This window comes from Amblyomma maculatum, chromosome 3 (assembly GCF_055883805.1).
Source record: "Amblyomma maculatum isolate TAMU_Amacu chromosome 3, ASM5588380v1, whole genome shotgun sequence".
In the NCBI taxonomy this organism is placed as follows: domain Eukaryota; kingdom Metazoa; phylum Arthropoda; class Arachnida; order Ixodida; family Ixodidae; genus Amblyomma; species Amblyomma maculatum.
The window spans coordinates 189,783,695-189,845,303 of NC_139346.1; the positions used below are offsets into that span (position 1 = coordinate 189,783,695).

The 61,609-nt window shown below is 47.6% G+C and overlaps 2 protein-coding genes and 1 non-coding gene across 6 annotated transcripts; 2 read left to right on the top strand and 1 right to left on the bottom strand.

Annotated features, from left to right (window-relative positions):
- Positions 1-2,691: 2,691 nt before the first annotated feature.
- Positions 2,692-35,700, top strand: LOC146197245 (monocarboxylate transporter 12-like). Of its 2 annotated transcripts, none has more exons than XM_084599046.1 (6): positions 2,692-2,916; positions 17,286-17,495; positions 22,937-23,077; positions 25,270-25,625; positions 30,485-31,139; positions 35,558-35,700. In XM_084599046.1, exons 2-6 carry the CDS (start codon positions 17,312-17,314, stop codon positions 35,698-35,700), a joined length of 1,479 nt encoding a protein of 492 aa, XP_084455172.1. In that variant the 5' UTR covers positions 2,692-2,916; positions 17,286-17,311. The 2 variants fall into 2 exon arrangements, with proteins under 2 accessions (XP_084455172.1, XP_084455173.1); XM_084599047.1 differs by having other exon boundaries at positions 17,304-17,495.
- Positions 35,701-36,539: 839 nt separating this feature from the next.
- LOC146197246 (uncharacterized) lies at positions 36,540-55,361 on the top strand. Of its 3 annotated transcripts, none has more exons than XM_084599042.1 (5): positions 36,540-36,678; positions 42,489-42,737; positions 44,255-44,398; positions 51,072-52,634; positions 54,042-55,361. In XM_084599042.1, the coding sequence occupies exons 2-5, from the start codon at positions 42,551-42,553 to the stop codon at positions 54,176-54,178; spliced, it is 2,031 nt and encodes a 676-aa protein (XP_084455168.1). In that variant the 5' UTR covers positions 36,540-36,678; positions 42,489-42,550; the 3' UTR covers positions 54,179-55,361. The 3 variants fall into 3 exon arrangements, with proteins under 3 accessions (XP_084455168.1, XP_084455169.1, XP_084455171.1); XM_084599043.1 differs by having other exon boundaries at positions 36,616-36,678; positions 42,525-42,737; XM_084599045.1 differs by lacking the exon at positions 36,540-36,678 and having other exon boundaries at positions 42,603-42,733.
- On the bottom strand, positions 46,451-46,523 carry TRNAR-UCG (transfer RNA arginine (anticodon UCG)). The gene has a single exon. It is a non-coding gene; the product is annotated as a tRNA-Arg (tRNA).
- Positions 55,362-61,609: the final 6,248 nt, after the last annotated feature.

The window sequence follows — 61,609 nt, forward strand, 5'->3', positions numbered from 1 at the left end:
AAAAAAATTACCGCACGGCATCAAGGCCCGCTTTTACAAAGCGTAACGGATGTTCCTGTGTGGCCTCGTGTATGTGTGTCTGGCTCGGGACTCAAAGGTCCCGGAAGGTTTGGTTTTCGACCAATTACCCCAATTTCTTTTCAGCGCAATTAATTCAATCTGTATGTTTACTTGCCCAATGATATTTAAGTCATGTTGCGACATTCTAACCTTCAGTCATCTCATGTATTAATCATCATGTCGTTCCACAGCTCCATGTATGGCGTCACGGCACCTTAGTGGCGGCCAGGCAGGATACGAAAAGCGAGAGAGAGAGAGAGAGAGAGAGAGAGAGAGAGAGAGAGAGAGAGAGAGAGAGAGAGAGAAAGAAAGCATTCTCACTAAAGAACCGCACTAAAAGGAGGGCATGGCAAGTTCTTTTTATTTCGTCCAAGAAAAATGGCGGTCGCAGTGATTGCCACTGTTCTATCGATTTCGCACTGCTCCTCTTTTTTGGGCCGTCCACTTCGTGAAGTGAAGGCCTTGAATTTTGCCACCAATGATGTGGTTGCAATCCGGATGAGCTCAGTTAAATGCGTTTAAAGAACAGGGGATGGAGGAAGAGCTCACGTTCCAGACAGTTGCAAGCTACACTGTATAGCCACACTAGGACCCGTAAGAGCCACATGGAGCTCGCCTCACCGCCGCAGTTTCGCCACCCTTGCTTTGGGTAAATCCGACTGCAGTAGCTACTTCCTTCTTTTTTGTTGCTTTTGTTTTTGTTTTGGGCGCGCGTTCGGTTAATTCAAGCTAAATTGGCGGTCCGTTATCAAAGGTGAGCTGCCATCATCATTATCATCATCATGGGCTTCGCTAAACGGCTTTCCCTCAAACCTATCGCGTTATTGTTGAACGTGAGAGCAGGCATACAGCCTTGACGAAGTGGCCGATTCACTGAGTCCAGCGAGAGCGAAAACAGTTCGGACTTCCCAAACAGTCGCACCCTATTGACAACGATCGATTGTCTCAGACAGCTCGATCGCACTTTCGAAGTACGTGGCTTCAGAAAGGCCCAATGGGCAGAAGGTGTGCGGCGCTTCGCATTCTCTTATCTCAGTAGCGGTATAGCAATCGTCGCTGTTCTCTCTCAGCACTCGAACATTAGCGCCACGATGTGTTTTCCTGTCCTATGTCCCATCTTGTATGTAGAACGCTGAACTTACACTTAAACGCCTCCTCTGCCCAATCTCGGTGGGATTTGCTCGTTGAAATGTAATGCCGCTCAAAGAAACGATGAGCGATTTCATTTTTCCCGTAGCTCCTCTTTTTTTTTTAAAGCAATATTCCCTCACCGGATTCCTTCAGTGCAAAGTAGCGAAGCGTCTTTTTCCCTCATTCAACCTCCCCGCCTCTCTTTCTTTTTTAGCCGGTCTTTGTTTTGTAAGTCCATTTTTGCTTCCCTCTTTCTCCCTCTGCTGCTGATATCTGCTATGTCGGGAAACTACAAGAGCTCTAGTTGGTCATCATCATCATCATTATCAGCCTGACTATACCCACTGCAGGGCGAAGGCCTCTCCCATATTTCTCCAATTAACCCGGTTCTGTGCTAGCTGCATCCACTTGACCCCTGCGAACTTCTTAACCTCATTCGCCCACCTAACTTTCTGCCGCCCCCTGCTACGCTTTCCTTCCCTTGGAATCCAGTTTGTTACCCTAAGCGACCATCGGTTATCCTCTCTTCGCACTTTGTCTTAGTATGCTTTTAAAGTTTGCACAATGAATATTGATATGGTTCTAGACAATTTATTACAGCCTCTCAGCCTCTCACTGAACAACCACAGTATTAGCGTACTAGCATATCTCTCGCTCATTCCCTTTATATATGGTTGTCAGCCTTTCAATATCTAGATGGGACAGATGCGGGTTGAATAGGGGCAAGATAAACTTGATCTTGACATGACGTTCACCCCAGGTGGCCTAAGAAAGCATTAGAAGGGTCGCCTCAGACCAATCTCCCTATTCCAGAAGAGCAAAGCTTTGTGTCATTATTAAGACTGCTGAAAAGTAAGCAGCCCACGGCCTCACCCTTATCGGTTTAGTGTGGGTATAGACTACGTGTCATCTACTAATTAGGCTTATTGCCTTTATGTCGGAGCGATGTGGGCAGCCGATGTTCAGTTAGTTACATAGCAGGTAACTATAGCCTCCAAGTAATCAGTCCCACTGTGAGTATAGTACGAGCAAGCATGGTTGGCGACTTGATGCGCCCATATTGAGCTCAAGTGGGAAGACCACATGCAATATGCTGCTTCCTAATCAAGCGCTCTACTGTTGAGTAGTATTTGCCTACATATTGACGGAGTGCACTTAAAAGTGAAAATTTTTTATCTTTTGGCTTGCTGCCAACAGGCGCGTAAAGCCTGGGTTGTCGCTCTCCCGCGCAAAAGTCCAGCGAGGAATACGGTGAAGCTCAGGCAGCGCGGTTTTTTGAAGCCGGTTAGCTGCACGTATATAAAAGCAACCTTTCACAGGCAGCCAAAACATATTTGATGTAAGTGTTCTTGCAGGGCGCAAAAGTTCAGGATGACAAATGGCTTAGAAGGCCGGTTGACCGCGCTCTCCCCGGACGTCTTGGTCAAGGCAACACCGGCGCAAGCGAAACTGGCGAAATGCGCTTTCGCCGCGACCTGGCGCGTGGGTTTACTACTCGCTCTTTCCGGGCCGACCCCCGCTGCTTCCGCGGCTGCGTCGGCAACGGCGCGTGGCGGCGGCAACCCGCGCGGCTCGCCGAGCGTCGTCACCACGGCCGCGCCGCTATCTGCCGTCGCCCGCATACCAGTCGGCGTCGTCGATAAGTCCCCGTTCACCCGCCCCCATCGGCGACGAGGAACGCATGCGGGGAGCTGCGTCTCCTCTGCCCGTCTCCAGCTGCATAGGGTGAGTCACGAGGGGGACGTATTCGTGCTTTGACCCGTGGGCGCGTTCGCCGCGGCCTCGTTACGTTCGCCTCGCTATGCGGTGCGCGAAGGGCTGTGTCATCCTGTGGACTCTGCCCGATGTTGTGTATAGCGTTGCGCCGATGGCAAACGCAACAAGCGCCCCTGCTGCTCAGTGTCAAGTTAGCTACAGCTTGAGCTAGCATCGCACCATCATGTGTATGTTCAGCGCGTGCTACCAGTATTCCTGTGCCTGATTTCCTAGAGCGTTCGTTCGACGCTTCGGTATTGAGGGCCCGGTTTCGCGCTGAAAACCTGGTGGACGCGACCAAGATCAGCTTCACACAGTGACAGTGAGTTCTTCGACATGCGCGGGACGTTGTCTCCAAGCCTGACTCGTTCTCTGTGAAATACGAGCCCTGATACGTCAGTTTGCGTATATCAAATAACTGACGGGAACTGAAAACATCTCGAATACTGAACTGTTTTCTATATGTATTCGCTTGTATCTTAATTATTCCCCTCATTGATTTATTGATGAGCCGGTTTCTGAGCTTCACGAAACAGACGGGAAACACTTAAAGAGAGGCAAAAGGCAACTACAGAGGTTGAGAGCCATCACAAAAGCAACTACTTGCTGGCGGAACACCATGTAGCATGAGTTATTTCGGCTCCTGGCCGTTTGCCGCCAGTATCGAGCTCTTACGCACACTTCCTCATGGGGATTGCAACAGTTGTTTACCACAATTGATAATGTGCATTTTTCCATGCTTCTGACCAAGGATGCGGCTTAATGCGAAGCAGAAAAGCACTACTCCGTCAGATGGGCGTTTGCCTTAGTGTTGACTTCGCATTTTCGTACCGTTTTTGTGGCGTCGCTTATGAGCATGCCGTGGCTGGTTGCTGATGTGTTGCTAGTCAGAGGTGCAAGACTAAAACAGCAGTAGCTGTTAACTATTCAGCATAGCCCACATGTTGGATCTACGTTGGTGTCAGCACACTCTTTTCTTAGCATGTCAGAAGTTTGTGCATGGTTTTTAATGTAGCTTCTTTACGTGCAGTCTTGAACATGACAAACTTTGCTGTCTGCTGGAAGTACTACAGCGCCTTCTAGATCGCTTTCAGGTTCGTAGGTGAGGGGTTAAAGGAAGGTATAAAAAAACGCTGGTGCAATTTAAATGTGTCTAGGGTTACATAATTGCAAAAGAGGGCAGCAAATTATTTTTAGGCTTTTTCATTGCAATAGAGATGCAAATAAAAACTGCAATTAATGTGGTAATTCTATACTCGCGTTTTATTATCGGATTCAGGGATATACTAGAGCAGTACCGAGGCTCACCGCCGTAATCAGTCCACATACCAAAGCTGTGGTCTCCCCAAGTTTATTGAGGTCTTGAAGCTCTGCGAATGCTAACAACCGTTAGCATGTGGGTATGTGGGCAGTCTGTGCCACCCCATTCGTATATTGTGCTACTGTGTCCTCAAACAGCCCCGCCGCAGCGGCTCACTGGTTAAGTGCGCTCGACAATTGGGGCGGGCTCATCCCGGCTGCGGTGGCAGCTTTTGGTAAGACGCCCGTGTGCTGTCGATGTCAGTGCACGTTAAAGAACCCCAGTTGGTCGAAATTTCCGGAGCCCAGCACATGGCGTCTGTCATAGCCTGAGTGGCCTCTGGGCGTTGAACCCCGTAAACTTAAATAGTGTGTCCTCAAATACGTAATGACAGTTCCTTCGATCGGGTTATGAGCGGTTTTGACGAGGCTCCATCAGAATGCATATTTCGCTCTACCATATAGTTCTACCCTGTTCATTATGCTTAGCGCAGTTGCCAAGCGGCCGCTGCGATATACTAGCTCTGCCGCCTTTTCACCGCTTCTTCCGCTTGTATTTGGCGCGCTTTACACCGGAGCACCACCGACGGCACCTGTGGCGCCTCCTATCTCTGTTTATAAGTGACCGCTCAAGGGTCGACATAGTCCAAGCGGCGGGAAGTTGGAGGCGCTGCGGGTCAGTGACATTTCGCTCGGAGAAGCATGCCAGCAGACGTTGCCGGCGCGTGAGTGCGAGCTACGTGACAAGTAGCATGTTGGGATTTTCAGGCATTGGCTGGCGAGTTCCAAGAAGGCCTAATGTGTCCATGTAAATAAATAAAAAAAAAGAAATAATTAAAGTGGCTTCACCAATGTGCGCGAAGTCCTGGTGGGGAGGGCTCGGTTACAACGCGGTGAACGCGATGCTCAATATCACAGGGCAAGACTAAGAGTACTAAAAAAAAAAAAGAGTTCCACGCTCACATGTAAACCTGCTACGGGCCACTGGTACCTCGCATATATTTGTTTGCAACTTACAATACTGCCTCGCACCTTCGTTAGGCAGCTCCAATATCAATAATTTAGAACAATTAACCCCTGGACCAAGTTGTTTGAGGTCAGGTATTTGTCGAGATAACTATATCAGAACCTCCACTTTATGAGTAAGCTCAAGTAAGCAGACTTAGCAGTAGTCTCCCCCTTTTCTTTTTCCATCCTGAATTAGTGACGGCCTCAACCCCGCGTCATCGTCACAAGTTCGGAGATGACGTCGATGGAACATGCTGTTTAATCAGGTCATTCATCATACTATTGGCCAAGACACGGTAATAAGGTGCAATATTAGCTTTGTTTTGTTCTAGCTGCGTATCACGCGTCCCTCTGCTGCAGTCAATATCTAAAAATACATGCTTCGTGCCATGACATCACCTGTTTAGTCTTTATTTTTATCTCGTTAGCGCATGAAGACACCAAGGCAAGACAAGAAGAAAAAGTACACGAGCGCCTTTCTCACGCTTTTTGTACGTTCGATCTTTTGCGGTCAATGACGCCATTTTATCTGTTTATTTAAAACACCCTCAACGCCTACAGGTGTCAGGGAGCGGTGCTGAACAAATGCTTGGAAACACACGAGAAGATATCGGAGAGCAATATTTTAGTGCAAAGATGATTTTTATATCTCAAAATAACGGTTTGAGGGGCTAGTTGGGGCTGCATAGTATTCAGAAATGTGGCGCAACAAACACAAACACAAGAGAAGAGACACAACACACGCGCATACTACCAACTGTAATAAGGATCTGAAAACAGAAGATGTACTTGAGTGTAGAAGAAGAGAAGTGGTGAAGAGGAAGTGTTTTCAGATCCTTATTACAGTTGGTAGTGTGCGCGTGTGTTGTGTCTCTTCTATTGTGTTTGTGTTTGTTGCGCCACATTTCTGAATACTATGATTTTTATAGTCGCGGAGACAAAGTTAACCCAAACGCTCTTGTATTGGCAGCGACCTGCGTACGAAGGAGACTGCATTCTCATGCATGTACTATCCTCGACAAAAGTAGGTTTAAAAAGCTATCAGTTTTGCATAAAGGGGTTCCGACTTTATAAGAGTAATTATTCGAGAGGGCGGAAACCGAGGCGGTGAAAGCAGTTCGTCACTTATGGAGTGTGTTTCTTCCCGTTCACCAGGAACTAACAGAGAGCGCACGAAGTCGTTGCTCAAGCGAACGCGCTTCCTGCTTCCGCGCGTGCTGTTTTTGTCGGTGCCGTTTAATCGTCACAATGTCAGTCTCAAAACCGGAAGTAAAAGCAAGTTCAAACATCTACATTTCGCTTATATCTCTATAGAAAGCTTGCACAAAAGCTCATAACTTTGCTGATCGATGTAGTAAGATAGGAAGCGCTATTTTATTTTTATTTCTCTAGCACACGGTAGCAAAATAGAACAATTGCATTGCTCGTGTCGGTCGGCTGAGAGAAGCCCCCATTTTTGTTGTCAATCGTGTTTACAAGTGTAAAAGTCAGGATCAAAAGTAGAAAGCATCCAAATCAAGATGTTTATTGCGACAAATTGCGCTCTCATTAAAGAAATAAAAAAATATATACGAGAACACTTATGCATCGCCTTAAAAGTAGACGCGACAGCGCCTTTAGCGGCGCCTGTTCATTCATTAAATTATTTTTCTGGTCTAAATACATAAAAATTTTAAATTATCATTACAGCATCCCTAAACACACGTTAGCAATTGTCATATGTACACCAGTCCTCTAACATGCCTGATGCCAACGACCCTTCGTGGCCTATTCACAATGTCAATATATCATGCGCGTTTTCCAAAGAATATGTAATCCAATTAGAAAGAACATCTCTAAAGGCTGAGCAGCAAATGTCTCCGCAGTGAGGTGTCGTATTGAGTGCGGTGCCAAATTAAGTCTTCTTTTTGTGTTTTTTCAACAAAGGACAATTTCTATAGGATGATTGTTCATTTAAGGGAATTAATTGTATGCACAGGCCAAGTTCGAACCGGAGTGGCACTCACTCTCAGTGGTGTGCCCTGAATTGCCTCTTGTTTACAGCTTTGTTCACTTGGCGTGTTCTATTGCACATTGTTTGGTTCGATGCTGTTTTCCTAATAATTTGTACATAGTTCTTGTACATAAAACATTGTTACAATGTAAGAAATACCGCGCAGAAAAAAAAAAAAAGCACCATTTCGCGACCTATGCGTTGCTTGCCCGCCTATTATGCAGAGGACCTGGGCTCGAACCCCTACGGCCAAAAATTTATCTTATTGAATTGCGTATTTTCACCTACGCTTTTTTCTCCGTTTCCTGTTACGGCGATGCCTTCTTTACCGAACGAGCTGTATATACAGGATGTCGCGACAGCCGGTTGCCGAATCAGAATGACGGTAGTTCTTAATTGCACCCTATAAATATGACTTTCCATGCAATGACTTACACAGTCTGCAACATCGCAAACGACATCACGCGTGATCACGATTGCTGCATAGCAATTTAGTCACGCTCAAAGCATATACGAGGCATAATAACTTGCCTCACTTGGCAAGCTGAAAGCGATATAAGGCCACGTGCTGGGGGGTGACAAACAAAGAGATTTGGAAAAACAAAGATAACAAGTCATCTCCCTTCTAACGCGTCCAAGCAAAGGACGGCACTTGGCACAAGAAAAAAAAAATAAAAGCAAAATAAGCAAGAGCAAGAAACAGCGAATTATACTAGCGTCGGCTAACGCAGATAATAGAGGGCGTCACTCGCGAGATAGGCACCACTTCCGTTTATGCACGGCGCCACCGTGGACTTTTACTTCATCGGGAATCGCCTTTTAGAATCTTGTGCGGATGAAACCCACGCCACCTTTATTAGCCCTTTTCAACTGCAGGCGTCCGGGCTCATAAATGTCTATGTTTTTGTATGCTTTGCCTCCTTGTAATATAGGGAATTTGGTCTGCTGCTTCTATTTTAGGGACAAGGAGATTATAATATTATGGCACTCCTGCAAACTCGTCAGGCGTGGCGACTTAGTTGCTTTGATGTTAAGATGCTGATTTCAAGGTCGTCGGAACGAATCCCGGCTGCGGCGACTGCATTTCGAAGGAGTATATGAAATCTGAAATACCAGTGTGCACTGCAATGTCAGCGCATGTTAAATATCCTTGTGCTGACTGAAATTAATCCGTAGCCTTCCTGTATACGGTGCGTCTCACATGCCGGGTCGCTTTAGGTCGTTGAGCTTCACGTACCGAAACCAGTCCCATGTCATCGTCTCCGCACTGAAGGCAGATCGATGACAGATCACAGATCGATGACAAGCTGAGCAGCTTCATAGACTGATCTGATAGAGAAGGGGAGCACCATAGATGAGGTTTGCCTGCTCGATCGCAGAGCCGTGCACAAGCAGCTTGGCGAGAGGAGCAAGCTTCATTTCATGGGCGCTCCCGACAGGGCTTTCGCAAGCCCCCTGCTTGAGTCTATATACATTTGTTGACGCACTCTGTCGAAGGCACAAGCCGCGTACGCCAGCTCACTGGTATGTGTCGAGAGTATTTACAAACGACATATGTTATCAGTCAAACGCACCCCCCTAATCCTTCAGAATGTGGTCGAGAGCCAAGCGGCCGACAGCATGTAGTGTTTAGGCGCGCATGGAACAATTGCAGCGCTCGCTGTCCAACTTAAGATCTCTATAGCCCATATGTCGCCTTGGGATGTTAAATCGAAAAATACCATACCATACCATACCATACCATACCATACCATACCATACCATACCATACCATACCATACCATACCACACCATACGAAACCATACCATACCATACCATACCATACCATACCATACCATACCATACCATACCACACCACACCACACCACACCACACCACACCACACCATACCATACCATACCATACCATACCATACCATACCATACCATACCATACCATACCATACCATACCATACCATACCATAACTATGCCGCTTTACTTGACAGACTGTGCACCTGACCTTGCATTCGCGTGAACTGGCTGTTGGGTTCACATCAGCCGGAAATTGTTGCCCACAGAAAGTGCGCATGGAGTGCGTTGTTGAGGAAGACAGCCGCCTTGTGGCCTATCACGAGGTATTGAGCGGACTGACTGTTGGCAAAAGGGTGGGTGGAGGGCGGGTTACATGCGAGTGATCATGTGGTTTACTATAGCATACGAAGGTAAATTTGAGCCTTTCACGGTTGGGAGGATGCGGGATGATATCTCGATATGTCAGGCTGGCAAATAGATTTGCTTCGTGCAGTTCAGTTACGAAGCTGGTCGCCGAGTGTGTTGACATGGGTGCTGCGCAGCACGCCTCTCGCGTTTTTTGGCGTTCTTCTTGTAAAGAATGTTATGTTCCGGTGATATGAATTGTTCTCACCTGCAGCAATTTCTAAATGGCAGATTTCATCGTTCCTGACTTCGCTCGTCACAAGATTCTACACGCGTTTTACATGCGTCTTGACTTCTTTACCCTCACTAGGAAGCCGGGCGGCAGCTATAGAGACGAGTGGCGATGCCCCACTTTGAAATTGCCTTTACTGTTGCCAGGTGTTTGTTTCCGAGCAAAGAAGCAATGAATTTTGGTTTGGCGTACCTTAACACGAGGCCGGCAGATGCCCAGTGCGAGTCAGTGTAATCGAAAGTGTAAGACAATTCTTCGGTGTCGAATTCTATCGTATCGCTTGGGTCGATGGCCTTGGCGCAGCCGATTGGGACAGGGATCCATGACGGGTCGGAGGCAAGCGATGGATCCCTGCAATCACTCAGAAGGCCCTTTTTAGGGTGTACGCAGTGAGGACTTATTTCGCAGTTATTTACAAAATATAGTCGGATGTTTGCAGAAGATCGAGCTCGATAAATCAAGTCCAATCGAAGTTCATGCTCAGATGAATCTCACCAGCATGGTCGAGCTTCAGTGCGTCCTGGCAACGCTGGGAATAGGCATACGTGCTGTCGAATTGGAGCAGGCAAGTTCTTCATCACAACACGACATTATCGTGACTCCTTAAGGAGTCACCAGTCCCAAATCAACGTTGCATGCTTTTTGGCGCTTATCCTAAAAAAAAAAAAAGAAAAACAAAACGCGCTGGCCTTAAACGAAAGGCCTACCTGAATCACAATGGAAAGCACAATGGAAAGAAATACATTGTAATTTTTTTACGTGTATTTCTACGGGTCCAACTGTGGCCCAGTGCCCTCCATTCAGGGTAACGCGCCGGATGACACAAAACTGGGGGTTATAAAAATACACCGGTCTCAACATACGTTTCGTGCTTAAGCATTCGGTTCTCGTATTTAGGTTTTTTTGGTGAAGAGATAATATCCTAAACGTGCTGTGAAATCAGAAAAAATATATTGAAAAGGTTTGTTTACATATACTCGCATGGATTACGTAGTACATACTTGCTACCTCACCCGGAGACGGCAGTGTCATAACATCCTTTTTAGGTAGAACGACAGGAAGGAGAGGGCTACGCACGATGAAACGAAACTGAATAAGGGTTCAGGGAGCTTCAGTCCGCAAGCAGAGCCAAAGTTTCAAGAAGGCCCTGTTCCTCTGGGCCCAAATGAACAAGTTACCTTGTCGAAACGTTGGCGTGCGAACTGAGACTCGTCGTACCCTTGTTCGATTCTGTTTCATACCATCCTTCTTAGGTCACATGTAGGTGCTGTCGTTAGCGGTGGATCAGTTACGTGATCTCTGTTCATCGAAGATGGCGTCCCTTTGTGCGTGGTAACAAATTCGGTTGTCGCAGAGAAGTCCACGATGGAAACAAAGCGCAGAAGAAACAGCGCTGAAGCCAACGCGGATCCGGCACCTGGTGGCATCTGGTCTCTCCCCCCATAATCCGCAGTCATATGCTGTTTGGATGCAGGGACTGCATCATCGTTCACTCCTCGACTTGACTGCATCAGCCAACCTTTTTTAATTTATTTGACCACACCCTTCATCCGTCATAGCATTCTTTTTATGCCCTGAGGCAATAAACATCGCAAAAAATAAACAAAAAAAAACCACGAGGATATATCGCCGACGCTCGTGTTTCTTTTGCGCTTTGTTTTTATTGTTGAACATACATCAACTTGCCCAAATTTCCGCGTCGTAGCCCAATGTTGGCCAGGAATAAATTTCCAACTTCACCTCAACAAGAGTTGTTGTCGGGCTAGTTGGCTTGAATCATGTAATCATGCGCATAGCATGTTGGCTTGAACCATGTAATCATGCGCATAGCCTTAATGGCATTACATGATTCCAACTTCACCCGTACTTCCAGTGAGCGGACGTTTTGTTAAATGTTCTCTCAGTTCGCGCCTAAATGGGGATTTCTTGAAGCAAACCTTCACTGATCTCTGAAAAGGTGTTTGAAGGCTTCCTTGCACGAAGGGAGCGCAATGGATTTCGGTGATATAATTTCTGCTTAAAAAAGAAAAAAAAAGCTCAGTCCTGTTTCTCATGCATGCGGTCGCTTCTAGCATTCCTGTCGGCATGGCGTTAACGTTCAAGGATTTGCTAGTGATTTTTATTGCGAAAGCAATACTACTCTAGGTTTCTAGCCTTCAGCGTAGCGCGGCCGGTAGCCACGTCTTACCCACGTGACGCTGTGACGTCACACCTCACGTGACGCTAGGGTGAAAGCTGGGCTACCAACTCAAGCGGTCGGCAGAAGCTGCGAATTTGGGTCTCGTTTCGCATGGAACGGTTATGCCAGAATCATCCTGCTAGGACCTTGGTATTCACGTTACCCCTATAGGCCACTAAGGCACGTTCATATGGGTTGGTTAAAGTGGGGCTTTATATGTGGGCTGAGGAAAAAGAAAAAGAGAAGAAGAAGAACGCTCGGTCACCCGCAGCTAATGCTTTCGCTCAATATTTGGTTCAGCAGCGTTGAACCCTTGTAATTTTTCAGTTAGATCTCGAGAACGTGCAGATTAGGTGAAGATGAATGAAATAAAATGAAAACCTAGAAACCGTTCGCCCCTCATTCTTCTTAAAAAAAAAAAAAAAGGAAGTGGGAAAGTGGAAAGCTTAGTGTTCCATTAGTGGAAGGTTTATCTGATGTGTGCTTGATCCATCTGCACTGCACTTTGTTGGGCTGTGTACTTTCTTGTAGTTTTCGGAGAACTGTCGCGTTGCGGGAAGGTCGTCCCAGTTTCTAATTGCCCTTGATCTGTGTATACGCGTATGATGTCGTCGGCTGATCGCGGTGTGAGTTTTTAACCTTGCGGTGGCTGTTGAGTTCTATGGTCAAATAAGTAACTCTTCGCAGTAGATGGTGCCTGGAATAAAGATGCGTTTCTTGTTTTGACAGAAGCAACTGCGTGGCCACACATTGAATCCAGCGTTTCACGTCAGTATAAGTGTGGTTGTAGGGCGTGTGTTCACCAATAACACATTCAAATATTAAAAAAACTCAGTACTGACTTAAGATTTTGCTATTTTGCTTTGTTAGTTGCGTACAGTCCTGTTCAACATGAACCAAAATGTCGTGCGTTGACCAAATCAACAGTGGCTTCGTGCAGCCATTGCTGAGAATGCATACCAACAACGAGACGAGGCGCTTGCCTGCTCCCTTGACGATGCCACTCTCGTTATCTCATATCCTCTTGGTACCTGCGCGGCGTAGACGAAGGTCGCTGGGTCAACTGAGACCAAGTTTTCCAACCCTGAATATCTTGCGTTATACCAGCAATACGTAGCTTTAAATGTGCAAGATTGTTGCTAAATGCTGCAGGGAATCTCGGTGCCCCGACCTCTGTATGCGAGGTGGATGTGCAAGCTCAAGCGAGGCAGTGATCGAGGCCGACTGGATGGATTTGGAGGCCAGATGCACCACGCTAGACTTGGAGAGCGAACAACGAGAGGGGTAGCTCGCTTCTACCACACCGGGGCCCCGGTGGCTGCTTCGGGCGCCCTCGAAACGCGTCGCGTCAGTAGAAGGAATGCGCGCCCACTACGTCGTACGGGCGCGGGGGAGCCTACGCGTCACGGCTCAACGGCTGGCGCCGGGAAGAGCGTTGCGTGCGTCTGCCGCTCTCGCAAACGCGACGGGTTTGGTGGCAGCACCGTCACCATCTACAATAAATTGATGCAATGCGCATTCCTTTGACTTGGTAGCGCAACATGAGGTCAGGAAAGGTGTGCTCACTCTCACTCTGGCGCATGGCCTTTACGGCTCACTCACTCACTCACTCACTCACTCACTCACTCACTCACTCACTCACTCACTCACTCACTCACTCACTCACTCACTCACTCACTCACTCACTCACTCACTCACTCACTCACTCACTCACTCACTCACTCACTCACTCACTCACTCACTCACTCACTCACTCACTCACTCACTCACTCACTCACTCACTCACTCACTCACTCACTCACTCACTCACTATTTCTCACAGTGAGATCATGCTAAGCTGCTTAAAAGTTAAAAACGTCGACACAATCTGCAACAAAGCAGTGAATGCATCGAATTAAGTATAATTCGAATAAAAATCACGCGTAAAAGCTGGTGTATTGCAGATTTCGTTCACTTGTTCCCATGCCACTAAATAGATTTTTTTTTTTTTCGTCGAAGTTAAGGAAAGCTGGAAACTTCGCGCCTTAGCGCTCAAACGCCATTTTGTATTCACTGGATGGAACCCATCAAATGTCGTTTGGAAAACAATATATGCAAACATTTAGCGCATAAATCGCCTGCGACAATTGCGACGCTATGCTGTGGCGGTCTCAGTGGCTGCTGATCAAATGATACTGTTTCATCAAAGAACCACCCTGCTAAGAGAGATTATTTTTCCTGCATGTTGGAGATTTCACTCTGTAGCGACCGTTGCGCCATATATATTCGGCAAGGCTGACAGCACAGCTCTTTTGCGGACGGTAAAATTGATGCGTGTACACATGGCTTGCCCCGCCGGGGTGGTGCAGTGGTAAGACGCCCGACTACTGTGCCGGAGTTCCCGGGTTCGAACCCGACCACGGCGGCTGCGTTTCGATGGAGGCGAGACGAAGAGGCGTCGTGTGCTGTGCGATGTCAGCGCACGTTAAAGATCCCCAGGTGGTCGAAATTACTCCGTAGCCCTCCACTACGGCTCCTCTTTCTCTCTTTCCACTTTCATTCCCACCTTCCTCCCTTCCCTTACGGTGCGGTTCGGGTGTCCACAGAGCAAGTGTGACAGTTACTGCGCCTTTCCCTTCCTGTGAACCAATTTAATTTATTTACACATGGCTTCTTGTGGGTGCACACCGTAAGAATTACTACATTCTGACAGCCTGTCCTCTAAATATGTTATAGGCGCCTCGGTTTGAAAGGAAACAAGTGGGGCTTCAGGTTTCTGGACGAGGTCGCCTCGCGGTTAGAAAGCGGGACATGGATATGAGTGCGGCGAATTTCGGGCTGTAGCAACCGCTACGTGTACTAGCGGTCTGCGTCCTTGCCGCGTGTCGCATAATTCAGAGCACTTAAGAGCGCGCTTATGCGTCCTCACGCTAAAGTAAATCCGGAACCTTTAACACTATATGGCCCGACTCCTGTACTATCCACGTGAACACCGCAGGAAGCTGCACCAGCAAAAGAAAGCGGTCTTCCAAGAGGTGAGAAAGTACACTGAGACATATTTCACAAACCTAACCAACCAACTTCGCGCTCGAGGAAGCCGCTATGTTACTTTGCACGAAAACTCGAAAAACTAATGGCCTCTGTAAGGTGCCTCAGATACTGGATAAGGTGGCCTTTAATAAGAAAGCTCGGCGTGTCGTGTCAAGCGATGTGAAGATGTGCCATCAGCCTCCACAAACAAGTTACCTTGTCGCAGCGCGATAGTTTATCACGTTGTGGTATTGTGTGGGGCTTCGTTGGAAAGGTTGAAATCTGTGCCATTAGATGCCAAAGTGAAGCACAGAGACTAACCGAAAAAAAAATTGCGATCGGCACTCAGATCTTTTATCCTATGTTTTATATCCCCTTATAAAATATCGGTGCCTTGTTTCTCTACAAAGATATAGGACCACTCAGGAAACGTGGAGACACCTCTTAAAGACCTCGCAGGTAGACTATAGGGGATTTTTTTTTTTTTTTTGTAACGTTCATGGGACAAGAAGTTGAGGTACTGTGTTGAAAAATTGTACTGTACCAGTTGAATTACTTTATAGGTGGTGACTAAAGGTACATTGGACGGACGCGGAACAATTTTCTGTGTGGGTACGTCCAACGTATCTGGCCAAGGTTTTTCGTAGTCCGGCCGTTTGAATAGCGATCGGCAGTCGTTTGATTTGAAAATTTATTGGTTTGATATATACGACGATAGTTATACCTGTGGTTTAAAAATGTGATCGACTGCAAGGAATGGGCGACCGGCGTCTTGTGTACGTACTACGAGAGCTTCTGTAAAGAAGCGCTTGGCATGCTACGCGCTCGACGAACGCCATTTCTTCTGTTTTTGCTCAATTTACCGCATGTAATCTGCAGCGCGTGCAAACTGCAAATTACTGCAGTCTGTTTACATGCAGGCAAGAGACAAATGTGATTTTATGCCGTGTGCCTAACTCCGATTCCAGAACTTGGAGGCTTGTTTTCTTACAATAAGTCGACGTCCTCATATCAAAGTTGAGTGCGCGTGGCATCGGTGTTGAAAACATCGTAGCTGTATATACATGACTGCCGGGGGCCTTTCGGCTCCCCGTCCCGCGGAGTTTTATAAACACCATGTCGTAGAACGTTCGCGCGAAAGACCCGACCTGGGAAGTTTCCTAGTTTAAAAAAAAAAAAAAAGTAAAACAAACAAACAAAAAAAAATCGTCTCTGTTTGTCCAGAAGCGTCTGGGACACACTTCCGTCTTTCCCCTGCATGTATTGTTGTGGAGCACATGTATCTTCGCCTACGTAGTCAGGTCGGCCTTGATATTACCGCGGTGTAGCCGCAGGCCTCGAACAAATTTAACCAGCTATTGCTTTTGCTATAGGCCTCTGTAACAGAACCTTAATTTCTGAACACGAACATCCTTCCTGCCGGCGAAGGACAGCTAGTATAACAACTGATGCGTGTTAGTGAACCTAGGCGGGCCTGCCGGCCGAGAGGCGTGTTTTACCGGGTAACGATGCTGCCTTGTTATAACGGTGCTTTGTTATTCGAATATTCAAGTATTCCGCGACCTTCACAGATCGGTGCGGAATATTGAAGACATGACGCTTCTCCAGCTGTTTACACTGCACGCCTCCATCTTGCAAAGGCAGGGATGCCAAACCGAAACTGCGTTCTGTCTCCAGGTTCATCTAGTGTTTTAGTAGCTGGTAGACCTGCTAGTACGTTGCCCTCTTTCGCTGCATGGACTGAGTGAATGCGGGCCTTAGTGTGAGTATATCAGCTTTATGTCATGGAGTCGTCTCACAGCATTTGAGCGGGACGCGATTGCTGTAACTCCTGCCGCGTCACATCACTCGTCGCGTACTATTGATGCTGCAAGCGAGCATGGGTGCATTTCAGCACTATCTGCATTTGCATACTCTGTCGCCTGTACACAGCACCGCACACATACACTGTGTGTCACTGTGTCAGGTCCTGCCTCATTTTCTCTGCGATGCTTATTAAACAGTTCTGCATGACGATCCCCATAAATCCACTTGTTTTGTAAATAAATCACACTGAATTCCGATGATGGTCTGAGTCGTGGCAACCGGTTGCTAGTCTCAGGTGGGACGAAACAGTGGCGGCTGCAGGCGATGCGGGCTTTTCAGTGCATGCTTTGGTCAGGCATTAATTGAGCCTGTCCTTTGCAACATTTGCATGCACCCCCGGATGCTTAATGGAAATAAATATAAATGACATCGTCTCATGTGCGCTTTTAGGAAGCATTATAGCGCCCGTCTACAAGTTATTTTGCGCCTATTTACATTCTGCCTTACGGTGATTGACTGTGCTTTATCTCCTTTTCACCTTCTTTTAAGTATGGAGTGCATCAGACAAATGCGTTGTTTAATCTGGCCGGCACCTCCACTTTTCGTTCCTTACAGCTTTCCCGCTCTTTGTAGGTGGAAGCATGGGGCCCGACTCGGCGCTCGGCTGGCTGGTGGTGGCAGCCAGCGCCTGGGTGGACCTGTGGTGCGCGGTACTGCCCGCCAGCAGCGGTGTTCTCTTCGTAGCTATCGTTGCCGCGCTGGAAGTCAGCTACGGACAGGCCGCCTGGCCTCTCAGCCTCATCAACACGCTCTATCAGCTCACCGGTGGGTCTCACTTATAAGGAAATTGTTTCGCTGCTTTGCCGTATCGCACACAAGGACTCGCGCTTTCGATAGTACCCGTAGTGCCGTCTGCAGCTTTTATATGACTGATGGTAGTTGTAAGGAATCTGTCTCGTTGCTTTGCTGTATCGCCTACCAGGACTCGCGCTTTCGATAGTGCCTGTAGCGCCCTCTGGAGCTATGGTCGATAGCAGTTGGTTCCCGTACAGAGGCTGCCCCGTAACTTGCACCAATTAAGCGGTTTCGGTGTACGGAGCATCTCCTTTAGATTAAGACAAGATATCTTCATATCGTCCTCACTACCATCAAATTATTGGTCCGTTTGAATCCGCAGCAACACAAAGTGGTCCAAGTGATATTCAGTTCGCCCTTTCCTCCACCAGCCTCGGCTGCCCTGTCCCTATGAAAATAAAGAGGGAGATGAGGAAATTCAGAGAAGACGGACAAGGAAGGGCCCTAATTTGCTAGCCTGCACTAGAGGAAAAAGAGAGGAAATGTAAAGGAAAGAGGGAAACCTGAATTAAAAAGGTATAGTAAATGGCGGATTCATATAATCTATGGGAGGCATGATGTCCCTTTAAAAAATAAATGGCGCTTTGCAGGCCTTCAGAGCCTATGATCGCGAGGGCCTTCAGTTAAGTCAGCGGGTGAGGGTCAACACTACACAGGATAGCAAGTGTCGCTCCAGAATAAACGCTGTTCTTGCATAGCGTAAGTGTTCAATCGTCCTGGAAATCTCGTGAAATTTCCAGAATATCACCTCGCTAACCTGATTCTCTCTTATCTTTCGCTGTGTTTTGGAATTAATTGTGTTCATCAAAAGAGTCGCACGATATCTCGGAATACGCCGTTTACTCCTGAAGTATTTCGCTCAATTCATGCTCTTCGCACTGTGTTTCTTGGCCTAGCGTACATGGACACTAATATAAGGGGCGTTTTGTTCGGACGCGTGAGTACAGCAACTACTTCCTGCTGAGTGTTGCACCACTTGCTCAAGTCAAGTGACGTTTGGGGAATGTTGGCCCTAATGTAAACGGCAGCTTTTCCTGGTGTTTCGGCCTCTGCTCTTGCTCGTTTATCAGGGATAGAAGGACAATGGTACCCTATATATCCTGTTATTGAATATAACCTATTGTGCTCCTGTATCAAGAACGCCCATGATTGTAGCTTACCGTACAATAATTTTGTATTTATTTCCCCAACTTTATTACAGAGCCCTCTGCAGTTCCATTGTGTAATCTGTTGCCACTTGTTTCGGCTACTTCTATCCATGATGTAAGCTGCTCTGAATGAGGTGTGTCAGTTGCGTAAGCGTGTCCAGTACCGCCTTCCAAATAGGTATGTTATCGGCAGGTTTACAATTCGGAGCATCCACTAACCTTGCTGTCGTACTGCCTGCAAGCGTTTCTTTCTGTTTTTCTGAGCTCTCCTTTCGTCGTTGCGCTATATGTGCTTTCTTTTGTCGCAGCTGTGCAATTTGTGCTGAAAGCATCGCAATTTCTTTTTCTATTGCATCCTGCTGGCTTGTGCAGTCTTTAAGGTCCGGAAAATCATCAGTAGTGAATGCCACTGTGCTCCGTTCCACATCCGTTCCTCCGTTAACCCATCCGTAATCTTGGATGGGTTAAGCATATTCGCCATTCATACCCTGGAATTGCGATACTAATCGGTGGAGATTTTAACGCTCCGCACACCGTATGGGGATATGATTATGATTCTAAAAGGGGTGATCAAGTTCATACTGCCTTCACAGAAATGGAATTTACACTGCTAAATCATCCAGGAGTCGCAACACTACCTGCAACACAAACACGCTCACCAGACTTGACGTGGTGGAAGGGCCCTGGTGCACCACTATGGCAGGCGGAATTAGATGCGTGGGGTAGTGATCATGTCCCCATTGGTATTGGTCTTAATTTGGGACATATGAAGAAAATTCGAAAGAAAGCGTCTGTTACACATTGGGATGGTGTACGGCAGGATACTCGAACGCATTCAGTTAGCCCGAATACTCTCGTTACTACCCTTCAAAAGGTACTCAAGGATCACACCATTACAACTACAGTGAACGAAGATCAGCCAACTCCCGACCTGCACCTACTAAAACTTTGGGCACGCCGAAAGCGGGCCGAGATACAGGCTGGTCGCCATCCTGAAGACGTGCAAAGAAGAATTGAGGTAAACAGAGTGACGGCACAGGCACGCCGATATGAAAAACAGCTGGCTCATAGGAGATGGGATGAGTGGTGCAGTCGTTTGGGCTCAGGAACGAATAACAAGGCCCTCTGGAGGACTTTCCATGGCATGGAAAAGAGGCGGCAGGTTAAAGATCATGCAGAAAGTATTAGACTCGCATTACAGCTTACACCAGAAGAGTTTGCAGATCAGGCTGCTGCCCTTTTCTTCCCGAACCACGCACATTATCCGGCGCCTTCACCGACAGTGGATGCGGTTGATAAAACAGGAATAACATTACCATTTACAAAATTGGAGTTATTGGCTGCTATAGAAGAAGCGAATGGTAAAACTGCGCCTGGACATGACGATATTCCTTATGAAGTATTCAAGAATTTAGAAGGAGCCGCAGTTGACGGCTTGTTGGATGTGGTAAATGAGGTATGGCAAGGAGGAGACATTCCACTCGGCTGGAAACACTCGGTGGTGGTAACAATACCAAAGGCTGGGAAACCTCCCACAAGTCTAGAATCTTTGCGGCCTATCTCGCTAACACCCACAATTTGCAAAATCTATGAAAAGATGATAGCCACCCGCCTGTCATGGTGGTTGGAAAGTAATAAAAAATACCATGCTCGACAAATTGGGTTCCGAACAAACCTTGGGACAGAAAATGGACTGGCTGTGCTCGCTGAAGAGGTCATACACGTGTCGCCTTATAGCCACCTAGTGCGCACTGTAGTGGCTACCGACATGGCGAAGGCATACGACAACGTGTTACATGCCAAGATTCTTAGCAACATGGAATGTATGGGCATTCCCTTGCAGGTCATAAAAGCAGTACATAATCTGCTTAAGGACAGGACGTTTTCTATCCGGATAAACGGAAAACAAATTGGCAATTACACCTCGAACAGAGGCGTGCCACAAGGGTCAGTGTTAGCACCTTTATTATTTAATATCGCACTGATCCCATTGGCGTGGAAATTAGCTAAAATACCAGAAGTGGGGTTCATGATATACGCAGATGATGTCACGATTTGGTCTGTTCATAAACAAATTGACAGACAGATTCGGCATCTGCAAGAGGCTTTAAATACCATAGATGAGTACGTGCAAAGTGCAGGCCTGGAATTATCACCTCAAAAGTCCAGTTACATTCATGTTGCCAACAAGAATGGAAGAAAACAATTGGCAACGCAAAGAGTCTCCCTAAAGATTGGAAATCAGGCACTGGAAGAGGTGGACGAGTTGAGAGTTCTTGGCCTAGAAATTCACAAATCCGGCAAAGGAACACAATGGCTTCATAAAGTGAAAAAAGTAGCTGCGACTTCCTTAAACTTGATAAAACGCATTTCGTCTAGGGGAGGAGGAGCTCGAGCGGACATGGCAAGACGTCTTGTACAATCAGTGTTACAGCCGAGGATACTATACCAGGCCCAATTCCAAAGACTCACGAGGCGGCAATGGGCAAAATTGGAAACAATAAATAGAAACGCAATGCGCACTATCACGGCCTTACCAAAACTTACCCCTATCCCTATTCTCCAAGAGTTTGCACAGATAAATACGTTGACAGAATTAATTGAGCAACGAGAGGCAACAAGGGATATGAAGCGAAAGTACGTTACGCCCATAGCATCCTTGTACAACGAAGTGGCAGTTCGAACACCACCAATGGCTGACCCCCCTCCTTGGGAATTCACTACTATCACGACAAACAAGACCACTCGGCTTCGTCGCAAAGAAAAGCTGGCATCTCGACCTCTGGTTGATGCACTTCCAGGTACCTTAATTGCATATACGGACGCATCAATTATAGAAAATGGCGGTAGAACAGCAGCTACTAGTCCAACACACAGCGAACTAAAGGTACATAAAGAATATCTTTTAGAATACCCGGACCCGCTTGTGATGGAACTCTATGCAATCCGCGATGCTATGGAGGCCATAAATAAAATAGATTCGATAACAGAAGCCCACATCTATACAGACTCCTTAGCCGCCATAAAACAACTAAAGAAAGTGACGAAGATGCTATTTGTTACCCAGGAAATCCACGCACTCAATAAAAAAACAAAGATAAGCATCCAGATACATTGGACACAAGACAATGCTGAGAACGCTGAGCAGAGAAAAGTTGACCACCTCACACACGAAGTTCCACACACTAATGCGCCCCCCACCAGGCTCCCTTTCGATGCCCGCTCCGCTGTTTCCATTTTAGCATCCTCTTTAAGGAAAAGTACACGTGCCCTCATTCCCCCGTGTACATTCCCACTCCCTCGTAACTTAACGAGATTGGAGGAGGTTTCCCTTAGAAGGATAAGAGCTGGGGCGGCCCTTACCCCGTCGGTAAAATGCCGATGGGAATCGCAAGCTGAAATCGGACCAACAACATGCCCAAAGTGTTCCACACCAGCTGCAGAAGTGGATGTTCGTCACCTGCTATGGACTTGTGCAGGGACAAGGGAATCAAGGACAAAGATTCTGCGCGAAGTGGGTCTAACCACAACAAGGGAAGATGACTTTTCTAAATGGCTCACCGACAACGCTAAGAGCGGGAGCCTGCTCCGGTTCCTCACGGAAAACCATTTACATGAGTTTATATAATATGTCTTATGGCAAGTTTGCGTACAAAAAAAAAAAAAAAAAAAAAAAAAAAAAAAAATGCTCTTCGCGCTTTGTGAGGCTACCGTTATTCTTTTTGTCATAGGAGATCCCCCGGGCAGCGTATACGTCGGAACTGTCGTTTGTAATACTGATAATTTCACACGTGTATCTTACGACGACAAGGAAGAAGATAATGATGAAAGTTAAAAGATGTCTCGAAAGCTGAGTTCAAAACAGACCGTTTACACGCTGGTTGTGTTAATCAAAGAAAAAAAAAAACTTCAATGCAATTGTGGTCTGAAACACCGGCCGGAGGAACAGATTTGCCCGCGCCGATTCGGGTTCGAATGTTGCTCTCGGCTGTTAAGTTTTTAGATATAGCACTAAATTTCCGACGCCAGGTGTGACAACGCACCCCACCTTGGCCTGCCGACGAGTTCCTTACGCTGCAACGTAATTAAAAGTACCTTTCTACGCTGGAGACAGCGACAAATTCCGCTGCCGTTACCGTGACCCTAGCATACGGCGCCACATTGGTTCGTGAAGTGCAGATGCTGACATGTGCCTGTTATCGTTTCGTTTCGAATATGATATAGAACAGTAGAGAAAGAGATTATAGAACTTCGCCTCCGCAGGTCCCGTGACTGGTGTGCTCATCGTCAAGGGCTATGTCCGCATCCTGTCCGTGCTGGGGGTGCTCCTGACGGTCGCTGCCTCAGTGTTCTGCTTCGTCCGGTTCGACTACATTGGCCTGCTGGTCTTCCTACCGCTGGCGGGTGAGCTGCTCTCGAGCGCTGACTCAAACTTTCTGGCCTGCGCGCTGTTTCTTTCGTAAAGTTAATAAGTCACTGTAGGCTTACTACTATTAATCCTGATGTCTAGGTCGTGCTCAACTGATGTTGGAGGTCAATGAGAGGAAGAACGCAAGGTCCTGGGAAGGCTATGTAACTGACGTCATGCCGCTTCCGCTTTTAACGCACAAAGAAGACTCAGAAGCACTGCCACGAATGGATTGCGCAGTATAGAGCCCGCTTGTTTTGGGACGCGCAGCTTTTGGCCGACATGACGTATCATGCAACGAGGGGCTTCGTCTTTCGAAGACCAGCTCTCCGCACAACGGAGAGAGATCGTAGTTAGATTTATACATGTTTATGTCGTAATGAGAACAAGACCACATTCAAAATGAATGCAAGTAGCTGCACCTGGTAGCGTTGAAAAGATTATATATTGCGCAGAGGTCTCGGCTCTATTTGCAGTATACATATATAGCACCTATCTATTGGGAGTCTCTGAAAGTCAACTTGGATATTGTCTAAAAAAAAAAAAAAAAACGAGAATGAGAGCTGGTGGGTCGGTGATTACTTCCGTTCTTGTAAAAATACTTTAGTCTGTATTCGTTTCTAACGTTAACCGATTTTTTATGTCATCGATCAACTTTGTCGAGCAGAGGACTTAATGTTTAGGTGACCAGTGATAGAGATTTCTTCAGCGAGGTTTTGTTGGCTGTGCCATGCCTGCAAAAGCGGCGAGATAGTGATTGCCACATTGCTTGTGCCTCGCTTTGTGGAGACCACATGAGTACGCCTATTAATATATACTGTGCACAATAGTGGAGGCGGACATCGTACTGACAAAATATGCTCAGCCCGAGCTCTGGACAACATTCGTAAGGAGTGCTTTCTCGGACAGTCCGCACTTATGATAGGCTGCACACATAGACAACTCGCAGCGCTAAGTGCGTGTGATGAGATGCAGTTGCTTGCCCTCGTGTTAACAATCAGCAGTGGCTGTCCAGAGAAAGAGAGAGAGGGGGGGGGCGAGGGGCGACGAATGCTTCCCCTGAAGCTTTTGCATATCTTCCCGAATAGCACGTAGAAAACATTTCCCGCCAGTCATTATTAAAAGTAAGATAAAAAAGACCTGCGAAGCAGCGCACTCGGCGGTGTCAGCAACGGACAAGATAGGCGTTGGCGCGGTAATACGGTGTTATTACGTGTTCCACCTAACTCTGTATTCTGGTTCCGAATGGCCGCAAAGAACCTTTGGGGAAGGCGGCCTTTTCCTGGTCCTCCTCTGTGTGTCGGGGGCCCTGGAAGGCCGAGATTGACTCGAGGCGCTAACGTTAATGTCCAGTCGGCAGCTCGAACAAGATCTTGAAATCAGGAATGGAAAAAAAAAAAAAAGTTAATTACAATGAACTGTATCAGACCACATCGAAAATAAATATAAGAACAAAACAGTGGAGGGGCCAGGTGGTTGTGTTTATGTCACCACTATTACTGAATCGAGAACATTGTAGCATAAATATAAAATGATTATGTACGAATATTGCTCTAGTGGCCGTTAATATTCAAACGTTGTTCATAGGAACATGTCTATGCTATTCGCTATTTATTGTTCAAAACTAAGGCGCATAAAATTGTAGAACAAATAAAAAGTAAGCAATAAATTTTACTTTCTCATATAAGGAAGTCCCTCCGCCGCCCCTAGAAGCAATCCTTGGGTGTCAGGACCGCTACTGCAGTTGAACGCGGAAAAGACAGGTTTTAGGGAACGTTTCATTGCCATGCTGTCTTTATAACCACAGAGGATCGGCTGCTACTGAGAAGATCATATCGTTGTGAAGTTATGATCATTCATCGCAAGAGACACGCACGACTCGACTTGTGCGGCCCGATCCAAAGAGTGTTGCCTCATTAGCATCAGCGTCGGCCGCACACGAGATATGAATATATTCAAGGTGTGACGATCGCTCTGTCTTCAAGAAACGTTATACCGAATGATACAGCAACTTTGATACAGGAACCAAAAATCCAGCTATCATCGAGCGGTTTTTCAACTTGCCTTCAAAAATGAAAATGGTAGCGCATGTTATACATCTCCGCAAAGCCAATAAAGGTGGAACCTAAGTGTTGACTTTTCTCACGCTGCCACGTGTGACAAGGCGTTTCCTTTGCTTACATCGCAGGCATCGGCCAGGGGCTTTGCACGCCGGTGAACTCGGTGCTGGTGAACCAGTACTTCGAGCGGCATCTGTCGTGGGCGAGCGGCGTGAGCCTGGCGGGAGCCATGCTGGCCGCGTTCTTCTTCCCGCCAGCCGTGACTCTACTGTTGGAGTCGTATGGGCTGCGCGGTGCTTTGCTGCTCACCGGCGGCCTCGCGATGCACGCGCTGGCCGGTGCGGTGCTTTTGCAGCCCGCGCCCTGGACCATGGACGACGGGCCACTAAGGCCGCGGCCGCGCAGGCAGCTGGACACAGGTGCGCCCAACGCTGGCAGCCCGGACGAGCAGGAGTTCCTCAACGCGGCTGTCAGGATGAGCAAGGTACACACATTTCTTGCTCTTTTGTACCCCGCTAGGAAACGTGAAAGTAGAAAAGTAGGAGTTCGACGAGGAATGCAATTTCGCCTGTGCTTCGCGGGCTTTGTGCGGCTGCGTGGATGTCATGTGCCAACGTAATGCATCATATTGTTCACACTTAGAACAGAAGAGCCGGCTCTTTCATCGCTTTTTCATCGGAGGAAACAAAGGAAAAATTTGCGACCACACGCTATTCTACGTAGGGGTCACAGCAAAACGGAGCCGAGAGTAAGAGAGAGAGTGAGAGTAGAGAAGAAAACTGCATGTGCCATGTGTGCGACATTCTGAACGCCTGCACTTGGGTCAACAGTGGCCCTCTGCCCCAAGATCAGCGGAATAAAATTTTGCATGTCAGTTGAGTTTCCCCTTCAAGTGGCCAGGTGAGGAAACACTTGATGATGTCGATGTTCTTGATAAATTGAAGTTTGTTTGGAGTCTCCTCCAGGTAATTTCGTGTTCTTTATTAAGCCGCTTGTGCGGGCGCGAAAACTTATTTCGTTCAAGGCAGAAGTGGTGGGTTAAGTCGTGAAATGATATCAGGTTATCCTTGGCTGTCCCCAGAACGGAGGTAGTCACCGCCCGGCCGACTAAACCTCGGGCTGTCGGTGAGCCGCCTCGTTTCCAGGGTTGCCAGAATGTGCCGGTACCCAAATCAATTCAATGTCCCTATCTAGGAAGGGAATACTATTGAGAATATTTAGAGTAGATTGTGCATATCTACCTCGGGTGAAATTGTGTATGGCAGTGTTGGAGTCGCTGATGGTAATATCTGCCTCTGAATTTGTAATAGCTAAAGCGATGGCTGCTTCCTCAGCCATTGCGGAATGCGTACACGGATGGAGGTCGAGAGGTCTGTGGCGTGTGTTCCCCTAACCCCTGCCACTGCAAATGCTCTTTTTGGAACTGCATACTCAGCCGCATCAACGTAGATAACACCCGGTTGGTGCTTATGAGTCTTATGAAGAGCCAGGGCCCTGGTGATCCTCCTACCTTATGGTGTATAGGATGCATGTTTTTGGGAAGAGGCTTAAGGGTGAGCCGCTTCCTGATTGGTGTGGGTAGATCTCTCGGTTCATTTATTTCTGGCTCTGAATTTGCGTCCAGTGTGCCGAGGATGCTTCCGCCTGTTTTAGTTTTTGTCAGCCGCGCCATCCGTGTGGTGATGTGGGCCGCGCAAAGTTCCTCGAGTGTGTTGTGAATGCCGAGTGTCACCCGTTAATAATTAAGGGGGTATTATTAACGATGCGCCCTTAACGGTGCGCACACTCCCAGACACCCTTAGAGTGAGTGGGGGTAGCTGTTCCGGTCGCGAAGGAGATGCCCTCGACCTGCGTGGCAAGCTCAGCCGGAATTCAACTACCTTGTAGTGACAGAAGGGGGTGGTCGTTTGGTGCCCAGCGGTCGCCGGTTCAAACCAGAGTAAGGATCGGAGTCAGAAGTAACAAACAAAACACAATTTATGCACAGCAAGAGACGATACAAAGGAACACATAAGATCACTTGAAATACAACAGACGAGAGGTTCACAGAATACAAACGCTAAGCATGCAATTACACAGGTATCCAATAACGTAGAGGCTTTACAACAGATGAAACACGAGAGAGTTACATAAACAAACACCAAATTGTTCACCGGGCACTGTTGCAGTCCGACGCCTCAAGAGTCACGATGTGGCCGCCATACGAGACGAGCGCCGCTCCCTTGAAAGTCCGTGGGCTTGCCAGCAGCGGGTGATCCCCGGGAGTCCAGTCGAAACACAGGCGAGCACGTCGCAAAACACTTGACGAACTGACTGACTCGCTGACTCATCAAGCGGCGCGGTCGCTTTAAATAGGGCGCGCCGCGTCTGTTTGTTAACACGCGCCAAAGCTAGCGCGCACAGACACTTAGCTTCGCTGGTTATAGCGCTCTCTTCTCCTCCCGTTGAGCCGCGCGTCGTCATTGGCCAGGTCCCACAGAAGATTCTCGATTTTTCTGGCGCATTCCATACCGATGAACCACCGCTTTCCCCGGGCAAGGGGAAAGAGGGTGACGGCAACGCGTACAAAGCTACGCGCTCTCCCGCGCGGGGAAGGGGGCTTTTCTCTCCATGCCTTCCACGCGACGCCGTGCGGGCCTCGCGCCGTACCGGCTTGATGAATATGTGCGCCGATTTCGTGACACCGAGTCGAAGAAAATTTTCTATAGATGTGTAGTGAGGAAGTTCTAGCGCTGCTTTGAATGCTTGTATGATGAGGCACTCCAGCTTGGTCTTCTCTGCTTCGGTGGTGGACGACGGCTGTTGCGACGCGCGTCTTTCTCCCTCCCTCTTCTTTCTTTTGTAATTTCTCTGTCCGCAGCTACAGAGCCAGTAGCAGGCCCGTACATTTTCTTTTCATTCTTCCTACAGCCACAACAGCTACAGAGCCAGTAGCAGGTCCGTGCATTTTATTTTCCTTCAGTTGCAACAACAACAACCTCAACCTTCGGTCGCAACAACCGTACCATGCGGGAAGGGAAGAAGAATGGAGTGAAAGAAGATAGAGCGAGAGAGCTGCAATGGAGGAGGGCTCCTGAATAATTTCGACCAACTAGGGATCTTTAACCTGTCAGTGCACGTTAAAAATTCCCAGGTGGTCGAAATTACTCCGGAGCCCTCCACTACGGCACGGCACCCCTTTCTTTCCGCTTTCACTTGCACCTTCCTTCCTTCCTTCCTTCCTTCCTTCCTTCCTTCCTTCCTTCCTTCCTTCCTTCCTTCCTTCCTTCCTTCCTTCCTTCCTTCCTTCCTTCATTCCTTCCTTCCTTCCTCCCTCCCTCCCTCCCTCCCTCCCTCCCTCCCTCCCTCCCTCCCTCCCTTCCTTCCTTCCTTCCTTCCTTCCTTCCTTCCTTCCTTCCTTCCTTCCTTCCTTCCTTCCCTGCTCGGTTCAGTTGTCCACAGAACAAGTGTGACAAATACCGCGCCTTTTTGTCCCTGCGAACCAAATATTATTCCCCTAGCTTTTCTTCTAAGGCGAACGCCTTTAATGTCTCATGACTCGCCAGCGTATCCGTCCTTGCGTGCGTCGAAGTGTCCCACTTCGCGAGATTCCGCGAGATAATGCGAGGCTGTGATGTCATCACGACGACATGACCGGATGACATTCGGTCAGGTATAAACGGAACTGACGCCATTATGACGTCACCATCACCTTCAGGCGATTCACACTTGCGAAGCTTATCCCTCCGGGCGTCCTATCCGGGCTGTTGTAGGCGTCCGGGCGTCTATGCTGCGGCTTTCATTTGGCGCTTCCTTGAACGCCGCACCGCTCAGCATACAGAAGCCGGTGCAGGAAAGCAGGGATCAGCGGCGCTTTAAACAAAGGCTTTCGCCTCATCGCACTTTAGTGGTCCAAAGTGGCCCCTGGAATTTTTTAGGCCGCAGCTCTTTGGCGCCCTTTCCTGTTTTTCGCAGCGTCGCCGTCGCCGTTGGCGTTGTTCCTCGTAACCACGTTCTGCACTGCGCATGCGCGTGCCGCCGCGGAGGCAGGACAGCGTCTGCCGGCATCGCAAGCGCATTGCTCCCGCACGGCCGCTCAATGGAGGCGCCTCCATTGAGCGGCCGTGGCTCCCGGCATAAAAGTGGAATCTGCCTAGAACTTCGGCCTCGCCGCGTTGGTGTAGTGGTTAAGATGCCCGACTACTGTGCTGGAGTATCCGGGTTCGATCCTGACCGTCGGCGGCTGCGTTTCAATGGAGGCGAAATGGAGAGGCGTCCGTGTGATGTCAGTGCACGTTAAAGATCTCCAGGTGGTCCAAATTGCTCCGTAGCCTACGGCTCCTATTTCTCCCTATCCACTTTACACACCCTTCCTCCCTTCCCTTACGGCGCAGTTTAGGTGTCCACGGAGCAAGTGTGACAAATACTGCGCCTTTCCTTTCTTGTGAAGTAATTATTATTATTATTATTATTATTATTATTATTATTATTATTATTATTATTATTATTATTATTATTATTACAACGCCAGTGAACATTGATGCGCTCAACGGAACGCTGGTTGTGTTCGATGCAACGCTCGGCAGCCCGCGCCGCCCGAGCCGAAACGCAGAGCCACCGCCGTTAGCCACTGTGAACCGCCTGCCTATATAAATAGTTCATTCTCTGCCAGTTCTTTCGAGGGAGGGACGGAGGGTGGCTGATCCTGGCCCTGGTGGGGCTGGGACAGGTAGGTCACCGCCGCTTGCGGGGGGGCTAGCCTACCACCGAATATTTATCTGTTGTAGGCCGTCATTGCACCCGCCACCGCTTCGGTGGTAGACGATGGCTGTTGCGGCGAGCATCTTTCTCTCCCTCTTCTTTTTCTTTCCTTCTCTACTTTCTTCTGTCCGCACGAAGCAGCTGAAGTGGCTCAGCTACATAGCCAATAGCAGGCCCGCGTATTTTCTTTTCCTTCTTCCTACAGCCACAACAACAACAGTTCTTTCTAAGCCATGAGCTATCAAACCGGTGGAAGTCTCGTCTGCTGCTGCTTTCACAGCTACTTCGCCAGTGCCACCGCCGCGTTTCCTGCTTCAGCGCAGTCCATGTATGCGTTTATATCAGGACCTATTCAAGTTTTTTTGAAGAAGGAATATCTGTGAAAAATAAAACATATCTGTAAATGTACATACATGTCTTGCTCGAATTATTTACCTCACTCTATCGAAAAGCTGTAAAAATTGGCGACAATTTTTTTTTAGCTACAAGGTATCATTTCGCCGATGATGCAGTATTACCCTCACAAGGTTCATCGTTAGCTTTTGCCGCGAAGCTGAACTATATGCCGTCGCTGCGCCACAACATTGTCACCTTTCGCTGCAGGTCAGCTCCGTGGCCATGGACGCATCAGCTGCCGACCTGGCCTTCGTGGCTTACCAACAGGCAGAAGAGCGCAGCGAACCTCCAGAGGAAGAGGTGGTCATCTACGAGATGCAGCGGCGCAACCAGAGCCCCGTGTACCAGCCCACAGTGCTGACACTGCCGCGCACATTCACGCTGTCACCCCGAGCCACGTGGACGGCCTTTCTGCGCAAGCCCTTCTACTACCTGCTGGCCGCCCACTGGGTCTGCTCGAGCTATGCCAACTTTTACCTCCTACTAACGCTCGTGGACGTGGCCCGGGAAGACGGCTCCTCTTCCCTTTCGGCCGCCTTCCTGCTGTCGGCCTACTCCGTGGGAGACCTGTTGGGAAGGCTTTTTTCGGGCTGGTTGTCGGACAAGCGCGTCTTGAGCCGCGCGGGCATCATGGCGCTAAGCTGTGCCATGCTGGCCGCTGTCTTATTGGTGCTGCCTCAGCTGTCGGGCTACGTGGCGCTGCTCGCCGCCTCCGTCATGGCCGGTTGGTGCGTGGGCGGTTGTGCCATCCTCTTCTCGGTGATGCTGGCGTCTGTAGCCGGCCTGGAGAACCTACCCATCGCTGCGGGCTTCACCACGTTTCTCATGGGCTTCGCGACACTGGCAAGGCCGGGTCTCATTTGTGAGTTCTCCCCCACATTTTTTTTTGTTGCTTGATATGCATATCATAAGGTTTAAGAAGGGTCTTTTGGCTGAAGCTTGTGAGGCAGAGGCAATGCCAAAGCGAGAGACGGACAGCACATGCACCATACACTTGAATGTGCGAGTCTCTTTTAAGGCGAAAGCCTTTAATGGCTCGTGCTCGCGACCACGATCGTGTCCGTCCGTCAGTAACGCTTTAATTTAATGACGTCATCAGTGGTGTAGTATGTCGGGCCTTGAAATTAATGATGACGTCATCAGTGGTGTAGTATGTCGTACCTTGAAATTGATGATGTGACTTTGTTCGTCCAGTCGCGTTCATGTCACACTTTAATTAGTACTAATGACTGACTAGTCACTAACCAGTACTAATGACTAAATAGTCACTAACTAGTACTAATTAGTCTAGTCGTGACTAAATAGTCATGAGTAATGACAAAAATGGCTGTGAATAGGACGTCATCATATGCATGGTGACGTTATAATGACGTTACAACCGGTCATGACGCCATGACTGCTTATGACGTCACCAGGCGATTCACGCATGTACGAATTTACCTGTTTAGTCGTCTACTGGCCAGAATCCTTGCCGCTTCTGGCGAGACCCTACCCTTTCCAAAATTCCAAATCATCATCATCATCATCAGCCTGATTATACCCACTGCAGGGCGAAGGCCTCTCCCATATTTCTCCACAACCCGGTTCTGTGCTAGCTGCATCCACTTGACCCCTGCGAACTTCTTAATCTCATCCGCCCACCTAACTTTCTGCCGCCCCCTGCTACGCTTTCCTTCCCTTGGAATCCAGTTTGTTACCCTCAGCGACCATCGGTTATCCTCTCTTCGCACTACATGTCCTGCCCATGTCCATTTCTTCTTCTTAATTTCTACTAGAATGTCGGTAACTTGAGTTATTTCTCTGACCCACTCTGCACGCTTTCTATCTCTTAATGTTACCCCTACCATTTTTCGTTCCATAGCCCTCTGGGTTGTCCTCAACTTAAGTAGAACTCTCTTGGTTAGCCTCCACGTTTCAGCCCCATAGGTGAGAACAGGCAAGATGCAACTGTTGTATACTTCCTCTTGAGCGATACCGGTAAGCTGCTAGTCATAATCTGCGAGTGCTTGCCAAATTCCAAATAGCCGTTTTGTTATCGCTGATTATGAAATTGGCTGCCCTGCACACACGTCCGTTTCTGGCAACGAAGCGGCCGACGAGTTAGCTTGAGCTCTCTACTTCCGGGTAACTGTGGAGACGCCCGACTGCCGGAACATGCCACCACCGGATAAAAGTCTAAACAATAGGGAGGCAGTCGCATGGCGGCGCCTGCAAGCTGGGAACTTTATAAATGCGGTCTGGGCATATTATGTCCAGATGGACGATAGAAAAAACGATAAATGCAAGCACTGTGGGGAGAGAGGGACCCTCAACCATATAATCTGGGCATGTGTTAGCTCCCCAGGGGCTAAAACAAATATAAATTGTAGAGAAGCCTGGGAAGCCCTGCTTCGGAGCTAGGTCCCTGCTCAACAGCAACAAGCCATCCGTCTGGCGGAAGAAGCCGCGAAGAGCCAAGACCTCTTTGCCTGCTTCTGATCGCAGAGGTCTCGGCTCCCGTCCCTTAGGGCTGCGTGCCTGGGGCGGGGATTGGCGGCCTCTTTATCTGGTGGAAAAATACATCACATCACATCACGCATATACGAAGCTGACCCCGCCCGGCGTTCGATCCAGGCGGCCGTGCGGCTCCTTTCATTTGCCGCTTCCTCGAACGCCGCACCACACAGCAGGCATCAGTAGCGTTTCAAATTGGTTTACAGGAAAGGAAAGGCGCCGTATCTGTAAAAATTCTCCGCGGAAATTTTAACCCAGCCGTAAGGAAAAGGAGGAAGATGGGAGGGAAAAAAAAATTAAATTAGAGGGTCTCTTAAATGTCTCTTAAGAGGAAAATGGCGAAAGCCTACCCTTCCTATCCTATAATTTGCTCCCATCGTCATTCGTTGCAGTGCTACATATAATTATAATGGGTTTGCAGGAAAGGAAAGGCGCAGTATCTATTACACTCTCCAGCTAGTCTGAGTTTGGACGATCGCTCCTGTCGCGTGGCGTTCCTTGGCGCGCGTTGAAGTGTCGCATTGCAGATGGCAGGTACGCATCTCGCCTCGGCCAATCAGAATGCCGCAAGAGCGGGACACACTTTGTCCACCACAGCATGAGCCATTAAAGGCTTCCGCAGAGAAAGAGGTGCCGTAGTGGAGGGTTTTGTATCACCGCACTACAGACACTTTCGCCTCATGCACTTCAGTGGTCTATGTGCCCCCTAGAACTTTTTGGACGCCTGGCGTGGGAGAACAAAGTTTTGAACAGACCCGTCGCCGGCCGAAGCTTCCCAGCGGTATTCGAGTCCTTGAAGTATGTTTATTCCTTCCGCTGCATCAATAGTCTGCCCCATAGGGGTGCCCGTGTGTTGTGGGATGTCAGTGCACGTTAAAGAAGAACCCCAAGTGGTCGAAATTTCCGGAGTCCTGCACTATGGCGTCTCTCATAGCCTGAGTCGCTTTGGGACGTTAAACCCCACAAACCAAACCAAGCCAAACCAAACCTCTCTGCACACTAACCCGCCTAGTGCACCGCGTGAGTGGTTGTCTGGCCCCTTCCTGCCCGCCGCATTCTAATCGTGTCGATAGTCGGGGAGTGGGAAGCGCCACCTGCATGTGGATTTTAGTATGCTGCATCATTGTTGTAAGAAAGAGAGTGAAGACAGAGAGCGAAACCGCTGTCTGTGTTAGCTGCTTAGATGCGGAAACCTTAAGGTGTTTATGCCGGAGCGCGACTTCAAGACTGTCGATGGCAGTGCAAATTATCTGACGCTGATTGATGCCCGAAATCGCTAGGCTTGGCTGTCCTAATTTTTTGAAGCATGGAATCTTTGAGTTTCTGAGTCGAACACCATCTGGAGGGTGCGGTGAATCTTATGACCAAATTAACTGCGGTGGCAGGAAGCAGAAGGCACATAAAATGATAGTCCTGGCTTCATTTACGTTTTAAATTTTTCGAGAGTTATTGGCTTATAGAAAACATATCCAATCGGATCAGCAACTAATTTTGACAAATACCAGTGAACGTTTCCTCGTGAGTTGGCCACATATTTTCCAACAATGGCTTTACAGGTGATAGGGACGAAAAGCCAATTTATATTTTGGAAGCTAGTCACTCTGCCATCTTGGAAAATAAATGTGCGTCATGGCATATCAATTGGAGTAACACATATGTACATGCTGTACACGTGCCCAGTTTGTTGTGTACATTACAGAACGTTTAAAATAGAGTTCGCCTCGTGTCTTGCAGGAGAGCCGAATCTGGGCTAATTGGTACACACACGAACACCAGTAAAAGAAAGGCGAAGGACAGGAGTCTTCCATTCTCAGTTGTGTTACCTTCCCTTCTCCTTTATTTCACATCTTTTGAGCTGGTGTTCGTATTTGAAAGGATCTTGTAGATACTTAAAATTTAAGCACGGGCTTAAATTAAAGAGCAGTTGGCTCTTCGAATCATTGTGCCGCGAAATGACTGCAGCCGTACATGAAGGAAAAATTGTGCCCATAAAGCGAATATTTTTCCTTAACGACGCGAGAGGGTTGCCTTCAACCCTTAGCTCAGTTACTCATGCCATCAGCGAGATAAACCATGTCAGGTATCCACCTCTGTGGTAACCAGCATGGTTCTAGCTTTTCATGCAGTGCACAAAAAAGTCTAGGCTTCAGTTTATATGCACACTCTACATGACATGCTTTGTATAAGCCTCTCTAACGTTCGTGTGTGATTTTCATTTCCCTGTTAGTCAAAGTTTATAGCATCTCAGATTTTTGACATGTGTGCTGTTTCTCTTACACGCATACGCACACGCATATGCACCTATGCATACATACGCCCACGCACGCACGCATGCACGCACGCACGCACGCACGCACACACACGCACGCACACACACACACACACACACACACACACGCACACGCACACGCACACGCACACGCACACGCACACGCACACGCACGCACACACACACACACACACACACACACACACACACACACACACACACACACACACACACACACACACACACACACACACACACACACACACACACACACACACACACACACACACACACACACACACACACACACACACACATTTTCGGTTGCGGAGACATAAACGCTGAGAAAAACGACCCTCGCACCTATCTTGCATGCCTCTGTCTCAAAGACCTTAGTAGTCCGGCAAATAACTTTCCTTTGGCATGCTGAAGAGCTTTTCTCTGCTGCGGAGCTTTTCACTGCCACCATGGTACTGCCTCTGCAGCTTCATTCACCCGTTTCTTGTTTCTTTTTTCAGCGTTATTCCGCGACTACCTGGGCAGCTATGGAGGCCTCTACGTAGCCCACGGCGTCGTCTACGTATTATTGTTCGTCGCCTACGTGGCTCATGGCGTGTACCGGGGATCACTCAAGTGCAAGTCACTTCGAGAGGGCTGCTGAAAAACGGCACCCGAATCTGCACTGGAGGAAGAACTCACACAGATGGAATAACTGTGAACCCTCCCTGCACCTCACCTAGTGCACGCTTTTCGCACTTCATGTGTCGTGTCCGTTCTCGGAGGAGCTGCATTTAGTGACGGTGCTTTCTAAGGAGCACAAATTGCCACAAACATTCCTGTGCGTTTTTGTCTTATATACTATGCATAACGACGCAGTGAGAGTGCGGTATCTTGGATTTTCAGACACGAAGGCGTTGACACTGTGTACCGAATTGCCCGTGAGGTGATCTTCGCGGCCGGTCATGACTTGCGCGCGAAGCCATGAGGCACGGGGGCCAACATTTATCTCATGTTAAAATGCGGGATGCGAATACAGAATCTTCGTCGACCAGCGCTTCGCTGACAGCTATGTACAGGAATAGACAACGCTTGCTGGCGGCGTGTTTGCGGTGCGTTTTCTGTGGTGAGGGAGCCACAGATGCTGTAAACTCGGGTTGCAAGGCGAGCTGTTGTCAGCTGGTGGGTGAACCACACTGTTAGGAAACATCTGAGCGCATGGTTCTGCTGTTCACAGCGCTATATTTCCGGACACACCGCGCAATGCAGTGAGGTGGATCGGAGGAGTGGGTATTCCACAAATCGCAGCGTTTCGACTGGAAGGCAATCAAGCAGGGCACAACGCCAGTGGCACGAAACGAACTCGCCCAATTTACAATTTCTACGGCTAGTGACAGGCAGCGCGGCGGGCTGTGGAAATTTCTCGAGGGTGCGCGTAATGAATCTTTGTCGGGCTGCCGACTCGAGCGACGCCCGTTTACGACTTCGGTTCCGTGTTTATCTCAGATAGTGTGACGCAGGGACGTTTTACGAGCCTACGGAGGCGAGCAATAGGCGGCATTTTTTGTCTTCGTTTGCGTGGCTGTCCTTCGTTCGGTTACGTGAGCGGCGTGGGACCAGCGGCGACTTGCGTGACTTGACGGTGGGTAACCGACGCATCGGCTTCTTGTGATGTAATGCGATCTCTCTTTAATGGCTTGTGCACAGTTTGTTCGATTTAAACCAACTTATTTGCAGTGGTAGCGTTGCTTGAACAAGGAGTTCTTGCTCATGTCTAAGCACCCCTGAGCACATTGCAAAGCATTGTGTACACGAGCTTCCAGGAATCGGATCTCTGGGCATGTTCGCATTTTATAACACAATGTACTCAAGCGGCTGTATCTTCATAGGACGTAATCGTATCCTGTGCTCTGGTCTCAGATGTTTTCACCTGCCCGATATAGTGCTGATAAAGACTTAATCTGAGCTCATTACTTTGATGTTTTACAGAACACCCTTTAACGCAAGCCGTTATCCATTCTCATGGTTCTGCACGGGCTTTGGTGTAGACGTATTTTGCATAAGAAAGCGAGATCTTGTTTGATCGGGTTATGCTGCAGCTTGCTTCGAAACCTTCTGCGCCACATTGCGCGGCCATATATGTGCATCACGATTTCATCAGGAAGCTTGGATTTTATCCGAGCATTTCTCAGCGACAGCTGAACTCTTTCGTTGACACGGTGTAAGACTAGCTTCTCGCTCGCGCCACAGGTTTCCAGTGGGAACATCTTTTTAACGCGGAAAGCCGTAAATTTCTGAAACGGATCGAGTTTGCAGTGAGTGAACTGTTACATGTTTCATTGTACCTCGCCAAATGCGTATGATTTCTTTTTCCCCCCTAAATATGCTGGGTTAGCATGGTTGATAAAATATAAAAATCTCATTCTAAATGCTGAGTGGACCTCGCTGATGAGCACCAACGTAAGTTTGCCAGCGCTGAAAAGGAGCGTATGAATCGTGGACGCTATTGCACGCATTATTATGCATCATTATTTCAGGTGCCTACTCAATGCAAAGCGCATGCTAAAGGTTTCATCATAATCGTTATTCACGTATTGCAACGAGGAGGCGTATCTTGCAGATATATGCTTGCGTTATAGCTGTTACGTGTTTCCTTAAAACCACACGGTCTAAGCAGTGCTGCGTGTCTCAGAGCTCTTTAATATTAGCAGTTACGAAACTTCCCATAGGATCCACGTATAAAAAAAAACGATGGTTATGATTGGTCAAAATTCAGGTGTATACGGATAGTAACGGCGCCCGCGGTCATTAAAGTAAACTGTGTCTAAGTTGTACATTTTCAGACTGTTGATAAATTCGCAACCATGTGACAAATAAAATCAGCTCAAGAGGTGCATTAGTAGAAATTCTTAAGCGTAGCAGTCGTAGAGATGGTCAAGAGGGAAAAGAAAATATTAACAAACCGATTCTCAGAAGACAAGGGCGGCGGTAGTCGACATGTTTTATTGGCCGCTTCTAGATGGCACAACCCTTCATAAGTACCCGAAAAACATACCCAGAAGCTAGTCACTTTTTGAAAAGGAGTTTCTCAACTAGTATGATCTAAAAGATCTGCTACGTCGGACAGCAGTCGACGAGAGCGATGGTTCTGACACTGGAGTTCATTAGGGGCATACATCTCGCCACAATTAACGGCGAGAGAAGCCCGTGGTGTGTGTTGATTCCTTCGATTTCTGCGTTGCTCAGGGCGTGCTATGTGCAGGGAACAGCAGATAGGAACAAAGATTGCAGAAAAACCAGGCGGGAGATCAAACGTACTTAATTGTTTTGCTTGTTGCATGATGCCTATGGTTTACTAATGTGATATTCGATTGTTTTGACAAATGGGTGCTGCTAAACGGATCGAAACGGATGCCGGACACAATGTTGCTAGTCTCATCTTAGGGGAAGGGGTTGATTATATATTGCCTTCTTATCACAAAAGTTTGTAATATGATTGTTGACACGTTTTTAGGGCACTACGGTAGCCTGAGAAATCGACAAATGCGCGCTAAATAGCTACAGAAACTACAGCGAAATTTACAGGGTTTACAGGTTACGTGGAATGGACATATTGATTGTCTAATTCAGTCCAAAGTGATGTTGGTGTCCTTGTTATTTCACTATAAAAATGCTGCCTCCGTGTCAAAATGAAAGTTTTTGTAACTTAATTAATCCAATTTCTAATGCGGCGCAGCTGCAGGATTAAAACAGGGATTTAAATTTCGCGATAGCTTGGCGCGTGCTTCCAAAGATAGTAACTCGCTGTGTAGTCAATATGTGCCATATTATCTTTTCACCTAGAAGTTGTGTTCTGAACGTTAAAGTGGTACAAGTCAGATTTAAGAACTGGGTAAGTTAGCACTGTCTCTTGCACAGTTGTTCGAAAATTCTGACGTTCGGCTTACACGCCACAAAACGGAAAGTGTGCACTGTTACACCATATTGTGATGTTATACCTTGTCAAAGTTGTTTAAATAATATATTAACTTGCGTGAACCCCAGTTCTTTGTAAGCTTTCGAAGCCAGGTTACACGCGAGTCCAAATGGGTGCTGCTCAGACGAGCTGCATGTTTATTGAATCTTTGCATATTTTTATTGAGTTCATTATGTATAGGTGTATTTATGTAATGTAAAATACGTGAATGTCTATATTCGCATTTTGAATATATAAACTGAACATGCACTGTGACTATTTTCTCACCTGGCATTGCACTACTTACAATGTTGCACCATAACCCAAAGGTAAGGGGGTTGGTACGTTTTCGTCCACCTTTTAGCCTCTAACTCCTCTTTCACAAAAGGGAATAAATTTTTTATTCTAGAACAATATTTGCCTCGTTATATTGTGTTTTCTTTTTCACATCTTGTCTCAGACCTTACATGAACCTTCTATATTTCATGGCCCCGATATCGTTCTGAAACTGAAGCCCGTTGTAGTCGACGTTGTTGTTGTTGTGGCTGTAGGAAGATGGAAAAGAAAATGCACCGGCCTGCTACTGGCTCTGTAGCTGAGCCACCTCCGCTGCCTCGTGCGGAAAGAAGAGAAAGTAGAGAAGAAAGGAAAGGAAGAGGGAGAGAAAGACGCGCGCCGCAACAACAGCAGTCGTCCACCACCGAAACGGTGGCGGGTGCAATGACGGCTTACAGCAGATAAAAATTCGAACAGGCAAGGCCCTGCCGCAAGCGGCGTTGACCTACCTGTCCCAGCCTCATCAGGGGAGACCTCCTAGGTAGTCGACGCCACCGGTGGATTAGTCCCTTCTCTATAGCGATGGGATGCTATACTGGCCAGCACAGACCCATTGATGCAAGTCCACGCCACTGAGTGGGCTCACAAGGTCGCCTAGGGCCACGGACTCGAAGCCATTTAAAATAGCAACCGCAGAGGGCTCAGTGCTGACAAAAAAGTTTTCCAGTTCAATCCAATTTTTGTAGTGCTTCATAACGTTACACTTTAGTGGCACCTTTTATGCCGTGTGGCAAACTTAGGGTCATAAATAAATCAATAACAATTCAAAAACGTCCCTATTGTCGGCTTGGCTTGACTTTCGTTGGATTTCATTTGGGCTGCAGCCTACCTTGCTCTTCCACCGAACCATTGAGGCGCCAGGTAAAGGCAAGCCAATGCAAGAGAGAGAAAGAGATAGATAGATAGAGAGAGAGAGAAGAACGACAAGAAGATGGACGGTGGCCGTAGTTGAGAAAAAATTGAGAAGCAAACAAAATTACAGGCTACACAAGAACACGGCTTACTATGAGACGTTTCTTGTACGTGTCGTTGTCATGACTTGACTTTATTCGGTGCCCAAGCGGATCGGCGACAAGCCATGGCATACCTAACCAGAAACCAAGCCAAGATTGAAAGAAAACAAACGAAGGGATTGTTGTTCTGAAAAGAGAAATGCAATGAAGACAAGAAAGGTAAAGAGAAAAAGGGAAAGAAAATAGAGCGAAATAGTCGTACTTCGGCTTTCACCAAATGTTTAATCTATATGATGTACAGTAGTTCAGCCAATTTTTGAATCCTATCGTCGTGTCAAGTACGCCCATGTTTTAATGCTCATTTTTTTTGTTGTTGGACGTTAATCTTCTTCTAAAGAATTTGCATAAATATGATGAAGACTTTCTTAATCTTTTCGATTCATCAAAACGATTTTAACCGATGCCTGCATTATAGTCAGTTCCTCTCTGACAAATGACGTTAATTTTGACGAAAAAAAGCGCCGGAAAAACGGGCAATGAATGCTATGAAAAGCTTTTTTTTTTTCCTTTTTCATTGCTGTCGATGTCAGGGCTCTTTGGTACAGTATTAGGCACCATACTGCCCCGATACTCGTTATTTAATTGACATTTATTGCCTTAGGACGTGAGAGGCGTATGTGATGAAGTATGAAGAAATGATTAAAATAATAAAAAATTGATTCCTGATTAGGAGTGAATGACGATATGGTCTCTGCGTCCAGACAATCAAGCAGGATTTCTCGCTGAAAGACCTGCTGCCGCCATGTGTCGGATTCTTGTAGGTTTCAGTGCTGTTGCAGTCCCAGAGCAAGTGATAATTGTCGGCTTTAATATTTTCGGATGTTCATATTAGGCACCCTGGACGGGGATATAAATGACGGAATCATGGCCACGTCCGAGTGACGGCAGGAGTGAGGGCAACCCCGACCCGAATCCACCGAAGTGAAACCTCCTCTGCATATGTGAGACCATGCACAGAGGGATAAGTGCACACATACAGCGCCGAATGTGTTCCTTTCTCGACAAAAGGAGAGTATACTATTGTCCAAATCATGAGGTCACTTACCGGGCCGCTAAATCTGCATATTCTTGAGAAGGGAGTAAGTCCCGTGGGATCCGATGCGTGCCGCGAGCTGGTGGACGTCCCGACATATTACTGGGCAGAGGCTGACACGTCTGAGCAACCGTATACTGCTTGAAGGGTGTCAGTACGGATGAGAACGTGGGCCGCAGGGGGCATAGTTGTGGCGGCTACGTAGCAGAGGGCCTTTTGAACTGCAATTAGCTCAACACAAAATGATGTATTTGGCTCCTGAAGTTGAAACGTAGAGGTCTGCTTAAGACCAGGCCTGCACGGACAGTAGACATGCTGTACTTGCTTCGCAACCTGGTATGCTTGCATCCACGTAAACAACAATTAACCCTTGAGGAATGTGAGCCTCTTGCTCTTCAAATTTCTGGAGCGGCGACTTGTCGGTTACATTCACCTGAACAAGAACAGAAGCTTCGTTCATGTCTAAACATGGCTGAAGCACAGTTATGCAGCCAAAACAGCTTTTATTTTTGATGACGGCAGAGGGATTTCTGGAAGTTGCTTTTCCCAAGAAACAAACAGGGAGCAAAAAAATAGGTGCGAGGTCACTGGCCTTGGTATCTTGCTTTCGTTCTCTCAATATCAATAGCCTCCCCTACCCTCGAGTCGTGCCTGTCTATTCTAAAAGCAGAAAGTGTTAGTGAAACTGATGCGAGTTCATTGCGGGTTTCCGTGCTGAACGGAACTGGGGAGCCTCCAGGACAAGAATTTGTGGCGTTGTTAGTGAGATCATACGGCCTTAATAAAGGAGGTGTGGCACGTGCCGCATTTTGAAAGTTGAAGCACGTTCACCGCGGAAGAAAAGCTTAGCCCTGTAATACTTAAGTATTCTTGTTGTCATGGTTTGCTCCACTAACTCAACCTCCAGGAACGCCAGTTTATCCTTACAAATTTCCCACTATGTTTTTTCCATCTGTGTTTCGCCCGGCCGCCTATGTCTTCCTTTCTTGAAGCACACTCTGTTATCCCGAAAGACCACTGCTTATCATTTCGCCACATTGCATGCCCTCTGCCAAAGCAGAAGTCCCGACTATCTGTTTCTTAAAATATAGTCAACCCGGTCCTTCTCTTCCTAGTGGACCTGACTACGGGGCTACTGTGGACTGAAGCAGGTGGTATGCTGCCGTGTGGGTGACCGATGTCGGCGGCCAAGTCCCGCTGTGGCTGGTTCGCCTGTGCGGCCGTGGCAGTGATCCTGTTCTGCGAGGGCTGCTTGCTTCACGCCGAGCCTGCGCTCATTCACGGGCTCGCCGAGTCGCTCCAGGTGTCAAACAGCGACGCCACGTGGCCCTTGTACGTCGCCAGCATCGCCAGCGCGTTCGTAGGTAACGGTTCCAGAGTGTCCACATCGAAGATTTTGGTCGCCCACTCACTGTATACGAAGGATGCAAGGGTCTCACTTACTCAGCATTACATAGAAGTTTAATTGTAAGCGTGAGAGTGGGTGTCAGATCAACATACGAAGGCGCTTCGCTTACAATGAAAAAGTAGACTGCATACACTCGTGCCATTTGTAAAACGTGTCAGTCTCCGTACTTTTTTTCTTCTTTGCAGCCTTTAGAGCCGCTGTAGTTCCAAAGTCCCTTTTACGGCTGTTCGCGGCACTTGACTATGCAATTGTGGTAAGCAGTTTGGGAGCCCCGTGTCCCAATTAAACTCTCTCTGTCGCGATGGCTTTGTGGTTAGGGCGGGCGCTCAACTGTTGTGAGCGTGAGTTCGAACTGGGCCGTGGCCGATTCCCTGTGGAGCCTAGAAGCAAGTCACTCGTGTACTATGCGATATCAGTGTACATTTAAGCAGCCCAGATGGTCGAAATTTCCAGAGCCCTCCACTATGCTTTCTCTAATAGCCGGACTCGCTATGCGACGTTAAACTCTAAAGCAAGATGCGGTAGCGTTGCTGTCGCCAGGCTGGGCTGGCTAGGGATTACAATAAATATTGGCACCTATATGAATACACATGGAACCAAAACATTTCGAAGCAGTTTTCAGATTTCACAGTGCGCCTATGATGTCGTAATTCGGTGCAGAGTAACTATGGACATCGTAGAATACATTACAAAACTCCGAAACCTCATTACAGAGGCGGACAATATTTAAAACATCGTGAAACGTATGGGGATGTAAGTCGGCAGCATGGCTCATAAAAACACATGCAAGGAAAACTTGCAAAAATAATTTTCCGGTTTTGGTGAGCATCAATAAAAACTGCAGATAGTTTGAAAAAAAAAAATGTGTGGCAAAGTATACCACGTCATTTTGAAGCCAATCAATTTTTGAAGTGCCTCGATGAATGTATACCCCTGACATATACCCCTGAAAAACTAGCTATCCGCTGGGTGCTTCTCACAATACCGACAGCTTCTTGTGTTGTGTGACATGTTGCCGCGCAGGTTACATTCCCTGTTAAATACTGACGCTCAAATGATGGAAGCTTTTAAGCTGGAGGCAGTCCTCATACCATATAGTTTCTAACTCTTACCTAGAGGGAAAGTTGGAGGCGCTGCACTTCAGCCACCATGGGCGCACTAAGAATCACGGACCGTTGTGCTATCTGGTGCGGGAGAGTCGCATTTTTTTCGAGAACACAGAGTTGCGTTACTAAAATGCCTCCTCCTCCTCCTCCTCCTCCTCCTCCTCCTCCTCCTCCTCCTCCTCCTCCTCCTCCTCATCATCATCATCATCATCATCATCATCATCATCATCATCATCATCATCATCATCATATTGAGACGCAAACGTAGTGTGCAAAAGCCATAGCAGCGAAGGCTAAATTTCGGAAAGAATATGCCCTCGTCTTTAACATCGTTATATGAATTACTATATGAAAATAAAATTCGCAGCTCCATTTGCTGGTTTCCTGAGCAAGATCTGGCCAAGGAGGCTGCTTGTGGCTGGTTGCTTGGCGGCATGCTTGTCCGTTGCTTTCTGCTACATCTTCGCTGGAACCCTGACGTACTGGACGCTGCTAGCTGGAGTTGCTTTCGGTAAATCTCTCATTTGAGATTTCATACAATCCTTGCCCAAATGTGCTATGCAGAGAGGTTCGTCCTAAGCACACGAACAGAGCACGCGAGTTCATAAAACTGCATGACACCGTTTTCTGACGTTGTATTCTGTTTCGAGGTATCCGTTAGGTATCGCCCCTGATATGCTTGCCCGCTTACTCGAGAGAGAGAGAGAGAGAGAGAGAGAGAGAGAGAGAGAGAGAGAGAGAGAGAGAGAGAGAGAGAGAGAGAGAACTCTTATTAGTCCAACAGAGTGACTATCTCTTCGGGGTTAGACCCGGAAGCTGGGACAGTCGCCTTAGTTGCAGGCCGGTAGTTCTTGGACTCCGGCGGCATCTTCGGCCAGTCGAACAATTTCTCTTTGGGCTTTTGGGTCTGAGCTTCGCAGAAGGGTCTCCCAGACGTCTTTAGTTATGTTTTTAGCCCTGCCTCGTGACTTTGCACATTCCCATATTATGTGATCTAGAGATCCCCTTTCGTTCTTTGGTAATGGGGGGATATGGATCCGTTTCCGGACCTCCACTCGAGAAATTACGTCAGGCAGACCTTTTTATAGTTTATAAAAACGGAAGTTATAGCCGTTTGCGTGACCTCTTCACTTTTGCGCAGACTTTACGCGTGGCCTGAGAACCATTGTTAATCTCGCCTTTAAAGGAATTAAGAACGTTGGCCGTGCGAAGTGAATTAAAATTTATGGTCCGGAAGCGAAAAGCGTGAGACGCATATTTTTGACCAAGGCCGTACGTCTGGTGCTGCTACGGCAATATTTTGCAGACGTCTTCGAAAAAAAAAAAGGACACATGCGTTGCGTAATTTTTACTACGAAACTAACAGGCGAAGTTACAGAATAAAAAAAAGCAGCCTGTGAAGCATATACATGTTTTGTTTTCGTAGGGATTGTTTCAAAATATAATAATGGAAAATACGTGAAAAGATTACCTCTGATCGCATTGCGGCATTTCATGACTTTTCGATAAAAGTTTATAGGCCGCATGTCAAATTTGCGGTTTTAATTAGTTTGCTGCAGTAAGGTTACAGCAGTTAAATTTATTTTAGACAAAAACGATAACCGCATGATGAAGAGCTCTGGATGAACACTACAAACAATTGAGGGACGCCTTTAAAGGTATGACGCGATATCGTTAACGGCTCCTGTTTGTCAGCTCTCTTGTGGGTTCTACTGGCTTAATCAGTAATCTCTTAATTGCGCCTCTATTATCTCTCACATTTTCGTTAGCATACAGTCGTATGGCATCCATGTATGTGCCCCGCCGGAGTGGTGCGGTGGTAAGACGCCCGACTACTGTGCCGGAGTACCCGGGCTCAAACCCGACCTCGGCGGCTGCGTTTCGATGGAGGAGAAACGAAGAGGCGTCCGTGTGCTGTGCGATGTCAGCGCACGTTAAAGATCCCCAGGTGGTCGAAACTACTCCGTAGCCCTTCACTACGGCCCCTCTTTCTCTCTTTCGACTTTCACTCCCACCTTCCTCCCTTTCCTTGCGGAGCGGTTGAGGTGTCCACAGAAAACAAGTGAGACAGTTGCCGTGCCTTTTTCTTCCTATCAATCAATCAATCAAATCAATCAATCTATGTATGTGAAGGACTACGCACGTCATGACCGCATGTATGACTTCATCGCCTGGTGACGTCATGATGACGTCGCATCAGACACTTCTAATAACCGGAACTGACGTCATGATGACGCCACATCTGGAAGCTGACTCTGCCGGGCGTCCGTGCGGCGCCTTTCATTTGGCACTTCCTCGAACGCCGCACTATACAGCATACAGAAGTAGGCGCAGTAAATAAGGCATCAGCGACGTTTCAAATTGGTTTGCAGGAAAGAAAAGGCGCAGTATCTGTCCTAATTCTCCGCGGACACATTAACCGAGCCGTAAGGAAAAGGAAGAAGGTGGGAGCGAAAAAAGAGAGAAAGAGGTGCCGTAGTGGAGGGCTGCGGGCCACCGCGCAATAGAGGCTTTCGCCTCATCGCACTAATGAGTGGTTTGTGAAAAGAAAAGAAAGGCGAGCCGTCCGCGACAGGACTCGAACCTGCAATCTTCTGATCCGAAGTCAGACGCCTTATCCATTAGGCCACGCGGACACGATGGAGCTCTTCATCCAATCTCAAGGCATTGCAGCGATAGTTCGCACACGAATCGTAACCGAACCAAAAACCCAAAATGAACCCGAATTTTCGCCCAGAACCGAACCAAACCCGAATGTTTTCCGCCATCTTGAAACTGAACCCCAACCGGAACAATTATCGCAGGAACCGGCCAGAATAAGCAGACTCGAGTGTGTTAAAATTTTAGGAGTGGAGACGTTGCGCCGCCAAGAAATGTATTGACTAGCTACAGCAGCGCTTGCTGTGCCTCTACACAAATTAGTGTCGAGAGACCATTTTCTGAATTATATCTGGAGTATATTCTCTCTTGTCATTGAAGCCCGATGATTTCAACAACCCTTGATGTTCTGTTTATAATGAACCAGAATAATAGTATTCTAGACCACTATAGTTCCGTTCCTTCGGTCTTTCTATGCTGGAAAATGCAAATGCTAGCGGCATTTACTGAGCACATAATTAAATATTTGCGAGTAGCCGTGATGTCATGTCATGCTTGTAAGCTATGCGACCTAATAAACCCGTCTAGCCTCAAAGTGCTTCTAGAAGAAGGCATATAGCGCGCCTATGCAGGCAACCATGATGCTCAAGGAGACCGTGGTCTCATCGCGCCGCGGCCACAGGAGCGAGACAGTTAATATAGTTTTAGGGCAATTACGATAGTGAATACAACCCCATCACGTGGCGGAGGGGACTTTTGTCAGCGCCTATCCGCCGCAACACACGGGCGCCTTTGCTTTTACCTCCATAGAAACGCGAAATCCAAAGAAGTCCGCGTGCTGTGCGATATGTAGTCACACATGTGTGGGCTTAGTTTGAACTTGATCACATTTCGAAGTCCTTTAGTGGGAGCCGGACGAAACATTGTTGTACATGTAGGAGTAGAAGTTTCGCTCTAAAATAAAATTCATGTGAAATTTTGTGTACCCGAAAAGCGCAGCAGAAAACCATTATTTTCTTTTAACCTTCTTTCGGCGTGTGACAGCCTTAGTTGGATATGTGCCGATAAAAATAATAATTATTTCACCCTACCATACTCTAGTCGTCGGTCAATCATTATAAACATTTTGCTTAGGTTTGTACAACCAAGTGGTGCCCGTCACATATGTGACGACAAAAACAATATACGGATAACTATATGAATTTTCAGCTTTTATTGGAACAGAAAAAAAAAAAATCAGTATTGAAAAAGTGGGGTATAAAAATACTCGAAGTTTTTTTTACTGAATACGTTTGAATCAGTTCGGTCTGGGTCGACCCAGTTCAAACCGGAACTGAATATGTCCCGGTATCTGTCACACTTGCTCTGTGGACACCTGAACCGCGCCGTAAGGGAAGGGAGGAAGGTGGGAGTGAAAGTGGATAGAGAGAAGGGGGAGCCGTAGTGGAGGGCTACGGAGAAATTTCGACCACCTGGGGATCTTTAACGTGCGCTGACATCGCACAGCACACGGACGCCACTTCGTTTCGCCTCCATCGAAACGCAGCCGCCGAGGTCGGGTTCGAAACCGGGAACTCCGTACAGTAGTCGGGCGTCTTACCACTGCGCCACCCCGGCTTTTTTTTTTTCTTTATTGCCTGACTTCGGCAGAATACACAAAACCACTTACAGGGCACAATGAGCATTCATTAATACAACAATCATCCAGGTGGGTTGTGGCGTCGTCATGCTAAAATTCTCTTAGGGTCACTAATGGCTGCAATCTTCCGAGCCACTCGGGAGCTTCAGGAGCAAGTTTCTGAATTTCAATATATCTATTCATGCCTTCCCGAAAATAGATCCGTGCTGGCCGTGCGTCAGGATCGCAATGGTATCCTGCCATTCTCGAGCGCCGAATACAGTGGAGGGCCATTCGCATAATAAGTTCGAAAGGCACCCCATCCTCATTCTCTACTGGCAAGTACCCAATACCATGCGAGTCTAATGGAAATTCCTTTTTTAAAGTCCTTTGTAAAATATCCCAAAAGTATACCCCTTCCCAACAATGTAGGAAAACGTGATCTATAGTTTCTGGCTGTTTACAAATTAAGCAATGCGAACCCCAAGGTAAGAATAAATTCTTCCCTTCCAAGAACTTCTTTACTGGCAGTGTTTCCGTGTGTAACTTACGGGGCGACGAGGAGAATTATGATGTGCGTTTCACGATCCCTGGTGATTTTTATGCTTGTATGAACTTTGTTGAGCGGCAATAAATAAAAAAAAAATCTCTGCTGTGGCGCAGTTGGCTAAAGCGCTCGGCTGGGGATCCGAAGGATGGAGGTTCGATTCCCGGTGGAGAGAAGATTTTTATATTTCAAATGACATCATCCTCGTGGACACACGAACGGACACGCTGGCGAATCATGAGCCATAAAAGGCTTTTGCCTTAAGAGCCCCGATTCAAACCAAGCCGTACAAATGTTGCTTCGAGGCTCATAGGGACACTGTGTCTGACTCGGGATTCAAGAGTGTGGAAGGCTGGATAACCATCTAAGCCTGCAATCATCACCCTCCCTGCCCGAGTTGGTAGCGTGCCTGTCGACTCGGCCATGTTATGTTGACTCCTCACGTCGCGCAACTCGAGAGCAGGTCAGTGTGCCGCTATGCCACCTGCCAATTTGCACCTGCCACAGACATGCCTGTGAATTTTCGCTCACAAAGTCAACGCCCGATTTTCTAGACAATGGGTCCTATAATTCCAGCATTAAAATTACACGCTCACCACTTGGGCACCCCATGAGTCTTACCTTAAATTACCTGCGCTGCACCATCGGCGGACGCGCTTTTTTCAAGAGACCATTGCGATATAAATGGTACAACTTATCCTGTAGCCATCACCGCAATCGTAGTCGCGCGGCGAAAGCCGCAGCCTGCGGTCGCGGTAGGTGGCAGGCTGCGGTGGTGAAATGCAAGGGCGTGTGTGGCGTCACTCATGTGGGGCTCCACGCACCCTTGTAGTCCTCCAGGTTGCGTCCTGCTGCCGGTGGGGTTGTGGGCTTAATTGTAAGATGGCCTCTGCTTGACTGAGGGCAAGCCACGGCTGACCCCGAGCCGAATGCACTTTCGCTTCTGCGCGGATCTCGGGTAGGTGAGGGGTCAACACAGTCCCTGGTTATTTTTTGCGCCAACCACTATATCTGTGATGTTTTCCTCAGCACTCACAGTGATACCCAGGCATCTCATTTAAAGCACCCGATCTCGCAGGGAATGTTCCCAATGACACACATTTTTTTAGGGACCCGCCGTGGTGGTGCAGTGGTTAGGGCGCTCTATCTTCTGTTCCCAAGGATGCGGGATCGAATCCTGGCCGCGGCGGTCGCTTTTCAGTGAAGGCTAAAAGCTAGGCGCCCGTGGGCTGTGCGATGTCAGTGCACGCAAAGGAGGCGGTTGTGGTCGTGAAGTCGACTGTATACGAACCGCACTACGTGGCGACGCCAGCTCCTCTTGCTTGGCTCTCTGCCGGCGTTGGTTGCACGGGATCAGCGCCGGCTTCATTCGCTTGACAGCTGCTCGACGACCTTCGGCGTGGGTGAACCTGAACGTGCCGTCGCGTTTAGCTTATTTACATTAGCTTTAGTGTTCTAGTCTGTTTCTCACATTACATGCAACATTGTGGAAGCCATAACATTACGCAGTGCGCATGAGAAAGCATATACACATTTGCAACGAATCATTTATACTTTTTTCGAAGCCTTGGTGAGGGTTTTGGCGGTAACAGTAAGTGGCATATAGAACTACATGATCCAGCATACCAGCATTCTTACAGTGCTGGTATATTTCAGCTAACTTCCTCAATGAAATCATAGCAAAAAGTTATCAATATATGTGTTGGTAACTTTTTGTTATGTTTCTTGTGAGGTATCACAATCCTTTCAACCCCACCTTGATTCTCAATGTGTTAAAACGACGTTGAAGACATTAAACTCCCTTTTTGATCTGCCATGGCAATGAGCCATCAGATTATTATACATCAAAATTCGCGTGGTTAAGAGAACTCCAAGTTAACAAAATGATACATCGCGCAAGTTTGCACTACCCAAAGCACGAGAAAATCATTTGGTTACAAAGCAAAAATATCAATGAGAAAATTGCGACGTTATACCTCCGTTGCACCGCCAATATGAATGTTGCCTGAGTCAATGGTCATCGAAATTTTCGAGGGCCAAATTAAGGATAATGGTTGCCCTGATAAAAGTATAGCCACGATGTCGGAAATGGGGTCAAGAGAAATTTGCCATACCAGATTTTTAAACGAAGAAATAGTCATTTACTAAACTGACTGCAGAGCGACGAAGTCCAGAGCAATTTTTTCCGCACGAAACCGAAACTGAGTTCCTTATAGTACACTCTGTATCCTTGGAGAAAACTTGGTGCTCTTTCTGACGAACTGCATGGAATATCCTTTCAGCGCAGGCTTGATTTTGACCTTAGACTCTTACACTGTCCGAAGGGCTTCCAGTATTAATTGTGCATGCCTTTCAAGCAAAAACCATGCTTTTTTTTTCAAAGGGTTTGTGTGTATCAACGGCGCAATGTCTGTCTTTCAGGTGCATCATGCGGGGCCACCAGAACAGCGTCGGTCGTGATCGTGAATGCAAGCTTAAGACAGTACCGATCCATCGGCAACGGCTTCAGTGTGAGCGGGGAAGCCGTCGCACTGTACCTTGGCTCGCCAATGGTCCACAGATTGATCCAGGAGTACGGCGTCCGAGGCGCAATGCTGATCCTGTGTGGCCTGCTCCTTAACGCTTTAGTACTAGCTTTCTTCCTCAGTCGCCTGTCCTTCGACATTAACGAAGATCCTGGACACGAACAGCCCCAGATTGTTCGCAAGAGGTCGGACTTGGAGAATAAAGTGATTATGGAGGAAGCCGCCCCTATTCCAGAGGAGGATGATTCGTCAACCATAGCGCCCTTCTCGCAATGCTCCGTATTCGCGACCAGCGGAAGTGACTTCAAGCAAGGCAAGACCAACCTCGTGATCTGTGTGGCCGTGATCGAGCACCGACGTGAGAGCGATTCAGGAAGCGAGTTCCGCGCGTGCAGAAGTCCTTCACCTCAGGGTTCAGTCTGCAACCGGGACAAAAGAACACAAATTTCGGGAGATCTGAGTGTTCTGGCGCAACGCAGAAGCTGGAACTGCGAGGGACTCGTCTCGAAACGGCGTAGGAGTCTATTGGAGCAATGGGTCAGTTCCTCAATCGAATGCTTGCGCGCAAACTGCCAGCCCAACAATGTCTATTCGAAGCTCGAAGAGCGAGAAGCTTCCCGCTCAGATGAAGGCCAGTCACCGCGTAGTGCCGAAGAACGAGAAGCCAGTCATGAGAGCATTTCGGCAGTTCTGATTAGTGACAACAGTAGCAGGCTGCATACGAGTACCAGCTCGGGTCTCGATTCGGAGCGCGGGCAGGATGGCTCGCGCGAAGATGCGGCCAGTGTCCGCGACAGCGACGGGCCTGACCAGACAGAGCAAAGTGGCGAACAGAGCGGCCTGCCTCGCCGAGACACCGAAAATTCTTTGGAGAACGGAGACGTAGCAGGCACAGAGATTGCGGACAACCTGGACGGAGTCCCCGTGAAGCGACGCTACTCCCGCCTCGCCCAGGACATCCTGCTACGGCAGATGGAAAACAAGCGTCGCCGCCTGACAGCTAGTTGGCTTCGCAGCCCTCGCATCTTGCTGCTGTGCGTTGCCAGCTGTGTCATGACCAATTCGGTCATGATATTTCTTACCAGGCTGGCGGACCTGCTGCGAACGAGAGGCATTCCGACATCCGTGGACGAGAAAGTGCTGCCCATGTTCTGCTTAGGGAACTTGGTGGCCTGCCTGTGCTCCGGCTGGTTCACGGACGAAGGCCACATAAGCGTGCGCAGGGCTTTCGCCGTCGACTTCTTCATTCTCGGCGCTTCCATGCTCATCGTCTCCCTGCACAACAGCGTCAACACGTTCGCGGTGCAGAGCCTCTTGCAGGGCTGGGTGTTTGGACAAAGCAGCACGCTCACTCCCGTGATGCTCGTTGAGACTGTGGGCGTTCTGCACTGCGGATTTGCCTTTGGAGTGATCACATTTGCCACAGCGCTCAGCGTGCTTTGCAGACAGTTACTCATCGGTAAGCATGCGGTCCATTTAAACGCGTGATTTCGGTACCAGAAGACAAGTCGAGGGGCACTAATATATAGGCGATGATTGCGCAGCTGTTCCAGGACTAGAAATATGTAATATTGCAAGAAATATTGACGGAAAAATTTTAGCAAAGTTGGCGAAATCGAGATCATGTCACGTTTCATTTCGTTTCCGGTTCGAGGCTAGGGTATCGAGGTCAAGCTTCAGGCAAAAGTTGGCGTAATCGGTGACTGGGGACCTAACGCGCTATGATAATTTTGGACCTCTTAGCGGACCTTCCAAATGCAATGAGATAGCGGTGTGTTTGAATCCAATGCACATAAGTGAAATATTGTGAATAAGATGATATCCAATGCACTGCTCGAGAGAGTACCATTTAAACGAGCGTGGGATCGATTGACTGCAGTGATATCTATGAAATTCCTTGTTCGTTTCCCACGATAAATTCTGGGTTCGAATCTGCTCCGACGAAATTTCTTTTTGGGAAGGTTACCCTCAAGGTCAGGCAAGCTTCACATCTTTGGTGGTGTTTTATATTTTTAAGTGGTGCTTTCGCGTTAATTTCAACAGGAGCGGCACTTATATATGGCAGGACACAACTTGAAAAAAAGAAGAAAAAAAAGCAGTTGCTAACTATGGGTAGGGCATGATGCGTGTGCATTACTCCGCTGAAGAGGAAACGAAATCACATTTTAAAATTTGAGCACATCAAACCAGCCAGGTGCATCTAAATTCTTGAGCTTGTTATTTGGTCTGATGCTTAGCATTGTGTTAAGGTAACCAAAAAAAGCCTTAATTGCGCACTACTTTATTTTCACGGAGGAAAGGTGTGCGGCGATTGCTAAGACTTAATGCGTATCTGAAAATAAAAGCGACTGCTTGTCTATTAGCTGTTGACTTGATATAACTCAAACTTGTAAAACTCACATCGGGGTTCACGCATTAAAGCTGCGGCTGTAAAATGAGGTTGGCTGGCGGACTTGAAACCTGCGTTTCAATCACCTTCCGAGTGCCGTTGCTGATAGTAATTCCCATTGTTAGGAATTGACACATACATACAACGAGATTGACTATAAGCTGTATAGGCGCTGATCGAAAGTTAATATTCGTAGCTCCCGTAGGCCTACCTCCTTCTACCCCCCAATCTATACGGCTTTAACCACCTAATCCGATAGACTTCTCGCTCTCGGTGCGTGTATGTGAATGTGTGTGTGTAGGGTGGGAGGGAGGGGAGGGCTGTAGGGAGGATAGTACTTGAGTTTAGAATATGGATACAATATGACGAATTGATTAAGCGTCCAGGAATATAATCCCTGCCTTTTTTCTATACCATTCATGAGTAGTAGATCACCAGGAAGTATGCGCTTCAACAAGGCATTTCTTTTCTTTGCAGTTCATTGTAAGAGCCTGTTCGGGACACAGGAATTCATCTTCAACTTCCACGGCATCTTGGCACTGGCCATCGCCTGCATGTTCCTCGTCGAGACCAGGTTCAATCGGGTTTTCGTGCGAAGTCCTCAAGAACTGTGATTGTCTATTCGGCTTCGATACGTCTGCGCCTGATTACATTTTTATTGCACCGTTCTGACTTATTTATTTACACTCTGTGCCTCATTGTAGTGTTAGCTAGTGGCGTGCGTAGTGGTATTGCGCGAAACACTGCCGCAACGGCCGCAATACGCTTTGCCGCTACACATCGGAGAGAATATGTTTATGGGATCTCTATGCAGCGTGTTACTTACAAAATTTCCACTCAGACATTAATGCATTCACAATTCTGAGAATTTTACTAATCAAAGGCAAGCATCATTATTTGGAGAAAGCGTGTGCAATATTTACTTGGATCGAACTCTCTTCATTTAAGATGTTTTTTTCAGTACGCCAATAAGCCCTTCAAAAACATTCGCTGAAAACAAAATTCCCTAATGCGAAATTTGACAGCAGCTATTTAATCGTTTTTGCGATATATTGAGGCAAAGCATTTAAAAGATACTTTTTTGCATGTATGTTACAAAGCACTTTAATTTCCTCTTGAGCCAAATAAAATTTATCAGAGGAAGGAAAAGAGGCACGGGCGAGCGACGTAGAGATCGCGGTGGCTGTTCTTTCTCTTCTTCTGGGATGAACCTCGCAGGCTCGGCTACACCGGCAGCGGCGCCAAAGACGACGCAGCTGGACTGGCGAATGGGCGCACAAGGGCTGAACTCTAAAATTACTAAAAAAAAAAAAAAAAATGAAAATGTGCCACGACGGTGGTATACGGACGGCAGCAGAACGATGACGGAAAACGAGGGTTTGTATCACGCAGATTCTCGTCGCCGAGTCTCTAGAAGAGCAAATATTACAAGGCCTGCAAGCACGTGTGATTTATCCGTAATCTCTGCTATCCTGACAGCTGAGTTTTTAACCGAAGAAATAGAAAAGTGTTTCGAAGTAAAAAAGAAATCTCCACTTGTTTCTTTCACCATTTTTGTGACTAAGCCTCAACCTCAAACCGCGCGAAGGTGAATATGTATCTCTATAAAATAGGCCCGTACGTATGGACGCACTTTAGAGCTACACTGAAAGCATTTGGCCCGGAAAGAAGTCTTAGCAGCACACTTTACAGCGAATACTTCCCCGTCAAGCAAAATGTGAGTAAAACAGCCGCATATCATCGCTTACCCTAGGCTCATCGCAAGACTGGCAGCTTCCGCTGATGCTCCTGAAGAGTCTTCCCATGCGACTGTTACAGGAAAGAAAAGTCGCAGAGGTCGTGCACCAGGAATTGTCTACGAGCTGCAGAATAAGAGCTGCGAGCATGGAATACCAGTGTTTGCTGGTGGTTCAGTGCGACAACAGTCAGGCACTGCAGGTGGAAAATGGAAATGGACGAATAGTGATTGCTTGAAGGGCTACTGCGTGGACGCATAAAGACACATGCAAGATTTCCGAGTGCTCTGCAATGTTTTACAGGCATTCGAAACTATAACACACCTTGGCTGCTCTTACTACAGTGAGAAAAAGTAAATACCCGCATCAGTGTGCGTCATATGCATTCATTCTGTGCCTGAAGAAGCCTGCCCTCGTAGCATCGAGACCTGTACGCTCTGTCCGGTAGCTGACGCATGCAATATGGGCACTCGCCGACTCCCGTTTGCGCTTCGCGCACGACACGACACTACACACTACATGCGTGTCATAGCAGTGCGACCTCCTCTCAACAGTATCGGGATACTCCTGCTAGTGTCATGTAGTAGTGACACCATTGTAGACAATAGGTGAGGCGATTAAAATAATACTGGAATGAACTTGACTGGGGCCGGCTGGCGCTGACAAAGCTCGCTTGGCGGTCGTCGATAAATATCCTGCCCGCTCCTACAGGCTGCGGGCGCTCAATTTATAGTCGACCGGTAACGTTCAAAGCAAGGCATGATAATAGTGACCGATAATTACTAACAACATCGAGGCAATGGCGCGTGGTCATAAACAAGCAAGGTATATCTCGTGGCATCGCCCGGCTGACCAAAAGCCACAAAAAGCATGCTAGTGGCTGTTCGCCACGTCATTGTCCTGTCACCGCTAACCCCAACCTACGAAGGACCTTTCCATGTCATTCGCCGCACCCTGAAAGCTGCCACCCTGCTGCAGAATGGCCTTCAAGAGATGGTCAGTTTGGACCATCTTAAGCCGGCTTACCTGGAGACCAAGGGCGAGTAACTTAATTGTACTGCCGCCTGACATGGCAACCCTCCGTTCGAGGTTTCCGGCTCCCCGTTGCCCCTCCTGCGCCGCCGACCTTCAGTTCGCTTCCGACTTACAGACTAGACGGTGGGCTCTGTAGCGTCTTCCTCTGGCTGCGCCCGAGCATGTTCAACGCACGGCCGCTGGAAGAAGAGAACAAAGGTGGCGGCTGGCGGTGGCACGCGAAGCCACGGCTGGCTGTTCTGTTCGGGCTTAGATCCGTGTCAGCTGTCTCGTGCTTCGCTCCGGAGGTATTCGGCCTATAAAACAATCACACTATATTACTCGGGTTATATGGGCTGGAGGAGAATACAGAATAACACATTTCCTACTCTTCCCATTTTAAGCAAAATTAGTCTTACAAAATACTCAGTGCGGTGCAAGCCCCACGCTCTACCATACCTCTTGGGAATACCAGGACATACCGGATAAAAAAATTCATTGTGCTACACTCGACACACGAGCAATGGGAGGTGGCCCTGACCAGCTTCAAACCGAACCAAACCACTAAACCTATTTTCAGGTCAGCTGCCGCCAGCGGAGACCTGGACTAGGGAATCGACCATCTAGATGCTACAAATTATTATGATGAATAAGCGTGCTCTCTCTCTCTCTCTCTCGCATAGAGGATATATATATATATATATATATATATATATATATATATATATATATATATATATATATATATATATATATATGTATGAAGGAAAGAAGCCAACAGTCGGCGAGGCCAAGGAAAGCGTTGGGGATAGTACTTTATGTCTTTTTTTTTTTTTAATGTTTACTTGGATAATCACAGAAATTAGTAATGTAATCTGTTAGGGGAAAGATAATTAAACACAAAGTAGAAGAAAAAACAACGTGCCGATGGTGGGATCCGAACCCACGACCTCCGAATAACGCGTCCGGTGCTCTACCAACTGAGCTACATCGGCCGCTGTCCCCCCTGCTACTTGCTTGGGTATTTATGTTGTCTGTATACGAACCTTGAGAGTGTTCACCAGCGCCACCCTCAACCATAGCGGCGGACGTAGAACGTCCTTTGTTACCGCCAGCGTCCCGTAGAACGTGATCAAGAGCGAGGACGAAAGCTGTGCTAGAACCCTCTTACGCTACCTATGGCTTCAAGACTGCCAGAACCGAGACCCCCGTTAGCTACAAGCAGATCAATTAAAGGGAAATGAGGGTGCTCGTTATAATGAATGAAGGAAAGAAGCCAACAGTCGGCGAGGCCAAGGAAAGCGTTGGGGATAGTACTTTATGTCTTTTTTTTTTTTTTTTTAATGTTTACTTGGATAATCACAGAAATTAGTAATGTAATCTGTTAGGGGAAAGATAATTAAACACAAAGTAGAAGAAAAAACAACGTGCCGATGGTGGGATCCGAACCCACGACCTCCGAATAACGCGTCCGGTGCTCTACCAACTGAGCTACATCGGCCGCTGTCCCCCCTGCTACTTGCTTGGGTATTTATGTTGTCTGTATACGAACCTTGAGAGTGTTCACCAGCGCCACCCTCAACCATAGCGGCGGACGTAGAACGTCCTTTGTTACCGCCAGCGTCCCGTAGAACGTGATCAAGAGCGAGGGCGAAAGCTGTGCTAGAACCCTCTTACGCTACCTATGGCTTCAAGACTGCCAGAACCGAGACCCCCGTTAGCTACAAGCAGATCAATTAAAGGGAAATGAGGGTGCTCGTTATAATGAATGAAGGAAAGAAGCCAACAGTCGGCGAGGCCAAGGAAAGCGTTGGGGATAATACTTTATGTCTTTTTTTTTTTTTTTTTTTTTTAATGTTTACTTGGATAATCACAGAAATTAGTAATGTAATCTGTTAGGGGAAAGATAATTAAACACAAAGTAGAAGAAAAAACAACGTGCCGATGGTGGGATCCGAACCCACGACCTCCGAATAACGCGTCCGGTGCTCTACCAACTGAGCTACATCGGCCGCTGTCCCCCCTGCTACTTGCTTGGGTATTTATGTTGTCTGTATACGAACCTTGAGAGTGTTCACCAGCGCCACCCTCAACCATAGCGGCGGACGTAGAACGTCCTTTGTTACCGCCAGCGTCCCGTAGAACGTGATCAAGAGCGAGGGCGAAAGCTGTGCTAGAACCCTCTTACGCTACCTATGGCTTCAAGACTGCCAGAACCGAGACCCCCGTTAGCTACAAGCAGATCAATTAAAGGGAAATGAGGGTGCTCGTTATGATGAATGAAGGAAAGAAGCGAACAGTCGGCGAGGCCAAGGAAAGCGTTGGGGATAGTACTTTATGTCTCTTTTTTTTTTTTTTTTTTTAATGTTTACTTGGATAATCACAGAAATTAGTAATGTAATCTGTTAGGGGAAAGATAATTAAACACAAAGTAGAAGAAAAAACAACGTGCCGATGGTGGGATCCGAACCCACGACCTCCGAATAACGCGTCCGGTGCTCTACCAACTGAGCTACATCGGCCGCTGTCCCCCCTGCTACTTGCTTGGGTATTTATGTTGTCTGTATACGAACCTTGAGAGTGTTCACCAGCGCCACCCTCAACCATAGCGGCGGACGTAGAACGTCCTTTGTTACCGCCAGCGTCCCGTAGAACGTGATCAAGAGCGAGGGCGAAAGCTGTGCTAGAACCCTCTTACGCTACCTATGGCTTCAAGACTGCCAGAACCGAGACCCCCGTTAGCTACAAGCAGATCAATTAAAGGGAAATGAGGGTGCTCGTTATAATGAATGAAGGAAAGAAGCCAACAGTCGGCGAGGCCAAGGAAAGCGTTGGGGATAGTACTTTATGTCTTTTTTTTTTTTTAATGTTTACTTGGATAATCACAGAAATTAGTAATGTAATCTGTTAGGGGAAAGATAATTAAACACAAAGTAGAAGAAAAAACAACGTGCCGATGGTGGGATCCGAACCCACGACCTCCGAATAACGCATCCGGTGCTCTACCAACTGAGCTACATCGGCCGCTGTCCCCCCTGCTACTTGCTTGGGTATTTATGTTGTCTGTATACGAACCTTGAGAGTGTTCACCAGCGCCACCCTCAACCATAGCGGCGGACGTAGAACGTCCTTTGTTACCGCCAGCGTCCCGTAGAACGTGATCAAGAGCGAGGGCGAAAGCTGTGCTAGAACCCTCTTACGCTACCTATGGCTTCAAGACTGCCAGAACCGAGACCCCCGTTAGCTACAAGCAGATCAATTAAAGGGAAATGAGGGTGCTCGTTATAATGAATGAAGGAAAGAAGCCAACAGTCGGCGAGGCCAAGGAAAGCGTTGGGGATAGTACTTTATGTCTTTTTTTTTTTTTTAATGTTTACTTGGATAATCACAGAAATTAGTAATGTAATCTGTTAGGGGAAAGATAATTAAACACAAAGTAGAAGAAAAAACAACGTGCCGATGGTGGGATCCGAACCCACGACCTCCGAATAACGCGTCCGGTGCTCTACCAACTGAGCTACATCGGCCGCTGTCCCCCCTGCTACTTGCTTGGGTATTTATGTTGTCTGTATACGAACCTTGAGAGTGTTCACCAGCGCCACCCTCAACCATAGCGGCGGACGTAGAACGTCCTTTGTTACCGCCAGCGTCCCGTAGAACGTGATCAAGAGCGAGGGCGAAAGCTGTGCTAGAACCCTCTTACGCTACCTATGGCTTCAAGACTGCCAGAACCGAGACCCCCGTTAGCTACAAGCAGATCAATTAAAGGGAAATGAGGGTGCTCGTTATAATGAATGAAGGAAAGAAGCCAACAGTCGGCGAGGCCAAGGAAAGCGTTGGGGATTGTACTTTATGTCTTTTTTTTTTTTTTTAATGTTTACTTGGATAATCACAGAAATTAGTAATGTAATCTGTTAGGGGAAAGATAATTAAACACAAAGTAGAAGAAAAAACAACGTGCCGATGGTGGGATCCGAACCCACGACCTCCGAATAACGCGTCCGGTGCTCTACCAACTGAGCTACATCGGCCGCTGTCCCCCCTGCTACTTGCTTGGGTATTTATGTTGTCTGTATACGTATATATATATATATATATTAATGACTCGCATGGAGGAGAAACACCAGTATGACCATGTAGTCATGCTTAAGAAAGTTTACGCTCGGATCACTTGTGTAACCGTAAAAGCTTCTTCACGTCTAAATATTCAGGCCAATTCATAACAGTCTAAGAAGTCATAGCTTGAGAAGAAAGCATTCCTTCGGCATGTGTTGGGACGCTGTGCATTTTAATGTGCAGGGTGATATGTTCTGAACATGTGCTCAGATCATGAACTCTGACAGGTGTCCCTATCTAAAAGTAATGAAGCTTTTTAAAGCATGGAGCGTCCTACCCCAGTGAAACCAACTGACGGCTTTTAAAGGTCACGTGGCTGGTCACTGTGTTCTTTGATCGAAGGTAAATAACATGGCAAGACTAATTAGCTAACTTTTATTATTGGCGTATAGAACAAAGTGAGAATTCAGAAGTTACAGAGCATTTCGAAAAACAGCTGGCTGACCGCTGCTACGAAGTAAGACAGTCGAAGGAATTCGGGCAGGACTGCAGTAGTTCTCTGCATTTGTTAACTTCATCACAGACAGTTGAAACTTTGCGTTTTTGAAACTCTATGGTTATAGCCTCTTCAGTTGAATTTCAAGTGTGCCCCACATGAACACGCTAACCCGAACGGTCCTAACGCTTAGGTGTTAGAAACTGGGTTTCCTTCGTACAGTTTTAGCGTGGTTTGAGGAATCTTCCAATTGCGCATACTCATTAGAAGCCAGGTACCGGACGGGAAGCGACGTCTGTATCCATTTCTAACGGTGGGTCGGTGGGTGTCCGGTGGTAGGTTTCGATCCAACCACCTGCTTTTCGCAGCCGATGTGGACGCTGAAACCGCTAGGTCACGGCTGCGGCGAGGCACCAACTACTACTACTAATAAATAACTGTGCACAAGCTGATCGCATGCCATGCAGTGGGCATAGCACATACAACTGTCGAAAAGAGGTTGTGTAGATGCAGCACTTTCTGCCTCATCAAACCAGCTTTTTATTCTGCCAGCTGTCGTAAGCCCTCAAAAAGAATTCATCTTTATGCGAAACAACTGCGCTCCGCAGCCATCGCGCTATAGCAGCATTTCTACATGAGCGAAGCCAGACAAAGCCGCTTTGAGAATTTTAAATGAGTTTTCTGTTACACGACCCCGACAAAAGTGTCGAAACGACAAGACTACTAGGCGCCTTCAACAGCTG

What these genes read in the sequence shown, in the direction of transcription:
- LOC146197246 (XM_084599042.1), top strand. Translation starts at nt 42,551, where the DNA reads ATGTCGGCGGCCAAGTCCCGCTGTGGCTGGTTCGCCTGTGCGGCCGTG. An exon ending in CATCGCCAGCGCGTTCGTAG is followed by an intron (nt 42,738 to 44,254) that starts GTAACGGTTCCA and finishes TAAAATTCGCAG; the next exon opens with CTCCATTTGCTGGTTTCCTG. An exon ending in TTGCAGACAGTTACTCATCG is followed by an intron (nt 52,635 to 54,041) that starts GTAAGCATGCGG and finishes TTTTCTTTGCAG; the next exon opens with TTCATTGTAAGAGCCTGTTC.
- LOC146197245 (XM_084599046.1), top strand. Translation starts at nt 17,312, where the DNA reads ATGGGGCCCGACTCGGCGCTCGGCTGGCTGGTGGTGGCAGCCAGCGCC. An exon ending in CACGCTCTATCAGCTCACCG is followed by an intron (nt 17,496 to 22,936) that starts GTGGGTCTCACT and finishes TCGCCTCCGCAG; the next exon opens with GTCCCGTGACTGGTGTGCTC. An exon ending in GGCAAGGCCGGGTCTCATTT is followed by an intron (nt 31,140 to 35,557) that starts GTGAGTTCTCCC and finishes TTCTTTTTTCAG; the next exon opens with CGTTATTCCGCGACTACCTG.